Source organism: Myxine glutinosa, chromosome 1 (genome assembly GCF_964187855.1).
Source record: "Myxine glutinosa chromosome 1, kmMyxGlut1.1, whole genome shotgun sequence".
NCBI classification, from domain to species: domain Eukaryota; kingdom Metazoa; phylum Chordata; class Myxini; order Myxiniformes; family Myxinidae; genus Myxine; species Myxine glutinosa.
Genome location: NC_136261.1, coordinates 374,375,925 through 374,448,013, shown reverse-complemented (window position 1 = coordinate 374,448,013; position 72,089 = coordinate 374,375,925). Strand labels below are relative to the sequence as shown.

Genomic DNA, 72,089 nt, shown 5'->3' with positions numbered 1-72,089 from the left:
TCAAACCGCCCAGCATAATCAAACCGCCCAGCACAACCAAACCATCCAGCATAATCAAACCGCCCAGCACAACCAAACCATCCAGCATAATCAAACCGCACAGCACAACCAAACCATCCAGCATAATCAAACCGCCCAGCACAACCAAACCATTCAGCATAATCAAACCATTCAGCATAATCAAACCGCCCAGCATAATCAAACCATCCAGCATAATCAAACCGCCAGCATAATCAAACCATCCAGCATAATCAAACCATCCAGCATAATCAAACCGCCAGCATAATCAAACCATCCAGCATAATCAAACCATCCAGCATAATCAAACCATCCAGCATAATCAAACCGCCAGCACAACCAAACCATCCAGCATAATCAAACCGCCCAGCACAACCAAACCATCCAGCATAATCAAACCGCCCAGCACAACCAAACCATCCAGCATAATCAAACTGCCCAGCACAACCAAACCATCCAGCATAATCAAACCGCCCAGCACAACCAAACCATCCAGCATAATCAAACCACCCAGCACGTCCAAAGCGCCCAACACATCCAAACCATAGAGCATAATGAAACCGCCCAGCATGACCAACCCATCCAACATAATCAAACCGCCCAGTATAACCATGATGATGATCGTGATTATGATGCCCTTGATGACCTTGATGGTGATGCAGCTTATGTTGTTAATGCCGATTGTAAGTATTTCACAACATATCACCTTTAGAAAAACAACTTTCAGGAAATGACTAGAGTAATTACATTACAAACCCAGTACAAAGTTTCTTTTGACTTTTACACAAAAAACCTGTCAATTCAGGACATTTTTCACAAATTATTTTGCCGGTGTATCGTTACTGTGAGTGTGATTGGACGTGTAAACTGGAACAAAGTACACAGTCTCGGTTGTGTAATGGTTAGAGCGTCTGCTTTGAATCTGCTAGGCAGGCGGGTTGAACCCAGCTGAGCCATACCAAAGACTTAAAAACTAAAGCAACGATCCGCTACTTCAATCCTCATCGCTCGGCATATAAAAGGCTAGAGCATGCGCAAACAACCACAGTTTGGTCATCATAACGCAGGCTTTGATGGGCCTAACAACCTCATTCTGCATTGAATTTCGTTGTAAGGGAACTCATATTCATTATTCGAGTATACTCGATCTCATATTCGTTATTCGATTTCCCTTACTCACTACAAAGAGTAAAGATAAAAGTTATGAATTTTTTATCCTGAAATTTATGATATTTTGGTTCCGCTGTTAGTTCGCCCTACCTGAAGGAACGATACCACTGCACCTCGATATCACCAAAACCGCTGCATGGAAAAAATTGAAACATGGCTCATTGTAAAGAACTCCATATGGGGAATCGGTGTTGTTAACGATGACGTCATTGGTGCCATAATTATGACGTCATAATTCGACAGGGACAACGCTTAGTCTGATCAGTTTGAAATGTATTGAGCGTGATCTATGCAACAATTATATTAGAGAATATAAATTTATGATGTCATCGCTCACGTGGTCTGGCAGCCATATTGGATCGAAGAAAAAAAATGTTAAAAAACAGACGAGTTGGCTCGCAACAAGTTGTCTGCGCAGGGTAAGTATTCCATGAATACCATCTAGTTTTCCATGTAGCTAACCGCACATCCTCATTAAAGATCGTGTCTAACTTCAACCTACCAAGTTTTTCAACCTCATCCTCCATCCCATAACAATATACTTTATGTACCTCATATTCTGTCTGTGATGTGGCAAGGTTTGTGTACGACCCCAGCTACGGAGCCTCATGTCCCCGCTGTCTATCCCTCTCCGTGGTATCTCGGGGTGAACAATGAGGTGGTGTGCGAATTGAGGTGCAAACTCGGCGTAATTGGACCCTATGACCTTTTGCTGTGCAATCTTGTTTCTTCGCAATTAACGGGTCAGCACCCGTCTTGCAGATCCTCATCCACTCCAGGTGTGGCACAAGATAATTAAACAATATGTATCTATCGTGTCCATTGAGCGACACAAGTGCTCTAACTTTTGTTGCTGAAACCCCAGAAGATGATCTTCCATTTTGAGTCCTCTCTCCATTACAGTGCGAGTGTGTCTCATCTCTCTGTCACATCTTATCGCTTCCTCGCACACTTTCACCTCGCTTTGTGTTGCCTGGAGCTCCATGCGGCCATGGGCGTCTCGCCTCGCCGCATCCCGAGAGCAAACAGGTGCGCTGGCAGTTGCTGGGGTGTTTGGGAGGAGGGGTGACGTGAGGGTTGATATGAGGCTGGAGGGCTGTCCTCTTCCCAGTGCTGTCCGATAGCGCTCCAGATCGTTCTCCAAGTGTGAGCTGGATCTGGAGAGCGTGCGGCAGGTGGAATGCGGGGAGTCTCGACACGTTGCAAGGAAATCTTCTGAGAGCAGGTGAGACACTGCGAAGGCAATAGGGAGAGAGTCAGGTATGTCATGGTCCTGAGGTATTGCAGGTAAAGCACTCAGAGACTTCCAAACTGTAACGTGAGACGCTCGTGGACCTCCGAGGGCTCGAGGTGACCTATTAGGAGAAACCTCAGCCGCGTTTTCACGACGTTCACCCCTGCGTCCCTCCCGAGTGTGACGACCCGTCCAGCCCCGTATGAAGCAGGCTTTTGAGCCGTCACGAACGGGACCTGCCGTTAAACGGACTCCCATTAGGCACTCAATGGAGCCTTTGTACTACGAACAGCGGGAACCTTTTCGCTAGGTGAACCCATTATATACCTGGCTATCTGCCGCGGGGTACGCCTCAAACCCCCCATGGCAAAAAGGGGCGCCTTTTCCTCCGTGGCTTTCCGGTTTCTCAAATTCCGAAGAAAGCTCAAAAACAGCCTCTACAGACCCCTGATCCCGATGAGTCCCCTTCCCTTTCACACGAATGGTATTTATCCCGGGCAAACCTTGTTGTGTCCGCAAGCGAAATCTCGCATTGGGGGCTGGAAATATGGAAGCTGACACGTGATAGACATCATACACAATTATTTCCGATACAGAGGGCGCAAAATTTTTAATACATTCATTAGCCTTGACAACTTTTTAACTCCGTCTCTGAGCGGAGTTTCACTTTACGACAAGAAAGTTCCGATTACCCACTTTCTTGGAACAACTTTGGTGTTATGTTGCGGAATTCTTGCGTTTTCGTTCGCAATGCACATTCCCATGGACGGACACGACGACGTTTGTCTGCGAAGTCATGTTGTCCAGCGGTGTTTTTCACCTGCGCGGAGACCGAGAGGTATTAAAATGTTTTGCTCGAAAGGATATAGACCCATTGTGGACACTCGTGGATCACTATCGCTTATTGCACGGACCATTAAATGCATTCCACTCCGCTGATAAAGCGGCCCACTTCGTAAAACAAGTGAACCAAATGTCCCAACATACGATAAAATGGCGTGACATTTGGAGGGGGAAAACATGTGTAAATCACTCCTTTTATAATGGAAATGGTAAACGTCTTTTGGTAACTCTTGTAGATCTTGTGACATCAAAATTCTGAGTTTAAATCCGTGGCCTTGCACCTAATGTACAAACACACGCATACACTTATATATATATATATATATATATATATATATATATATATATATATATATATATATATCCATACAGATATACATACAGATATACATACACACATATATCCGTACAGATATACATACAGATATACATACACACATATATCCGTACAGATATACATACATATATCCATACAGATATACATACAGATATATATACATACATATATCCATACAGATATACATACAGATATACATACATACATATATCCATACAGATATACATACAGATATACATACACACATATATCCATACAGATATACATAGAGATATACATACACACATATATCCGTACAGATATACATACATATATCCATACAGATATACATACATATATCCATACATATATCCATACATATATCCATACATATATACATGCATATATACATACATTTCTCCAAACATATATCCATACATATATCCATACATATATACATACATATATACATTCAGATATACATACAGATATACATAAAGATATACATACATATATCCATACATATATACATACATATATACATACATATATCCAAACATATATCCATACATATATCCATACATATATACATACATATATACATACAGATATACATACAGATATACATAAAGATATACATACATATATCCATACATATATACATACATATATACATACAGATATACATACATATATCCATACATATATCCATACAGATATACATACATATATACATACATATATACATACATATATACATACATATATACATACATATATCCATACATATATACATACATATATCCATACAGATATACATACATATATACATACGCATATACATATGTATATACATATGTATATACATACATATACACATACATACACACATACATACACACATGCAGATATACATACAGATATACCTTCAGATATACATACGTATATACATACGTATATACATACGTATATACATACATATACACATACAGATACATATGTACATACATATATACATACATATATACATACATACATACATAACATTGCGAGGCTGACAGAATAGCCCAGAGGTAAACGCAATTGCTGTTTAGCTGACAAACCTGAGTTTGAATCCCAACCCAGCTGTAAACTGCCATCCTGGTTTTTTAAATGCAGAGCAAGGCATCGATCTGTGATCGATCCATTGAAGAGATTAACAATGTGCTGGAATACCTCTCTGACAGCACTAGTTGTAGACAGATATTAAGGATTCCATGATAGGCTATGAGCCAGACCCCCCAAATTGACCGGTCGGTACCATACAGATGGAGTAAGGCTCATTGTGATTTTTAGCAAGATATATGTCCCTAGATATGAAAAAAAAGTGATAGCGGTGTATAACTCTCGGCCATCTCTGTGTTATCACCCGAAATATTATTATACGCCTGCTTCGCTTCGCCAAAAAATGTGATATTTGCTAAAATTGGAATAAATATGTTTTTAAGGACCACAGAGTGCCGAGATCGAGATCGAGATCGTATTTGTTCGAGAGATCATGATAAACCTAGAGTGTGGAGCAAGTTTGCATGCATTGTGAAATATAATGTAGCTGATGTTACAAACCTACTTTAGGATACTAGCTAATACCAAAAATTACACTGAGATACCAAAAGTAGTAGACGAATAAACCTAAAATGTTCAAAAGCTATGTTTCGTTCCAAAATATCAAAATTAGGGGGTATGGTTGAACATATTTTGAACTTTGCCAAAATATGTGCCCCAAACAACCACCATATTACAAAGTAATGATATATTCCAATGCAGTGGTTCCTTGCGAAGATTTTGAGGGGTCAAATGTTACTCTGGGAGTTTTCATTTTTGAAATATTGACAAAAATGTACAATGTGAATTCTGAACTCGAAGCGATTTCGACCACTTTTTCACTAAATTTAACATATTTTTTGTCATTATATCAATATTTTGATAGATAACCCCCACAAATGTTCTATATTTCTATTACTATATTAGTTGGCATCCAGTATGCAAATTATTGGCACTCTGTGGTCCTTAAAAACATATTTATTCCAATTTTAGCAAATATCACATTTTTTGGCGAAGCGAAGCGGGCGTATAATAATATTTCCGGTGATAAGACAGAGATGGCCGAGAGTTATACACTGCTATCACTTTTTTTTCATATCTAGGGACATATATCTTGCTAAAAATCACAATGAGCCTTACTCCATCTGTATGGTACCGACCAACCCCCTTGGCTCATAGCCTATGATGCCTTACCAGCTAATTTGTGGAAGGCTTTGGGCAAAAACATTGCTAATTGTGTGTGTGTGTGTGTGTGTGTGTGTGTGTGTGTGTGTGTGTGTGTGTGTGTGTGTGTGTGTGTGTTTGTGTGTGTGTGTGTGTTTGTGTGTGTGTGTGTGTGTGTGTGTGTGTGTGCACGCACATGCCTATGTGCGCAACAACAACAAAAACAACAACACACACACACACACATATATGTATATACCCTGGCCAAATAAATATGAAGAGTTTTCAGACAGTTGCACAAATGAGTGCAAGTCCAAGAAACTTTTTGTTTTTTTTAGTAATAAAGTGTTTATAATTCATAGAAACCATTTTGAAGGACCATCATATGTTCACAGTGGGTATTTTGGAGATTGCAGCTAATGGGGTAATCCATTTGATCTACCATTATTTTCAAACGAAATCCAATCCGTATATTTCATTCTTCGAACCAATCCCTAAACGTGTGCTCTTCCTTGCATCCATATGATCCCTCACCAAATATTTCCCTAAAATCCATCTTTGCATTCTCCAACAAATTCGAATTCTTATTATTCGATTCCTTACATTCATTGTTCTATGAATCCATCCCTAAATCGATTTTCCTTCCAACTCCCAATCCATCATAAAAATCCAACCCTCTCTATTATCCCTTCGTATGCATCCTTCATTACACTGGTCAACAGCCAAATTGGTTCGGACTTATTTTCAACCGTTTCTAACTAATTTGGTGCCCACGAATCCGAATCTGACCTTAAAATGTCGCTATCACGTAACCTTGACGTAGTACATCATAAGTGTGGGGAAAAAAATCTTTAGAGCATGCAAATTTCTCGATTAAGTCTCAACAAGTCTATTTATTGTCACAAAAAAATAATATGAACTGAAGGTTTTTATTTACATCACATAAAAAAAATGTAAATCTCCAAAAATAATATGAACTTTATAAAATATCACAAAAAATAATATAAACTTTATAAAATATCAAAAAATAATGTGAACTTCATAAAATATCACAAAAAAGAATGTGAACTTCATAAAATATCACAAAAAATAATATGAACTTCATGAAATATCACAAAAAATAATATGAACTTCATAAAATATCACAAAAAATAATATGAACTTTATAAAATATCACAAAAAATAATATGAACTTCATAAAATATCACAAAAAATAATATGAACTTCATAAAATATCACAAAAAATAATATGAACTTCATAAAATATCACAAAAAATAATATGAACTTCATAAAATATCACAAAAAATAATATGAACTTCATAAAATATCACAAAAAATAATATGAACTTCATAAAATAATACAAAAAATAATATGAACTTCATAAAATATCACAAAAAAATAATGTGAACCTCATAAAATATCACAAAAAATAATATGAACTTCATAAAATATCACAAAAAATAATATGAACTTCATAAAATATCACAAAAAATATTATGAACTTCATAAAATAACACAAAAAAATAATATGAACTTCATAAAATATCACAAAAATAATATGAACTTCAGAAAATATCACAAAAAATAATATGAACTTTAAGTTTTTATTTACATCACATAAAAAAAATGTAAATCTCCAAAAATAATATGAACTTCATAAAATAATACAAAAAATAATATGAACTTCATAAAATATCACAAAAAATAATATGAACTTCACAAAATATCACAAAAAATAATATGAACTTCATAAAATATCACAAAAAATAATATGAACTTCATAAAATATCACAAAAAATAATATGAACTTCATAAAATAACACAAAAAATAATATGAACTTCATAAAATATCACAAAAAATAATATGAACTTTAAGTTTTTATTTACATCACATTAAAAGTGCTTCTGAACTTTACTTTTGCGTTTGTAGGAGCAATCACTTTCACGCTGTAATGTCCAACAGTAGTCGCCCATCATGTTTGGATTGTGGTGGATTGAATTTGTGTTGAAGGTGGTGATTGTGGTGAAGAGGGATTGAATCGGCCTTGATGATGCAATTTGATATCGAGTCTCCATGATGGCAATTTCCTGGTGAAACCTTTCTCCATGTTCATCACTGACATCGCCAAGATTTTGTGGAAAGAAGTCCAGATGAGAATGGAAGAATTGTATGTTGAGTGACATTCGAGCACCGAGCGTCTGGTAACTCTTCAACATCTTGTCCACAAGCTCTTCATAATTTAGTGCTCAAAAATTTCCAAGGTGATTGTTAGCAAGAGCCACAAAGCTATCCCAAGCAACGCTTCCCAGCTCAGATAGTCTCGTTACAAAGTCCTGATTAGTGAGTATAAGACGAATTTGAGGACCATTGAAAACACCCGCCTTTACTTTGGCCTCAGATACAATGCCTTGGAACTTCATGAGCAAGTAGTGGAAGCCAGCACCATGTTGATCCATGGCCTTCACAAAGTTCTTCATCAAACCAAGTTTCAAATGAAGTGGTGCTAAGAATACCTTCTCAGGGTCAACAAGAGGTTTGTGAATTTCAAATGAAGTGGTATTCCTATGGTATACTGGTTCTCAAAAACTGGATGTGCTAGTGAAAATTGGATATCGTAATCGAAACCGACAGGTTCAGGTTGGTTAGAATCACCTCAAAATATACGAGAACCATAAAACCTTTAAAATTTTGTTGACCAGTGTTATAATTCCAAAAATACCAGCAGTCGGTGAAATGAAAGAATCGACATGAAATTTATTTTCCAACAACACTAAGACATGCAGAGAGAGGAATTAAGGAAGAAAGGGGGAATTTCCTGCTGGATGTGATGGTGCTGTTGCTCTGGTGCTGAGTTCATGCTACTGCTGGTACTGTGCTCCATAACACAGGATCTGTCATGATGATGTTATATTGATTTCGCTGTACATGGTTTTAATTTTAATGGCGTAGCCCGTTGGGCAATGCCCTCTGGAACAGCTTTTGTCTGTCCTTCCGTCTGGTGTGTGTATGTCTGTCCCTTCCACAGGCATTTTGCAGGTTTATTCCCTTTAAAATTGTTTTCTCTGCAACTGTTGGTCCGATTGGCACGAACTTTTCACCATAGGAGTGCCTACTCCTTTAGAATTTTAAAACGATAATTATGACGTCATAGGTCAACGGTCACGTGGTATATATATATATATATATATATATGTTTGGTGATTTGGTGACACGACTGGTGATTTGTTTTGTCATTTTGTTCTCACTCAATGCTACTGTTGAGGTTGTTTCATTGATATCTCCAGAACCAGTGCTCCATCTCTCACCATCACCACGATACGCATAGGACACATTCATGGAGAGTAAGCCTACTAGGTGTTCTAGGTGACATATCTTAGAGCACAGAGGAGGTGCAGGGAAAGCTCAACACAGGAAAGAACCGTTCGGAGTGAGAGGTGCTGGCTCAGTTCAACTCAAACCAAGTTTCACGGTTTCCTTTGGAGCGGACGAGCTTGTTGCAACACTCGATTCAATTTCCATCCAAACACCCTGTCGAGTCTACCTTTTCAAACCCGCCTGAAACGTCCATTCCGATCCCATGGCTAGCAAAGGCATGCACTTACTGATAACTCACAGTAAGTGAAACCGAAGGCCCACTACACGACTTGAAGTTAGCTCGAATACACCTGAACTTCAAACTTTCACAATTAGTTCCATTACGGTTTAATGGTGAGAGCAATTTCCTGCAAGTGTGCTGTTATTTGGAAGTTTAAACCGTTTTAACATGCCTCCTCCTGTTACTTTCGTTCTTTCAATGAATGAGCTAATTGATTCTGTGGGAGTGTGTGTCTATAGATATATACATACAGATATTTATCACTCGTGGGGGCGGATTTCAGAGCAATTCCAGCCGCCAACCCCGTAGCGAGCGTGCGGAAGGGTCTCTGGTCAAATACCCAAGTACCTTCGATACACAGGCTGCCCCAAGGACGGGGGCTGGACCTCACACGAGTGATGCTGGTCTGATACGCCCGAGCCGTTTGCTTGTCACGTGACTCGTGCCGTTAATTATTACTGACCCGATTGAGCGGTTTTATTTCGTACAATGCGAGGCCAATGGTGGAAAAGACGTATACGGCCAAATGGAAGCAAAGAACACAGGTTTATTATAAATGTACAATGATCAGAGTAAAGAGACACATTGTAGAAACTTAATCGGCCGTAACTTGATTCCCCAGACAATGGCCCTCTCACTCACGCGGGGAAAGGAAGGAAGAGAAGAGTACGCGATCACAGCACGGCCGCTCTGTGCAGTTCGCCCCGGACAGCTCGTTGGGCATTCCCTTGAAGATGTTCGCGGCACGGACGTCAGCCTCCAGTCGTGCGCGCACGGGAATCCGCCTGGCATATCCCGATGTTAGTGAGGCAACCGCGCATGTGCAGGGAGCCCAGTCAGGAAGATCGTTGGAGTCTCGGGCCCCGGGAGAGATTGTCCTGCGGGAGCGCTTATAACAGGGGCAGCTCAGAGCAGGGGCAGAATGCAGACTATAGAGAGAGCGATGAGAGCTTCTTTCGTTCAGGGGCAGGGAGAGTTCATGCTTCTACCTCAAGAGCTCAGAGACAGACAGAGCGTGCTGGGAGCTTGGCCACGGAGAGAGTTCGCGCTTCGACCCAGACTTGAGAGAGAGAGAGAGTTCGGGGGCTCGGGGCAGGGTTTTATAGCCCCCCCCCCCAGAGTCCCACCAGAATGTTCAAAGCACCTCCCCTGGCCGCTGTCGCTGGCCACTCCCCTTTAGCTCCCATTGGCTGCCTGCCACTTACCGGCCGCTCCCCTTTAGCTCCTCCCTCGGGCCTCCCAGACTTGTTCCAGGCCCTAGCACATGGCATTCCAGCCCAATGAGGCCTACCCTTACTTACCTGTCTCAACGAATACTAACACAGGAAAGGAGACTATACTTTAATATTGAATAAGAAATAACTGAACTAAGCGAGGCTACATGTTGTGGTGCAACTAACTAAGAAGGGGGTTTGCCTTTATTCCAAAACCGCAACACCACCCCCCTCTCTCACCAGACTCGGCCCGAGTCGACCCCAGTCAGAACGAATGGTAGAGTCTGGCATGCAATTTACTTTTACGTTTAATGTGACACATAGGTGTAATCCCCCTAACATTTATTCTAACCCATGTGTGCGACATTTTTAACACTAGATATGTCCCTCCTAATGCGTTGAGCAGCTATTCTATCGGACTCACACCCACAACTATCCATGTATTTTCGGAATTTTGAAACTACACACATAGCTGGTGGGCAACATTCTTATATTTACAAGCACATATATTTACAATACTACGACCCAGGACCTGCACTTTAGGAAAGAATTGGAGGAGAGAAAATCAAGCACTCAATATGGCACTTGCTGTTTGCATCTTGCATCTTGCATCTTCTGTGTGCGGCTAACAAAACCGGCTGGCTCTGACTGGTATACAGGCCATATGAAGCATCAGGACCATATAAATCTTCTCGTCTTCATTCTTGGCACACAATTGCACACACATTTTTTTTTCCCATTGCCAAGCAGGGCCACTCTCACATGGTCCAACTACGTGGCGTCAGTGCCACTCAACTGGTGGTCCGAAGGTTCAAGATGAGTTGCAGCAAGATGCTGCACAGCAGAGGTGCAGGCCACAAGGCTTGTGGTCCATAGGTGCAGCAGAATGATGTGGAGCAAGGTGCTGCACAGTCCAGCTGCACTGGTGTGACACGGCAGAATGGATGCTGCACAGGTGCAATGGTGATGCACAGTTCTGCCTCCAAATGGTCCTGGGGCGGAGAGGGAAGACAAGGCGCAACAAGCAAATGGAAAGGCACACGGTAGCAAGCAAAAAACGAGGTGACCAGGCACCACCATACCTGGTGCGGTGCGAGGGACGCGGCAGAGCGAGCGGAGCAGCTCGTCCCTAACCGTTTGTACCCCCCACCGTTGGCTACATTACCCTAGCCCCCCTTGTATTTACAATTTGTCTCTACATCTTGTCTCCCATATCCCCTTCTATACGAAATTCGTCTCCAAATCCCACCCAGGAAGGAAGGAATGGAACAACAGCAATGTCTCACTTACGTCATGATGCGTCTTACTTCCAAACGGCTTACAGGGCCCTGGTGTGAAGCTTGTCCTCCTCGATGAATGGCTGTGGATGGTGCGAAGGGATCTCACTTCCTAACTACACTAATAGCATTACACTTTTAAACTACCTGGGGTCATACCCTGCCAATCGGCCTCTTTAAACTATGTGGTTCTAAGAACCCGAATTCCCATTGCCCACACTATGGTGCCCTCCAAATTTGGGTCTCACCCCAACGAATTTTCGCACTGTGCCCTCGCATAATTTCGGGGCTGGGTCGTGTGGCTTCACCAGCAGGTCCACCTACCTGCACACCTCTGTCACTGAAGCCGCCTCCTGAGCTTGCCTGCTCCTGATGACTACACTAACCGGGGAAGGCCCTCCCTGGCACTTACCCCCTCTATGCCCACCTCAGCATCGGGCAACCCGGTTCCTTCCCATGGATCCTCGGGCCCCACTCACTCACTAACCTATCCGGCTCCCAGAGCCTACCTGCAGCCTTACCTGGCCAACAAGCTACCAGTGACGGAGTGCCCCAATAACCACATGCACTAATTAAGCCACACACTCAGCCATTCCACAGTCTACTGCACCCTACAAAACACTACCTGCTACTACCCGCACTACAGTTGTCAATATCCATGCAATATACCTATGCCCTCTACTTGGCTTCAAACTACCCCCCCGGGCTTTCGCGAATGGGTTCCACTTCCACCCATTCAATCCTTCGCACCATGCATTCCACACCAAGCATTCCACACCTTTTATCTTGCACACCATTTATCTTGCACACAACTTATTTTGCACACCACTATTTCCACACACCTCAACACAATTCCATTTATCTCACTCACAATTCCTCAAACACACAGCATCATCTATCTGACAAATTTCCCTAAAACTCGTGCTTCCCCGTCGTCCCTTTACACTATGCACACCCTTTTCTTCAACAACCACCTAAACTCTCTACGTCCCCTCTACAGTTCAGGTGTCGCTACTTAAATCTTAGTCCCTATGGTCTTCTAAATCTCTATCATTATCCTAGCCCTCCCTCGGCTAGCTTCGGTACCCCATTGAGGCAACCATTGCTGGCCCCTCCATGTGCCTAACACTGCCATCCCCCTAAACTAATGCTCATGCCCCCCCCCCCCCCAGTGGGAGGAATGATTGCACTACCATTCCCCCACGTGGGGTACACTACTTTCAGTCCTCTAAACTATGAGCCCCTCCATGTGGAGGTACGTTGTCATGGCTCGGCCTCGAAGGGCTGAGCGTTCCATACAGGTGCTTGGTCGCCTGTGTGGGGTATCCGGCCAGCATTGGCGATCCGAGGGGGGAGGAATTGATGGGCCCAGGTGCCGGGCTCCATCCCTGCGCGGGGCCTCGCGGTCCCACGCACGATGACCCAACCGGCCACGATCCGCGCACCTCACCCGATAAGGTGCGTGGCTCCGAAACTGCAAACCACCCCTCGAACCCGGTCAACCGCCCTTGCCGCCATACGGCGCCACCCATACCGTGCGGGTGCCGGAGACATGAATCGTGCACGGCGGTCCTTGCGATACCGACGCAGCACCGATTCCCTCCGGTCCCCACGGCACTCCACTCACCGGGGGCTCGCATATGCTACTCGTCCCGCTATGCTCTACCCCGGTCTGCATCAATGCCCTGGCCGCATCCTCACACCTCGTGACCCACTCCACACTCACACACGCAGGCGCACACGCACCCCCCACACACTTCGTTATCGCACAACCAGGCGCACACGTGCCCCCCACACACTTCGTTATCGCACAAGCAGGTGCACACGCACCCCCCACACACTTCATTGTGCTCTCTTGGTCGCACTCCAGTGCACACTCCTCTTTTGCACACTCGGTCATCACACACTCCGGTGCACACTTTTCTTTTACGCATTCGGCCATCGCACACGCCGGTGCACACTTTTCTTTTACACACTCGGCCATAACGCATTCTTTTCCCACACACTCCGGTGTGCACTCTCGCTCCTCGCACTCTGGTATGCACTCTTTCTCGTACTTTGTACCACTCTCTCGCCCCACACACTCCGGTACGCACTCCCTCTCCTACCGCACAATGGCCCCTTCGCGAACGCCCGGGTCTCGCCCAATCCCCAAGCTCGCCGAGCACCCTTTCGCATCAAACACAATTTCGCCATTGTCGCCACTCACCTCGGGGCTCTCCTTCTCCGGCTTCTCCACCAGCACCTGCAAACGTTTCATTTCGTCAGCAAGCACGGCATCACGGTGCAAACACGAACTTTGCGCGGATTTCATCACCTCCTCCCATGATTCATTCCTCGTCTCTTCTGTCTCTTCAGCCTCAATTATTTCTTCTAACACGACGATCGTCGGCGCCCATAAAATTTCATTTTCCAATTCGATGATCATCGGCTTCTCTACACCCCGCATCACTACTCCCATAGCCGCAGTCAATTTGGCTGTGCTCCACTTTAACTCACTCTCCACGCCTTCCCTGCACCGCTTCACCCCGTCGCGTACCACCGTGACCTCCTTGCTTAGCTTACGCCCAATGTCATCCCCCATCTTTTTCATATCCCTTCTTGACTCTGCCCTCATTTTTCCCACTAGGGCATGCCCGTACTATATATATATCTAAAATTATATCCCCCCCCTCTATTTACATGAAATGGTTTGGTTCATTCGCAAAGCCAAAGCGAACGGCTTGCGAGTACGGTGACAATCCCCCCCCCCCTCTATTTACATGAAATGGTTTGGTCCATTCGCAAAGCCAAAGCGAACGGCTTGCGAGTACGGTAGAACCCCCCCCCCCCCCTCTATTTACATGAAATGGTTTGGTCCATTCGCAAAGCCAAAGCGAACGGCGAACGGCTAAATCGCCATAGCTCGGTAACTACTTGTCCGATTAATATGAAACCTTGAAAAGGCACATCCTCAGGTCCCCAGCAATATACCTGGCAAGTTTCAAGTATATCGGACCCGTGGTTGTCGAGAAACAGCGGTCACAGACACACAGACACACATTCACACAGAGATTGCTGGAATTATAGATAGATGTCACACCTGGATTCCTCCCTCATGGTGTCCTTTTGACCACCCATTTTATTCATGTCGCACCTGGATTCCTCCCTCATGGTGTCCATTTGACCACCCATTTTATTCATGTCACACCTTGCTTCGTTCCTCTGGGTATCCATTTTGTTTTCCAACCCTTCCTTCATTTCCTTCATGTATGCCGTTATTTGCACCATAAAAGGCCCATATCCATTGGCACTGTGGGCTCGGCTCTCGCCGCCACGTGCGAGGCGCCGCCATTTTCTTTACCTACTGCCGCACCCTCTTCAGGTTCCTCTTCTACCAACTCTGCCTGCTGGTCCTGGGCCATTAGTTCTTCCTCATTTATTACTCCCACCAGCATTTGGTCGGCTTGACCAGCCATTGTACGAATTTAATTTCGTTTTAAAAACTAAATTACGTTTGCTCATAATTTCGAGCGCGTGAAGCGCACTCCAGGTCCAAAAATGCCACTCCCGGACACCAATTTGTTGCGGATCTCGAGCCCGTCGATGTACTAAGGAGGGAGGGGGGTTAAACCCTTCTCCCCCTCGAGCTTTGAGTCCATGAGGCCGCTACCCACTTTACACTCGTGGGGGCGGATTGCAGAGCAATTCCAGCCACCAACCCTGTAGCGAGCATGCGGAAGGGTCTCTGGTCAAATACCCAAATACCTTCGATACACACGCTGCCCCGAGGATGGGGGCTGGACCTCACACGAGTCACGCTGGTCTGATACGCCCAAGCAGTTTGCGTGTCACGTGACTCGTGCCGTTAATTATTACTGGCCCGATCGAGCGGTTTTATTTCGTACAATGCGAGGCCAATAGTGGAAAAGATGTATACGGCCAAATGGAAGCAAAGAACACAGGTTTATTATAAATGTACAATGATCAGAGTAAAGAGACACAAGGTAGAAACTTAATCGGCCTTAACTTGATTTACCAGACAAGGGCCCTGTCACTCACGCGGGGAAAGGAAGGAAGAGAATAGTACGTGCTCACAGTGTGGCCGCTCCATGCAGTTAGCCCTGGACAGCTCGTTGGGTGTTCCCTTGAGAATCTTCGCGGCACGGACATCAGCCTCCAGTCGTGCACGCACAGGAATCCGCTCGGCGTGTCCCAATGTTAGTGAGGCAACCGCACACATGCAGGGAGCCCAGGAAGGAAGATCGTTGGAGTCTCGGGCCATGGGAGAGATCGTCCTGCGGGAGCACTTATAACAGGGGCAGCTCAGAGCAGAGGCAGAACGCGGACTATAGAGAGAGCTTCTTTTGTTCGGGGACAGGGAGAGTTCGTGCTTTGACCTCAAGAGCTCAGAGACAGAGAGAGCGCGCTGGGAGCTTGGCCACGGAGAGAGTTCGCGCTTCGACCCAGACTTGAGAGAGAGAGAGTTCGGGGGCCCGGGGCCGGGTTTTATAGCCCCCCCCCCCCCCCCACCCACCAGAGTCCCACCAGAATCTTTCAAGCTCATACCCTGGCTGCCGTCGCTGGCCACTCCCCTTTAGCTCCCATTTGCTGCCTGCACCTTACCGGCCACTCCCCTTTAGCTCCTCCCTCGGGCCTCCCAGACTTGTTCCAGGCCCTAGCACATGGCATTCCAGCCCAATGAGGCCTACCCTTACTTACCTGTCTCAACGCATACTAACACTGGAAAGGAGACTATACTTTAACATTGAATAAGAAATAACTGAACTAAGCAAGGCTACATGTTGTGGTGCAACTAACTAAAAAGGGGGTTTGCCTTTATTCCAAAACCGCAATATATATATATATATATATATATATATATATATATATATATATATATATATATATATATATATATATATATATATATCTTTATTTATATATATATATATATATATATATATATATATATATATATATATATATATATATATATATATATATACATACATACATATATATATATATATATATATATATATTGTTACAGATACGACTTTGATGGTATGGTGGGCCGAGCGGGATGGCCGCCGTATCCGTACAAGTTACCCGATTGTGCCCGAATGTTAACTAATCGCGCTACGCTGGCTCAATAGGAAAGAGAAGACACCCGGCTGGGTTACAATCACACAATACGACACCAGGGGTTCAGTTCTCAAGACCTCCGGAGGAGGTTATATTAAGGCGGAAAAGGTTAGATTACAGGGACAAGAGGGAAACATAGGAAGGTGGGCACTTAGACACAACCTTATATTAACCCTAGACAGACCACAGATAAACGGGACAACGCTGACTCACACGGGATTTGATGGCGAGGAAAGCGGGTAGCGATCGCTCCAGGTGCACCTGGCTCAGGGACAGAATCACGTACGGTGGTGTCCAGCAGATGCGGGGAGGTCGCTCAGCGCTCGTGGGTCGCGACTTTGGTGGAGATGCCGGGGAGGTCGCTCAGCGCTCGGGAGGGTGGCGTCTTGTCCTTCCAAGCTCGGGGCGCATCTGACGTCACGTCCGGCGCGGGGCCGCGTATATCCGGCGGGGAGTGACACGCCCTCGGCTCGTTAGCGCCGCCCCAGATGGCATCGGCCCATGGCTTCTCATTGGGTGCGGGGGTTACCGGCTCCGCCCTTGACGAGGGGCCGACAGGGAGCCCCCTTCTGGGTAACCCCGTCGAGCACATGTTCAATGGCGGCCAACCGAGCCGGAGTGAGGACGCAAAGCCGCTGTTGTTGTGGTTGTTGTTGGAGCTTGAGATGATGGGAAGAGATGCGGGGAGGTATGGGAAGGTCCTAAACTCCTACTGGTGCCATATCATCACATTCTGGTGCAACGAAGAGTCATAATTAATGGAAACGAGGCCTTAACTGACATAGACTAAGAATAACTAGGAAGATGTCCGAAAGTTGTCTACGTGTGGTGCGGGGGACCTGGGCACGACATTTAATGGGGGGATGAAGGGGAAGATCGGCTCTAATGGGTGTTGTTTACAGACAATGGGACTAGGGAATGGGGTAAGGGAGAGTTGGGGAGTATCGGAGAAAATAGGGGAATATTTACAAGCGGATATGGAGGCCAAATTCCATATTCGCAACATTGCACCCTTCTCTACCCTCGGGGCGTCCCGACCCGATAAATTTTTACCTACTTTAGTGTGGCACGCAATGTAGTTCCCTCTACTATTAACTCTACCCTGAGTGCGACAGTTTTACAGATATTCACAAATGAGTAAATATGTCCCCCTGCGACGTTGCACCCTTCTCCTCACAGAAACACACCCACAGGATAACCGAATCCGGAAAGAATTCTCAAACTAAACATACAGCCGGTAGGGAGCATTATTTACAAGACTACGCTGATATTTACACTACGATCCAGGACCTGTCTTTGGAGGAACACATGCAGATGTTATGCATAGAGAGAGAGCGCGCTTGCCAACATCGATACACCAACCCACGAGTGCTCTGTGGCCGACGGCCTTTAATAACGTGCAGAGCACCCTGTCCCAGCATCAAAAGCACCACCCCACCACCAATCGGTGCAGTCACCATTGTTCATTGGAATAAAAATAACTTCAACAACCCCTAACCCTGCAGGTGTCTCTTGCTCTTCTTGTGGTGCACTTGGTGGTTAACTAAAAGTGGTTCACCTGTATGGCATAGGTGCCACGTTGACCCATAGGTCCATCCCCGGGTGGTGCTTGGCCGCAAACGAACTGCGGTCCATTGTGGGTGGCCACAAACATTGCGGTCCATATGGTGTACCGATCCAGGCAGCGAACAGCGAAAGTGCAGGCCCACAACTGCGTCGCCAGCACCTCTCTCTCCTCTCTCTCTACCCCAAAGCCAGATCCTCGGAGGTGGGAGACAAAAACAAGACAAGTGAGCAAGGTGGTAAGGGCGCAAAAGTGCACGCAATGCAAGGTGATGCACACTGGGGGCACATGGGAACCAGGTGAGACAGGTACGTTCCTACCGTACGCCCCCCCCACCAGGTAACCTACATGGCCCCTCCCTTACCCCTTACTGTATCAACAAAACACAACACTACCCATAAACATCTACTTTACAAATCCACAAACATCCCTACTGTCTTCCCCGTTCCTCCCATATACCAAATTCGTCTTCTCTCCCTCCTAACCAATCAAATTTGCCATTTTCAACTCTCATCAAAATTTGCCATCTCCAACTGAACATCAAAATTTGCCATCACCAATTCATCATCAGTCCCTCCTAGGGAGGGAGAGATGGAATCACCCCAATGTCTCATCCACGTCGTGATGCGTCTCACAAATCCTCACAGCAATCTCATTTCCTGCAACACAAACAAAGAAAACACAGGTGTGGAGTCATCATCATCACCACAGGTAAGTGGCTGCGTATGGTGCGACAGGTTCATCAATCCTAACTATTTCCTAAATGACTTTAACAACTTTACACTACCCGGGGTCTTTCTCCGGCCAACCCATTGGCCCTCTTACACTATGGGTTCTAAAAACCAATTCCCATTGGCCAAACTGTGGTGCTCTTCAATTTGGGGTCTCACTCCCCCGATTCATCTCCCGGTGCCCTCGCACAATTTCTGGGCTGCGGCGTGTACCTCTCCCAGTGGGTCTACCCACCTGCACACCTCCACCACTGCAGTTGCCTCCGAGCTTACCTGCTCCTTACCCTAACCTAACTACCAGGGGAAGGCCCTCTGGCACTCTCCCCACTCGGTGCCCTCTCTGGCACTGGGCTACCCGGGTCCGTCCTCCGGATCCTCGGGCCCCATCCACAACTCTACCGGCTCCCAGAGCCCCCCTGCGGCCTCACCTGGCCGACATCCTCACAGTGGTGGAGTGCCCAACCAACTACACACACTAACAGGCTACACGCCCAGCCATTTCCACAACACTAATGCACCCATTCACAACACCATTCTGCAACCGCACCACAGATGCCAATATCCAACCACAATTTACCTGTACCCTCTACCTAACACTTACACTACCCGCCCCGGGTACTCGTGAAAGGGGTCCACTCTTCCCCCATCCACACCTTCGCACCATGCACACCACTCCGTACCACTTACTCCAACTCTCTCCACACACCTGTACTTGCACACCTGTGCTCTCACACCGGGTGCCACCTGCACCCTTCTCTCCCCAAGCGCATTCGTGCTGATCCACAACACTCACTACTCATACACTGCTCCACACACCTGTCCAGTTGCACACCTGTGCAATCACACCTGTCCAGTTGCACACCTGTGCAATCACACCTGTTCAATTCTCACTCACACGGCATCATCTCAGCTAACTACTCCCTTCTGAAACTTGCGCTTCCCAGTCGTCCCTTTAAACTATTGCGCTCCCACGTCATTATCATCCATACTAATCTACCTGCGTCCCCACTACAGGTATCAGTCACTAACTAAACTTAACGTTACCTACTGTCATCTTCTAGGGCCCTATTGATATAACCTAACCCACCCGGGCTAGTTTTCACTGCCATACACCCCATAAGCTATTGCTCCTTTGCCCCACCATGGGAAAGGTGGCAGGGATGCCACCCTCTCCCACCGGGCCTATCGCTCCTCAATCCCCCAGTCCTCTGGCACTAATAAGCCCCCCCTTATTCAGAGGTACTGGGTCCCGCCTCGGCATCTAAAGCCGAGGCAATCCACGGGGGCGCCTGCTCGCCGGTGTAAGGTCTTATCCGGTCGGCGTGGACGATCCGAGGGAGGGCTCGTGGCCCCATTTTGATCTTAAAGACCACGTCACAGATTTGCGACAGGACGACTCCTGGGCCTTGCCAGGGGGAGGTGAGTTTTGGGCACCTTCCCTTCCGCCTCCGGGGATTAAAGAACCAAATCTTCGTCCCCGGAGCGTATTGACTCCCCTGGCTCCGGTCGTCGTACCTGCGCTTCATCTTTTCCCCCGCCAGATGGAGTTGGCGGCGGGCGAAGGCATGGACTAGCTCCATGCCTTCCTCTAGGTGACGTGCGTACCCCTCCCTCGGCGGGTTAACCACTGTGTCTGGCACGGGACCGCATAGCAAGTCGGCGGGAGCCCGTAACTCCCGCCCATACATAAGCAACGCTGGACTGCATGCGGTGGCCCCGTGCTGGCTGGTCCGGTAGGCCATAAGCAAATAAGGGAGATGTTCGTCCCAGTCATCCTGACGGGTGGTGGTGAACAGTGCCAGTTGTTGGATTAAAGTTCGGTTGAATCTTTCCACCATCCCGTCAGATTGAGGTCTTAAAGGCGTTGTCCTGGTTTTTCGAATTGACAGGAGACTGCACACATCTTTTAGTAATTTGCTCTCAAAATTTCGTCCCTGGTCGGTGTGCAACTCCTGTGGAATCCCATGCCGGCACACAAATCCTTCCACGAAGGCCTGCGCTACCACCCCTGCTTCTTGGTTGGGGAGGGCGTAGGCCTCCGGCCACTTGGTGAAGTAGTCCATCACAACGAGGATATACTTATTACCTTGGCGGGTGCGGGGCAGCGGTCCTAGAATATCCATAGCCACCCGCTCAAGGGGGGCCCCCACCTGATGTAATTGAAGGGGGGCCCTCATCCTCCGTGCTGGTCCCTTTTTGGCAGAACAGGCGTCGCATCTCCGACACCAGTCCTGTATGTCGCGCCCCATATTCACCCAATAGAACCTCCGGCGGACCCGAGATATTGTCTTTGTCCTGCCCAAATGGCCGCCGGAGCGGGTACCATGCACCTGTTGCAATATGACGTTCTTGAATTTGTCAGGGACTATCACCAGCCAGGAAGTTCGATCAGAGGGAACCTCCACCCACTTGCGATACAAGATGTTGCCTTTCAATTCCAGGGTCTGCCACTGAGCCCAATATGCCTTTGTTTGTGCCCCGAGGGGGGTGACCTCTTCCCCCTTTGGTCTTTGCCCCAATTTGACCCATTGGAACACCGGCCCCAGAACAGGATCCTCCTGCTGGGCCGTGCTCCAAGCCAACTCTCCAAATTCCTCGTCCGCGGTTAGTGGCAAAATTGGCCCTCTCACCCGGGTTGCCCGGACGACGAGAATCGGGGCGGAATCGCCCAATTGCTCCCTCTCCTCGTGTCTCGCACAAAATTTACAGTTTTCCCCCAGACAAGGACGCCGAGAGAGTGCGTCCGCATTACCATGGGCCTTCCCGGCCCTATGGGCCACATCAAAATCGTACTGCTGCAACTTTTCCAACCACCTTGCAATTTGGCCCTCCGGTTCCTTGAACCGAAGGAGCCATTGCAAGGAGGAATGGTCAGTTCTAACCAAAAATTTCCGCCCGTACAAGTACGGGTGGAAATGGTTCATGGCAGCCAGCATAGCCAATAACTCTTTGCGAGTGACGCAATAATTTCTCTCGGGCCTACTTAAGGCCCGACTATAATAACCAATCACTCTCTCCACGCCCTCCTGTGTCTGAGACAAAACTGCGCCCAATCCTTCCTGGCTCGCATCCGTGTCCAGGGTAAATGTCCCGTCACTAGTGGGGTAAGCTAGAAGGGGTGCGGATGTTAGACACCCCTTCAATTTTTGGAAGGCCTCGTGGCACTCCCGTGTCCAATTAAATCGCGTCCCCTTCTCCGTAAGCCGGTGGAGGGGACGGGCCAACTCCGCAAATTTCGCCACAAAGCGCCGGTAGTAGGAGCAGAGTCCCAAAAATCCCCGCACCTCTTTGATGGTACGTGGTGCGGGCCACTCCTCTACCGCTTTAATTTTGTCTGGGTCTGTTTTTACCCCCTCGCGGCCAATCACGTGACCTAGATAGGCCACCTCTCTTGCAAACAAAGTGCACTTACTCGGGTTCAGCTTCAACCCTGCCTGTCTGAGGCACCCGAACACCTGGTCCAAATTAGCTAGTGCCTGGGGGAACGTTTGGGCATGTACCAGGACGTCATCCAGGTACACCAGGCATGATTGCCATGGCATGCCGCCTAGTACATGCTCCATCAATCTCTCAAAGGTGGCGGGGGCGTTACACAAACCAAACGGCATCACAGTAAACTGATACAGTCCCTTACCTGTGGAAAATGCCGTTTTCTCCTTCCCTGCCCTATCCATCTCCACCTGCCAATACCCACTCTTGAGGTCCAAAGTTGTGAACCAATTTGAGCCCGCAACGGCATCGAGGGTGTCATCAATCCTTGGCAGGGGATATGAGTCCTTGAGTGTCACGTTGTTTAGCTGGCGATAGTCCACGCAGAACCGCGTGGTCCCATCCTTCTTTTTGACCAGCACAACAGGTGACATCCAAGGACTTCCCGAGGGCTCGATCACACCTGCGTCGAGCATTTTTGCAACCTGCTCGTCAGCTTCCGCCCTCTTGCTCCAAGGGAGCCGTCGGGCGGCCTGACGAATAGGCCGGGCCTCACCGGTGTGGATCTGATGTTTCACCAGGCCCGTACGTCCAATATCCTCGGTGGACAGGGAGAAGAGGTCCAAATGGGACCCAACCAGTTTGTGTAAGGCCTCCCTCTGGGTACCTCCCAACTCTACGCTACTACGATTTACCATCTCGCAAATGGGATCGGGCCAATTCCTACTTGTTATTGAAGGCTCCCCCCGGGGTCGGCTCGGCTGGACGTTCTCGCCCCTCACTGTCGCGACTTCCTCAACTGGGGTGCAGCCAGCTACCCTCGTGCCCCTTACTATAGTGCGTGGTTCTGTACTCACATTTACTACTCGGACGGCCACTACCGGTCCGTCCGTTTTTACAAGGGTGCGGCCCACGATTAAACCCGGTATGGACTGCGCTGCCACCGGTTCGACCAGGCCGCAGGACTCCTGCCATGTTGGGCGAGCTGCCCACCGGGCCGGCACTATCGCCTCGGCCCTTGGGGGGATGGTCACGGCCTCGGAAGCCTCCAGCTCCGCTCTCTCGGCCGTGCTCACTCCCCCTAACGGCAGCTCTTCTACTCCCACCTGCAGGATCCCCCGGCACAAGTCGATTTTACAACCGCTGGCAGTCAACAGGTCCAACCCTATTAAACATGGGTCGCACACCTCCGCCACCCAAACATCTATCTCCCTCCTTACCGACCCTAACTTGAGGGTCACAGAACCACGCCCTATGATCGGGGCCGTTACCCCGGTAGCAAGCTGCAAACTATAATTTTGCAGGCGCTGGATCTTATCCCAGCCACCTGCGCTCGAATCAAGGACCACAGGGCTGATGATCGTGGCGCTAGCTCCTGTGTCCACTACGGCGTCTACCCCCACGCCGGCAATTTTGCATCTAATTGTCAGGCTACCGGTTCCAATTTGGCCACAATAAATGACCTGTCGCGTCAATGAGGGCTCTCCTCCATCCTCTGCTGCCGAACACCGCCCTACGTGCCCGACACCTTCTAGTTTCCCGGGGTCTGGCGGGGGGGTGTCTGGGGTCGGCTAACCCGCTCCCCCCTGGGCGGAGTTGAGGACCTCAACTGCCGGGGATCATCCCGGCGCGCGTTTCGACAGTGCCGCGCCAGGTGACCCAGGCGGTTGCAGGTATAGCACCTCACCTGATAAGGTGCTTGCCTCCGGAATTCCAAATTCCCCCCCCTGTAGGTCCGAATTGGATTACCCGCTCGTGGTCCACCGCGGGCCACCTCCGTGGCCGCCTGCCATGGTCCAGGTCCCGCCAGGCGCTGGTCCACCAGCCTCCGGACCATGCCCGCCAGGTCAGGACCCACGTCGGGGGCGGGTCCCCTAAGGGGTCCGCCCTCCACCGGGGGTCCCACCTGGCGGACCGCCATTGCGAGACGCTCGCCCCCTCGGGCCAGGGGCCTCGCTGCTTCCCAACGGGCCGCAGCGTCAGCCGCCTGGCTCAGAGTCTGCGGGCGCCACATGGCGAGCTGTTGCCGGAGCTCAATATCCGGGAGGGCCTGGATAAAATGGTCCAGCGCCAGGCTTTCCCGGGAATCCGCTGCCATGCTAGCATGTGCGATCCCCACTGCGCGGCGAATGTCGTGGGCAAGTTCCCCGATGGCTTCCTGGGGCTTGCGTTTTCGCAGCGCGAGCTGAGCTTTAACAAGCTCGCTCTGCTGTTCTATGCCGAATCGATTAATTAGGGCGTCGCGGAGGGCTGGCAGGGTGAGAGCACCCGCTGGTAATGCCGTCAGCACCTCCGCCGCCGCGCCGCGCAATGCGGCCACCAGGTGTACTCCACCTTCGTCCTCACCCCAACCGTTGCCCTTACACACACAGTCGAACTGCGCCAGGTACGCGCGTAGATCACTCTTGCCGTCATACGGCGCGAGTGGGACCTTGTGGGACCACCTCGTATGTGAGTCGTTGCCCGCCTGCCGGACCCCGTGCGTCGCCCCTTGCGGGGTCAGCGCGGGGCCGAACCGGCCGGGCCCCCACAGTACACTACCCCCAAGGGGCTCTCGTGCCTCCCCGGTCCCTCCAACAACTACCCCTGTTGGTGTCGATGCATGGGTCACACCTCCGCAACCCGCTACCCATTCCATACCACCACCACCACAACCTTGCTCACCCACACCTCGCACCTCTCGTTCCATACCCTCCGGACCAGCCATACACCTCACTCTTGGCCTCTCACGAACATCCGGGTCTATCTCGACCCCCAAGCTTATTAAATCACCTGGCGCATCATACGCACGACCATATTGGTCACCACTTACACCGGGTCCTCTTTCTCTTCGCTTCTCCTCCATCACCTGCGAATCCCTCATCCGGTTAATGAGCACATCATCACGATCCGAACACAGACTTTGGACCAATTCTTTTACTTCCTCCTTTATCTCTTTCTTATCCTCTCTCCGTCGCTTCTTAATTTCGCTCACCCCTTCTTCCACTTCCTCTAATTTTTGCTTCATCTCCTTCATCTCTTCGTGCGCCCCTTTAAGTTCTTCCTCTAACTCCACTTTATTTTTTTCTATGTGCTCCCGCACCTCCCGCTCTTTAACCTCCATTACCTCTACCACCTTGTCCATTTTCCTCGTCAGGTCCTCATGTACCGTCTGGCACTCTTTTTTAATTACCCCTACGTCCTTTTTCATCTCTTTCTGTGTCGATTTTAAACCCTCTATTACCGCTGTGTTCCTTTGAACCTGCTCCACTAACTCCGTCTGTCCCACCGTCAGCTGCTCCACCTCCTGCGTCAGGTCCTCTATGCCCCCTTGTAACTTTACAGTCCCCTTTCTCACCTCCTTCTCCATGTGCTCCTTACAGTGCCTCACCTCCTCGCGCACTCCTCCGACCTCCTCACTCACACCTCTTCTAATCTCCTCTCCCTCTACCCCATTTTTCACTCCCTCTATCTGATTCTCCTGGGCAGCCATTCTATTTTCTACCCCCATTAACCCATTTTTCACCTCCTTTATCCCGTTGTCTAACCCCTCTCCGGTACCCCTCGCTTCGTCCCTCATTACCCCCAGTTGGCCCTCCAATCGCTCACTCCGAGCCCTCATTCGGTTCGTTATTTCTTCAATTTGGTTTCCCAATCGCTCACCCTGAGCATCCATCCGGTTCCCCATTACCCCCATTTGGCCCTCTATTCGTTCCATAAGGGCCCTCATTTGCAACATAAAAAGGTTCGGATCCACCAGGGGCGCTGCCACGGTCACGGGCGCGGTGACCAGCGAGGCGCCATTTTGCGCGTCTGCTACCCTCGCTGCTTCGCTCTCCTCACGTCCCTCAATTTGGTCCTGGATCGACCCTACCTCACTCTCCCCTACCGGACCCCAGCCGTCTTGATCCGCCATAGCGCGACTTGCAAAATTCGAGTTTCGTAAAACAAAACAAATTTCGGCCGCTCCAAATTTTGACCAAATTTTTTTTTTCCTCTATTCGTTTTTTTTTTTTCTTCAAAATTTGGTCGGGCCTCGAATCTCACTCCCGACACCAATTGTTACAGATACGACTTTGATGGTATGGTGGGCCGAGCGGGATGGCCGCCGTATCCGTACAAGTTACCCGATTGTGCCCGAATGTTAACTAATCGCGCTACGCTGGCTCAATAGGAAAGAGAAGACACCCGGCTGGGTTACAATCACACAATACGACACCAGGGGTTCAGTTCTCAAGACCTCCGGAGGAGGTTATATTAAGGCGGAAAAGGTTAGATTACAGGGACAAGAGGGAAACATAGGAAGGTGGGCACTTAGACACAACCTTATATTAACCCTAGACAGACCACAGATAAACGGGACAACGCTGACTCACACGGGATTTGATGGCGAGGAAAGCGGGTAGCGATCGCTCCAGGTGCACCTGGCTCAGGGACAGAATCACGTACGGTGGTGTCCAGCAGATGCGGGGAGGTCGCTCAGCGCTCGTGGGTCGCGACTTTGGTGGAGATGCCGGGGAGGTCGCTCAGCGCTCGGGAGGGTGGCGTCTTGTCCTTCCAAGCTCGGGGCGCATCTGACGTCACGTCCGGCGCGGGGCCGCGTATATCCGGCGGGGAGTGACACGCCCTCGGCTCGTTAGCGCCGCCCCAGATGGCATCGGCCCATGGCTTCTCATTGGGTGCGGGGGTTACCGGCTCCGCCCTTGACGAGGGGCCGACAGGGAGCCCCCTTCTGGGTAACCCCGTCGAGCACATGTTCAATGGCGGCCAACCGAGCCGGAGTGAGGACGCAAAGCCGCTGTTGTTGTGGTTGTTGTTGGAGCTTGAGATGATGGGAAGAGATGCGGGGAGGTATGGGAAGGTCCTAAACTCCTACTGGTGCCATATCATCACATTCTGGTGCAACGAAGAGTCATAATTAATGGAAACGAGGCCTTAACTGACATAGACTAAGAATAACTAGGAAGATGTCCGAAAGTTGTCTACGTGTGGTGCGGGGGACCTGGGCACGACATTTAATGGGGGGATGAAGGGGAAGATCGGCTCTAATGGGTGTTGTTTACAGACAATGGGACTAGGGAATGGGGTAAGGGAGAGTTGGGGAGTATCGGAGAAAATAGGGGAATATTTACAAGCGGATATGGAGGCCAAATTCCATATTCGCAACAATATATATATATATATATATATATATATATATATATATTTACGTATATATATATATATATATATATATACGTATATATATATATATATATATATATATATATATATATATATATATATATATATATATATATATATATGTCTTCAGAAGACAAAGGTCTTCTTCTTAGTCGTCCCCAAGTTCAACGGAAGTGACGACTTGGGGACGACTTAGAAGAAGACCTTTGGTGGTCGAAAGCTTGTCAAATTAGAGATCGACGTCCGGATGCTACGTCCGCGTCTGATTTAACCTCCCGATTATTTATTTAATGCAAATGAGACGCCCTGCTCGTACTGTGGAGTTTCTACTATTTCTCACAGTTATATATATATATATTTAGAAATCCTGTGTGGAGATGGGAGAAACTACCAGAAGGACAACCATCACTGCAACACTCCACCGATTTGGGCTTTATGGCAGAGTGGGAATAGGGAAGCCAAACAGTTCAATCCTGGTTTCATCAGACCACAGAATCTTGTTTCTCACAGTCTGAGAGTCCTTTAGGTGCTTTTTTGCAAACTCCAAGCGGGCTTTCATGTGTCTTTCACTGCGGGGAGGCTTCCGCCTGACCACTCTGCCATAAAGCCCAGGTCGGTGGAGTGTTGCAGTGATGGTTGTCCTTCTGGAAGTTTCTCCCATCTCCACACAGGATCTCTGGAGCTCAGCCAGAGTGACCATCGGGTTCTTGGTCACCTCTCTTACCAAGGGCCTTCTCCCCCTATTGCTCAGTTTGGCAGGGCGTCCAGCTCTAGGAAGAGTCCTGATTGTTCCAAACTTTTTCCATTTAAGAATTATGGAGGCCACTGTGCTCTTGGGAACCTTCAATGCAGCAGAGATTTTTGGTAGGCTTCCCCAGATCTGTGCCTCGACATAATCCTGTCTCTGAGCTCTGCAGGCAGTTCCTCTGACCTCATGCCTTGGTTTTTGCTCTGATATGCATTGTCAGCTGTGAGACCTTATATAGACAGGTGTGTGCCTTTCCAAATCATGTCCAATCAATTGAATTTACCACAGGTGGACTCCAATCAAGGTGTAGAAACATCTCAAAGATGATCAAGAGAAAGGGGGGGCACCCGAGCTAAATTTCAAGTGTGAATGTGAAAGTGTGAAAGTGGAGCAAGCAAAGGGTATGAATACTTATGTCAATGTGATATTTCAGTTTTTTCTTTTTAATAAATTTTTTTTAATTTCTAAAATCCTGTTTTCTCTTTGTCATTATGGGGTATTGATTGTAGATTGATGAGGGAAAAAATGAATTTGAACGATTTCAGCATAAGGCTGCAACATAACAAAATGTGAAAAAAGTGAAGGGATCTGAATACTTTCTGAATGCACTATATATATGTATGTATATGTAGATATATAGTTCCTGCCTTCATAACCTCCCAACTGAAACATGAAACAGCTAATTGGGGGCTAAACTCCTTTCAGGATTTACTTCCTCAGCTGGCTTATTATTGAATTATAGAAGCTGGAAATCTTGCATTAATGATCGAGTTCATCAACTGAAAAGGGATGGGGGTTAAAACTTCCGCCATGGTTGCATATGTAAAAATACATCTATGCTCCAAACTTGTTTGTCGTAAACTGTAAAAACTCGGATGTGCTGGGGAGCAAACTCACACCATCTCCTGTGACTCCTCATGATGTCGGATAATCTCGATCAAACTAGATACATTTTATTTTGGGGGTTGGTTGGGGGGAATTGGAGTCTGTAGAAGTTATTGTAAGAGATGAGTGAGTCATTGATTAGTCTGGAGATTGAAAAGTGCAACCTCTGAATGCAGCGTGGTCTTCTGGTCATTTGGCAAGATTGGTGCCCAAAGTGTAAGCCATGGGAGGTTAACAGCAGCATCATGTTCAGTCACGTGAAAAAGTAAGGACACCCCATGTAAAGTTTTGACTTTTTCAACATATTTCAACATACAGCTATTTGATCCTCATTTCAACAATATTGATAGATAAAGGTGATATAATATAACAAATATCATGAAACATTTACATTTTGAAGTCCATTGTATAATTTTAATAAACATAAATGCAAATTTCACATGTGGAAAAAGTAAGCACACCCTTGGCTCTAATAGGTGGTATTTCCCCCCTTTGGCAGAAACAACCTCAAGTCGGCGTGTCTTATAACTGTCCACCAGTCTCTGACATCGACTGGGAGAAATTTTTGCCCGCTCCTCCATGCAGAATTCTTTCAGCTGTGCGATGTTTGAGGGGTTTCTTGCATGCACAGCTCGTTTCAAATCCCCCCACAACATCTTGATGGGATTTAGATCTGGACTTTGACTTGGCCATTCCAGCACCCTCCAATTCTTTCTTTTCAGCCATTCCTTGGTGGATTTACTGGTATGTTTAGGTTCATTGTCATGTTGCAAGGTCCACATTCGGTTGAGCTTCAACTTTCAGACAGATGGCCTCACATTATCCTCAAGCACCCTCTGGTACAATGAAGAATTCATAGTGGATTCCATGATGGTGAGCTGCCCAGGCCCTGATGCAGCAAAGCTGCCCAAACCATAATATTTCCACCACCGTGCTTTACAGTTGGTATCAGGTTCTAGTGGTCAAATGCTGTCTTTGGTTTTCGCCAAACTTGTCTTCTGGTACTGTGGCCAAATAGCTCTACCTTTGACTCATCTGTCCAGGGCACATTGTTCCAGAAGTGCTGGTCTTTGCCCAGGTGTTCATTGGCAAACTTTCGTCTTGCCCTGATGTTCTTTATGGACATCAAAGGTTTCCTCTTGGCACACCTCCCATGTAGATCAAATTTGTGCAGCCTCTTTCTCAGGGTAGACTCTTGCACTTTGACATCAACAGTGGCAAGAGCTGCCTGTAGGTCCCGTGATGACATTCTGGGGTTCTTCGAGATTTATTTCAGCATCTTGCGGTCTGCTCTCGGGCTGAACTTGCTGGGGCGGCCTGGCCTGAACAAGTTGGCAGTTGTTTGGAATCTTCTCCACTTGTAGATGATCTTCCGGACAGTCGAATGATTGATTTCAAATTGTTTGGAAATCTTTTTAAATCCCTTCCCAGTCTCGTACGCATCTATAACCCTCTTTCTGAAGGCCTCAGAGAGCTCTTTTGATCTAGGCATGGTGATGCCGCACACTTCAACAACAAAGAGCAAACCAAACTAAATGTCTGAGGTTTAAATAAGACAGGTTCCTCCAAGATCCTCTCTAACGATGTTCTAATCATTTGCACCTGAGCTGGTGCACCTCATTCTAATTTTAGGTATTTGAAGTCGTGATAAATGTATAGTAAGGGCATTTTATGAGATATTTCACAAATCTGTTAACTAAATTGTTACCAAAAAATTTCTTCACCAATATGTTTGTAAAGGTGTGTAATAACATGTGTTAAAATGTTGAAGTTCAACTCCCGTGGGAAACCCAGAAAAAAAGCTGTTGAATTCAGGTACCGAAAAATATTTTCGAGAATTTTTATTTTTTTTAATCGGCCCTTAAGTAACTTATGAGGGGTCAAATAAGGGTTTTTCATGATTCTGAGTTGATTGTTAACATTTATATTTTCACTTTTACATTTACACACAAAGTAGCTTTTATTTCACATACATATATAATACTCAAGAGTTTTTTCTCATTCACAATGTCAGAAGTTTCAACAGTCATTGTCTGTGTCTTCTTCAGACTCAACAACATCATGACTGCAGTTTCTGCATGTAATGCCATTACAGACTCCACAGGCCGAGATGCACGTGACCCCAACCTTGGAATGACGGGTAGATTTGCCTGCTTTATTATATTCACAGCCTTCAGCCAAATCGGAAGATCAAAGGTCACTATAGCGACCCCAGCGCGCCGTATGCACTCTTTCAGAGTGGTGAAGATGGTGTTGAGGTCATAAGGGTCTCCTTCAATAACTGGGATGAACTCGATCTGTGTGCTCTGCTTTGCATCATTAGCATGGATTCTCTTCATCCAGCCATTCCAGTTGGAGTGTGGGAACTCAAGATCGTTGGCTTTGATCACCCACCCCGCTGCCCAGAGTGTGTCACCTGGAGTGAGGAGTGGCTGATCATGAGCCAGGGAGGAGGAAAGCTCAGCGAGGGGGAGAAACATGATCGCGTTCGTTCCTATCTGTTTCCTGTTCGTAAATGGAATAATCTTTACTTCAGTTCCTCTCAGGATCTTAGCTTTGTCGAGTGCCTTCAACTTCACCCGGGGGAAAGCTGCTATTGTCTGTGGATCTGGCAAAGGTGGTGCCGGAGAGGTGACTTCGATCCAACCCATTGAGTGAAAGGGAGTGTTTCCGTGAATAGAGACAATGTTTAAATCTATATTGTCTCCAACAAACTGAGTGACTGCATTGTTTGTTTCCCCAACCTCCATAAAGACCACCTGATCATTACTTGACAATTCACTTTCACTGGCTGGAACTTTGGCTGTCATCACTGATTGATCCTCAAGCGCAGCATCAACCGCAACCTCATCATTGATCTGTTCATCGGTTTCCTCCACAATGGTGTCAAGAGTGCCAGAAGTATCTGGAACATCATCTCCACTCCGACTATTAAGGAAGCAGTATTTGTAGTTTTGTGTCTCCGTGTAAGACTCAGTGTATCCCAGCCGGTGGAACTTGTTGAGCATCCATTTTGACCCAAATCTATGATGAAGTTGTATGGCAAGCCCCATTTGGTGTGGCAATACTCCAGACCGAGGTCGACAGGCCTTAATAAAATTCTGCCCCCAAACGGCAACTCTTTCGTCTGTCTTGACAATCGGTCTCAAGAACATCTGAAGGCTTGCAGGAACAAGTGTCAGCTGACTATCGATGTCAGTCATACTGTGTGTGGTGGGGTATGACTTTGGACCTAAATCAATCAAGGCAATATCATTAGATATTGAGTGCCGTCTTTATGATCTGAGTCTTCTCATCTCCATGGTCAAGATTAGCATGATGCGCTCGCAGAATATTGTCGGTGCCATCTTTGAGACAGAGTACATCTGCCCTTCTTTCCTGTGTTGTGAAATACAAGGTGTCTTCGTATTTCTCTAGAAGTTTTATCTTTAGCCAATGCTTTGAATAAGAAAGGCTCTTCTCTGGTGACTGATCAAACTCCTGCAGCTTTTCATGGACTTGGTCCATGTTCATTACCCCATGCTCTAATTCTGAGTCTAACCATTCGCAGAATTCAATAAAAACTGCCTCTCGCTCCTCATCAATACTCCTCTGTCCTCTCTTCCTTTTTCCTTCCTCATCAGTCTTGGACAAACTGTCACCTCTCGCAAACATAAGTTTGCATCGCAAATGGTACAGTGTTTCTTCTGCTACCAAGTCGTTGATCCCTTCCAGGCGTCCAGTGACTTCAGTGCCCCAGTCATCCCCGCGACTCCGTGCTGTCTTCAGCAAGCTTGCCTTCAGTGTATCTGCAGTGAAATTATCTGGCACTCTGTATTTCTTTCTAGCTTGTGCTGGATTATTTTTGTAGAGCTGGGCTGGTTGGTTGCAAAGAATGCATACATCCTTATACAGGAGGTCAACTGACTGTGATCTTCTAGAACTGCCGCCAGTTGATGAACTGAACTCACAAGTAGTGCGTCTTCTCTTCAACTTTGATGACTCTTTCTCTGCCTTTGATGCTTGAGCTGACTTCTTGGTGGTTGCAACAAAGTTGTTGTACAGATCATTTTTACACTTCTGGTGGTACCTCCGTTTTCCTTCCTTTTGAGCCTCCTTCATACGTTCCACAACAGTAACATTTTCGACAGTTTCTGCTTGTTTCAATAAAGTTGAGTATCCCTTTGGAGTTGCCTGTATGAGCCTTTCAGCTGGTGTATCCGAGCGTGCACAGATGAAGCAATTGAGCACAGGTGGAGTAACGTCTTCATCCATATTGCTAGACTCCATGTCCTGCAAAGTAGAAAATGAGATATATTTAGAAATTATTTTTCCACAAAGGAGTGTCTGTGGTGAAATATAAATGTTAACAATCAACTCAGAATCATGAAAAACCCTTATTTGACCCCTCATAAGTTACTTAAGGGCCGATTTAAAAAAATAAAAATTCTCGAAAATAATTTTTCGGTACCCGAATTCAACAGCTTTTTTTCTGGGTTTCCCACGGGAGTTGACCTTCAACATTTTAACACATGTTATTACACACCTTTACAAACATATTGGTGAAGAAATTTTTTGGTAACAATTTAGTTAACAGATTTTCATATGTTTCCCTTACTAGTAGGGGTGTACTGACTTTTTCCACATGCGAAATTTGCATTTATGTTTATTTAAATTATACAATGGACTACAAAATGTAAATGTTTCATGATATTTGTTATATTATATCACCTTTATCTATCAATATTGTTGAAATGAACATCAAATAGCTGTATGTTGAAATATGTTGAAAAAGTCAAAACTTTACATGGGGGGTACTTACTTTTTCACGTGACTGTAGTTGTCCAAAATATGTAAAAAATAAAATTTAAAAAAACCTACAAATCACGTGCTTCCTTTTTCGGATCACCTTCTGACGTTGTGGTATACCCTTTCTAGTATCAGCAAATCTATTATCAGAATTTGGGGAAAAAAAAAAAAAAGGCCTTTGTTTTACTCATGCTGGTGTTGTCGTTCATGGAAGAGAAGGAAGATCGGGAACAAAATGGGGAAAATGGTAAAACAGTGGGATGATGACAAACACACAACCGTAGCACAAGGAGACGAGTTGTCGGAGAAGCTTTAGAAGAGGGTCTCAATGTGTGTGGTCAAGCTCAGTATGACAGACTCAGGAACTCAGGAAGAGGGTTCCACAAATGAGAAAAGACGGTAGGTGAGAGTTGTGTTTTGACTTGAGAGAGGTAACAACGTAAAGGTTTCTGCCTTGTCCTGCCTGTGACCTGGATGGAGCTTAGAGTGGGTTGAGATGGTGAGAGGGAAAGTGGAGCAAGACCGGAATGGAGTCGTTAAAAAATAAAAATAAAAAGGGACACCAATCTGCCTATGGTGCGCAAGAAGCAGACCCTGGGATTCAGTTTCATGATAGGAGATTCCAATGACATGGAGGCTGGAAAGTGCTGGATTCTGTGGTCTAGAGGAGGGTTAAGGGGGTGGCAAGAAGCAGTAACATCAGTCCACAGTGAAGAGCCATATTCCGGTTCAAATGGTTCTAAACTGAGGACGATAGAAGGAAGGACTTGGCTGTGCGGAAAGTGCCAAGATAGATGGAGACCGACTTTGGTGACCAGCTTGGGGATATCATCTGCCCAACACAGGTTGCAGCTGATAGTGAGGCCCAGGAGTTCTGGAGGCTGTGTTCCCGCATCCCAGCCACGGATATATCTTGTGGGATTTGACCGCCGGTCTGTATACAGATGGCAAAGTGAGAATATGAGTATTTTTTTTACAGTGAAAGATGCGTTCCAGGTAGACAGACAACCAGTCCCTTATTTCACCAGATATTGGCACTGAGGGATACTATTGCGGCCTGCATGGTGGATTGGAGCAGACTTATCCTGCACAGAGTGCGTCATCTACAAGGTGATATAATGGATTTCCTAGCGTCGAATACATGCCAATTATGTACATGGAGAACAGGATTTGTCCCAGAACACTAACCTGAGGTACAGCAGCCTCCGGAAGAAAAGCATGGGATAGATTTCCATCCAAAGCAACCACTGCTTTCGGCACACGGGAAATATGATAGGTAGTCGAAGAGGGATCTCTGGATACCATTAGCAGACAGTTTGGAAATCAGAACAGGATGCCAGGCAGATTCCATTGGATGGGAGATGTCCAATGATATAGCCCTGACCTCTTGTTCCATATTGAAGGCATCCATTGCCAAAGCAGAAGGATCAACGCGTCCATGGTGGACCGACCAAGGCGGGAGTCAAAGTCAAAGACCGAAGAGTCGGGTGAAAGACCAGTCTTGAAGTCTGCAGCAATAATAATCAAATCAATGATGCTATGAACTGTCATCCTGGTGTTTCCCAGGTGGGGTGATTCATTTATGTGTGTGCCGTCCTTCAGGTGGACGTTTGGCTGGGCGTCCCGTCTGCCGGCATTCATTGGTGGGCGATAAAGATCTCAAGATGTCCTTCGCGAAGAGTAGGCGGGCTATGACAAAATTACAAATTTCTGTGCTAACTACTGCTGGGAAGGCAATGGCAATCCACCCAGCGTAGCCCCTTGCCAAGAGACTGCCTCGAGGCAGTTTAGAGTCGGCTGCGCGTTCCTCTGGGCCATGTTGTCAGCCCTACTGTACAAGTAAATGGGCCGAAATCGATCAACTGAAACCACCACTTGGATTGCCTGCAGTAAACGACCCACAGGGAAGTAATGCGACTGAAACGAAGAAATTACAAAATCTTGACTTGCAATGCGATGTAATTTCTTTCCAGACAGGAAAAGGCAGCCCGAGACAGAAGGTGAAATGTAATGGTTGTAGTCAGGCATGAAAACGAATGCTGTGCTCCGTGGATTTATTATTATTGTCAGAATGGTAGTTGATGGGGGGGGGGGGGGCGGGGTAAACTTGATGCCTTGTAGTAGCCAAATTCTCATCAGAAATTGGAAAGCGAGTTGTTCAGAAAGTTGTCTTGGTGTCAGATTCGTGTTTTCAATTTGATGCACCATACTCTTTACAGAGCGTGGGCGCTGCCGAAGCATTTCATTTGCAAGGGTTGCACTGGGTGGTTTGCCGTTGCCTTCCCAGAATCGTTTGTCCATGCTCTACCTTCTTAACTACTGAGTGCCAAGCAACGAGGCTGCTCGTACCGTTTATAAAGATTTTGGTATGACGCGGACGGGGTTTGAATCTCCGACCTCCCAGACTCAGGGCGGACGCTCCATTACACTGTGGAGTCTGGTTGGTGTCAAACGCATGAATAGATTCTACAGGGAGGGTGATGGAGACGAGTGGTGTTCAAGAGATCACAGGAGATGCTCAAATTGGTCCAAAGAACACCAACTTTATATTTTGCAAAATTCAAGTATAATCAAGAAAGAGCAGTCAGAGATTGTGGAACCTCACCAGGACGTGTTTTAGTGGTTTTTAAGGCGTTTGTGATAAAACAAATATGGCGGCCGAACCACGTGACCGATGACATCATCATTTTTATTTTCTCCACAAATTCTTCCCTAGATGATGCTCAATAAATTTCATCTTGATCGGATGAAGTTTTGCACTTTTTCAATTATGACGTCATAATGGAGGAACCGATGACATCATCATTAACATATTTTATTCCACATGGAGAGTTCTTTACAATGAGCCATGTCTCAATTTTTTATATGACGCATTTTCGGAGATATAGAGGTGCAAAGTTTTTCAGTTTTTCCAAGCAGGCACCACATGACCTATGACGTCATAATTATCATTTAGAAAATTCTAAAGGAGGAGATGCACCGATGGTGAAAATTTCCTGTCAATTGGACCAATGGTTGCAGAGAAAATCATATTTATTCTGTGCGGACAAACAGATGGACAAACAGACAGACAAATGAAAAAATCGGTCAGAGACCGAGGACTTGCCGGAATGTACTTTTTTATCGGCCATTTTGGATCAGATTTTTCGGTTTTTCCAAGATGGCGGCCGAACCACGTGACCGATGACGTCATCATTATTTGTTTTCTCCACCAGTTTATGCCATCATGTCGCTCAAGAAATTGCATCTTGATTGGATGAAGTCTTGTACTTGTCGAATTATCAAATTATGACGTCATAACTGAGGCCTTGGGCTGAAAGAGTTAAAAATTGGGCACAGTCTATTCCAGGGCAAGACAGATATGTGTGTAAAGTTTGGCGATTCTATGTGCAACTTTGTAGCCGTAGTGCTGCGCACAGACAGACAAACAGACAGACAGACAGTCAAAGAGATGAAAAATCGGTCAGAGACCGAGGACTTGCCCGAATGTCCTTTTTTATCAGCCATTTTGGACAAATATGGCGGCTGAACCACGTGACCGATGACGTCATCGTTATTTGTTTTCTTAACTAATTTATTCCTTCATGATGCTCAAGAAATTTCATCTTGATCGGATGAAGTTTTGTACTTGTCGAATTATGACGTCATAATGGAGGCACCTATGACATCATCATTAACATATTTTATTCCCCATGGAGAGTTCTTTACAATGAGCCATGTCTCAATTTTTTCTGTTCAGCACTTTCGGAAATATAGAGGTGCAAAATTTTTCGGTTTTTTCAAGATGGCGGCCGAACCACGTGACCGATGACGTCATAATTGTGTTTTTTCTCCACCAGTTTATGCCGTCATGTCTCACAAGAAATTGCATCTTGATTGGATGAAGTTTTGTACTTGTCAAATTATCGAATTATGACATCATAATGGAGGCCTTGGGCCGAGAGAGTTAAAAATTGGGCACAGTCTATTTCAGGGCAAGACAAATATGAGTGTAAAGTTTGGCGATTCTACATGCAACGGTGTAGACGGAGTACTGCGAACAAACAGAAAAAACAGACATGAAAAATCGGTCAGAGACCGAGGACTTGCCGGGATATACTTTTTATCGGCCATTTTGGACAAATATGGCGGGCGAACCACGTGACCGATGACGTCATCATTATTTGTTTACTATCATATATTTTGTCATCATTATCTAAACTAATTTATTCCTCCATTATGCTCAAGAAATTTCATCTTGATCGGATGAGGTTTTGTACTTGGCAAATTATGACGTCATAATGGACGCACCTATGACATCATCATTAACATATTTTATTCCCCAATGGAGAGATCTTTACAATGAGCAATGTCTCAATTTTTTCTATTCAGCACTTACCGGAGATATAGAGGTGCAAATTTTCCGGTTTTTCCAAGATGGCACCCGAACCACGTGACTGATGACGTCATCATTCTTTTTTTCTCTCCACCAGTTTATGCCAACATGGCGCTCAAGAAATTGCATCTTGATTGGATGAAGTTTTGAACTTGTCGAATTAATGAATTATGACGTCATGATGGAGGCCTTGGGCCGAGAGAGTTAAAAATTGGGCACAGTCGATTCCAAGGCAAGACATACAGTCACGTGAAAAAGTAAGTACACCCCATGTAAAGTTTTGACTTTTTCAACATATTTCAACATACAGCTATTTGATCTTCATTTCAACAATATTGATAGATAAAGGTGATATAATATAACAAATATCATGAAACATTTACATTTTTAGTCCATTGTAAAATTTAAATAAACATAAATGCAAATTTCGCGTGTGCAAAAAGTAAGTACACCCCTACATTAATCACTACTTCAAATACCTAAAATTAGAATCAGGTGCACCAGCTCAGGTGCAAATGATTAGAACATCATTAGAGAGGTTTTTGGAGGAACCTGTCTTATTTAAACCTCATACATTTAGTTTGGTTTGCTCTTTGTTGTTGAAGTGTGCGGTATCACAATGCCGAGATCAAAAGAGCTCTCTGAGGCCTTCAGAAAGAAGGTTATAGATGCATACGAGTCTGGGAAGAGATTTAAAAAGATCTCCAAACAATTTGAAATCAATCATGCGACTGTCCGGAAGAACATCTACAAGTGGAGAAGATTCCAAACAACTGTCAACATGTTCAGGCTAGGCCGCCCCAGCAAGTTCAGCCCGAGAGCAGACCGCAAGATGCTGAGAGAAGTCTTGAAGAACCCCAGAATGTCATCACGGGACCTAAAGGTAGCTCTTGCCACTGTTGATGTCAAAGTGCACGAGTCTACCATTAGAAAGAGGCTGCACAAATTTGATCTACATGGGAGGTGTTCCAGGAGGAAACCTTTGCTGTCCAGAAAGAACATCAGGGCAAGACTAAAGTTTGCCAATGAACACCTCGGCAAAGACCAGCACTTCTGGAACAATGTGCTCTCGACAGATGAGTCAAAGGTAGAGCTATTTGGCCACAGTACCAGAAGACATGTTTGGCAAAAACCAAAGACAGCATTTGACCACAAGAACCTGATACCAACTGTAAAGCATGGTGGGGGAAATATTATGGTTTGGGGCAGCTTTGCTCTATCAGGGCCTGGGCAGCTCACCATCACAGAATCCACAATGAATTCTTCATTGTACCAGAGGGTGCTTGAGGATAATGTGAGGCCATCTGTCGGAAAGTTGAAGCTCAACCGAAGGTGGAACTTGCAACATGACAATGACCCTAAACATACCAGTAAATCCAAAAACCAAGGGCTGGAAAGAAAGAAATGGAGGGTTCTGGAATGGCCAAGTCAAAGCCCGGATCTAAATCCCATCGAGATGTTGTGGGGGGATTTGAAACGAGCTGTGCAGGCAAGAAACCCCTCAAACGTCACACAGCTGAAAGAATTCTGCATGGAGGAGTGGGCAAAAATTTCTCCCAGTCGATGTCAGAGACTGGTAGACAGTTATAAGAAACGCCTACTTGAGGTTGTTTCTGCCAAAGGGGGCAATACCACCTATTGGAGCCAAGGGTGTACTTACTTTTTCCACATGCAAAATTTGCATTTATGTTTATTTAAATTATACAATGGACTACAAAATGTAAATGTTTCATGATATTTGTTATATTGTATCACCTTTATCTTTCAATATTGTTGAAGTGAAGATCAAATAGCTGTATGTTGAAATATGTTGAAAAAGTCAAAACTTTACATGGGGTGTACTTACTTTTTCACATGACTGTATATGTGCGTAAAGTTTGGTGATTCTAGGTGCAACAATGTAGACATAGTACTGCAAACAAACAAACAGACAGACAGACAAACAGACAGACAAACAGATTAAAAATCGGTGAGAGACCGAGGACTTGCCGGAATGTTCTTTTTTTTATCGGCCATGTTGGACAAATATGGCGGCCGAACCACGTGACCGATGACGTCATCATTATTTGTTTTCTAAACTAATTTATTCCTTGATTATGCTCAAGAAATTTAATCTTGATCGGATGAAGTTTTGTGCTTGTCAAATTATGACGTCATAATGGAGGCACTTATGACATCATCATTAACATGTTTTATTTATAATGGAGAGTTCTTTACAATGAGCCATGTCTCAATTGTTTATATTCAGCACTTTCAGAGATATAGAGGTGCAAAGATTTTCGGTTTTTCAAAGATGGCGGCCGAACCACGTGACCAATGATGTCATCATTATTTTTTTCTAAACTAATTTATTCCTAGATTATGCTCCCCAGAAATTTCATCTTGATCGGGTGAAGTTTTGTACTTGTCGAATTATGACGTCATAATGGAGGCAAATATGACATCATCATTAACATATTTTATTCCCCATGGAGAGTTCTTTACAATGAGCCATGTCTCAATTTTTTATATTCAGCACTTTCTGAGATATAGAGTTGCAAATTTTTTCTGTTTTTACAAGATGGCGGCCGAACCACGTGACCGATGACGTCATCATTATTTTTTTTCTCACCAGTTTATGCTGACATGGCGCTCAATAAATTGCATCTTGATTGGATGAAGTTTTGTACTTGTTGGATTGTCGAATTATGACGTCATAATGGAGGCCTTGGGTCTCGAGAGTTAAAAATTAGGCACAGTCTATTCCAGAGCAAGACAAATATGTGTGTAAAGTTTTTGGTGATTCTACGTGCAACGGTCTAGATGTAGTACTTCGAACAAACAGACAGACAAACTGACAGACAAACAGACAAACCAACCAATCAACATACTTGCCGGAATCTTTTCCGGCAAGTAACATACAGACAGACAAACAACAAACAGACTCAAATTCAATACCCTCTCCTCTGGCGAGGGTAATGAGTTGTCTTTCTTTCTGATTACTACTACAATGTTGGCTTAACGGTTAAGGTGACTGGCTTGAGATATTAAGGTCTTTAATTTGAGACCCTGTAATGCCATTGAATTAACACCAGGTGGGTTGACCCTGCCTGTCATCCTTCTGAGGTCAGCGAAATGAGTACCAGCTTTTCAAATGCCGTTTGAATGAGATGCAGGAATTTGTGAATTTGTTCATGGTGCCGGAGATAGCTCGCCTACTCTTCACAAAGGACATCGTAGGATCTTTAAGGTCCACTAATCAATTCTGGCAAACTGGGGGTCCCAGTTTAGCGTCCAATCGAGGGACGGCACACATTTATGAATCACCCTGCCTGCAAAACACAAGGGTTGCAGTTTATAGTCAGGGTCGGGATTCAAACCCAGGCTAGACAGTTCAGAGGTGAGTGTGCGTACCTCTAAGGCATCCTGCTAGACCATTTAATTTTATGTAGGCCTCCTGACGTATTGAAAAAATATATACAGGGTGAGCCAGAAATATGGTCATTTTTGAAATTCATGTGAAGGAAATAAAAAAATTGTATTTCAAAACAAATTTTTACAAGAAAGTGAAGTACATGACATGCCATTTATTTATGGAAAATAACATCTAGGAGATGCGCACCATTTCATCTGACACATTCCTCCAATCTTGGACGCCAATTATTCATGACATTATACAACATGGCCCCCTCAAAGTCATTGATTTCGCTTCTCATGTTTTCCTTAATTTCATGAAGAGTTTGTGGACGGTTAACATGCACTTTGTCTTTTAGATATGACCACAAGAAATAATCACATGCAGTCAAATCGGGTGACCTTGCTGGCCATGGAATATCGCCGTTTCTGGAAATGACATGCTTTGGAAAGAGCACCCTTACAGGTGTCATGGACACTCTGGCGGTGTGGGCGGTTGCACCATCTTGCAGAAGCCACGTCATTGGGCTCACTTCTGTAAAACTAAATCAGTAAAAAAGAAAAATAATGATAATGCAAGTTATGTACTTCAATATCATGAATTAATTTATTTTGAAATACAATTTTTTATTTCCTTCACACAAATTTCAAAAATGCCCATATTTCTGGCTCACCCTGTATATATAGGTCAAGTCTCCTGTAATATTGCAATCATTTTGTTCCAAGATCCACATTTCTATGATTTATAATTTAATAATCTTCATTTTTCTGCGTTGACCTTTTTGTGATTTTGATCCGCACTATGTGGAAATATTGAGATTCAAGTCCAACACGTGGTGTCCCAAAAGAACCGTCTTGCACTATTTACTTGCCTTGAGTCAATTATCCGATAACAGCAGTGGGTTCAAGAAGGTGCCGCGTTAAAGAGGTGAAATGTCTGCCATCACTTTTGACCTTACCCTCCTGGACAGTTTGGGATGAAACGCAAAAGGTCAAAATCTTCGCACTGAAAGAAGTGTCTGCTTCTTTGTCTGCTTCTTTGGACTATTGTCCCTTTGTCTAGTAACAGACCATTGTGACGCAGCACCGGTCGAGCTATAATAGCCCCCACATCGTAGGCTTTAATACATGCCGCCCCCAAAACCGCGACACCCTCAGGGGTCTCGCTATTAATACGGTAGCAGTGAGGAATGGCGAGCTCTTTCCTGACCACTTGTTGACCCCCGCGGCTCTGTCACTCAGCGAAACGATGACACAGCCAGAGAAGTGACTGCAATGGCCAGTTCGGAAGTCGCCATGACCTTTTATGACGTCTGGCCGCAGTTTGGGAAGGAGCAGCAGGATATCCAAGCCGGTGATGAATCGCACTAGACCTTAGGTGTGAGAAAGGTCATCTATTTCACTCCCCACGGTGTATCCAAATTAAAGAATTGCCAAGAAATTTCGCTCAACGATCTTTGCAGAACGCCGTCGGATTATGTAATATGGAGAGGAGTGCCTGAAATACCATATGGAGTAACTGAGCGGTTGAGGAGCCACTGGTGGCTCGAGAATAATGTGATTCTGCCACACAAAGAGCATCTGCTGTTTCAAGCTTGTAATGGGAACTCCAGATATCTAACTGCCTGGAGTACATTAATTTGTCTACTGATTATGAGGAGTGTGTCTATTGGAAGAGGAGTTTGACAGCACTGTCTGGGCTGGAAGGACAGCCCGGAGGTACGCAAACTCGCCTATAATTTATCTAGCCTGGGTTTGAACCTTGACCTCGCTATAAACGGTCATCCTGGTGTCTCACAGGCAAGGCGAGGCATCAATGGATGTTAGCTGGGTAACCTGTCTGCTGGCATTAGTTGGTGGACGTTAAAGTCCTCCGCGAAGAGCAGGGGATCTATCGTTGGAACCCTGAACAAATTGCTCTAACCTACAGGGGTCACTGCATCAGTGGTACAGCCACCACTTTCTCCCCCAACAATATGATGTTACCCCACAGCCTTGCGCTGCTTCTGAAAGGAAAGGAAAGGAACGTGTCTCTTGGAAAGGGAACGCATTTCCAGCTGACGTTGAACCAAGTTATCGATGCACGTTTTTCATGGTTTTGGAAACTTCCCCCAAGATGGTTTCCTCAGTTTAGGAGACAGTCTCACGGATGTTTCATTTCGTCTGCGAGTATATCAGCCTCCTGGGTTAAATATATAGATGTCATCCCAAGGCAGCTTGTATGAATGACTAAGAGCATTGTCAGCAGTTTCCTTTCCAAACTTTTGCACTCGACCTATGTATGGAGTGAGATGGAAGACGTCTCGAATCCTGAACAATCACGGGAATCCATCGCCATTCGTTGTTTCGTTGCTGTTTGCACCATATGTTGGGGGGTAAAGAAGATGAGAGTTAGGACGGTTTTAAGACAGAGGTATTTCAGTTGGAGAGTGGTTCATGCTCCTCCGGAAAGGTAGTGCCATGGAATGGTCTCCCTGATAGGTAGTTCCCTGGAATGGTCTCCCCAGAAACATAGTGCCATGGCAAGGTCTCATCGGAAAGGTAGTGCCATGGCAAGGTCTCACCGGAAAGGTAGTGCCATGGCAAGGTCTCACCGGAAAGGTAGTGCCATGGCAAGGTCTCCCTGATAGGTAGTGCCACGGAATGGTCTCACCCGAAAGGTAGTGCCATGGAATGGTCTCCCTGATAGGTAGTGCCATGGAATGGCCTACCTGATAGGTAGTGCCATGGCAAAGTCTCCCTGATAGGTAGTGCCATGGCAAGGTCTCCCTGATAGGTAGTGCCATGGAATGGTCTCACCGGAAAGGTAGTGCCATGGAATGGTCTCACCGGAAAGGTAGTGCCATGGCAAGGTCTCCTTGATAGGTAGTGCCATGGCAAGGTCTCACCGGAAAGGTAGTGCCATGGAGTGGTCTCCTTGATAGGTAGTTCCCTGGAATGGTCTCCCCAGAAATGTAGTGCCATGGCAAGGTCTCACCAGAAAGGTAGTGCCATTGCAAGGTCTCACCGGAAAGGTTGTGCCATGGCATGGTCTCACCGGAAAGGTTATGCCATGGCAAGGTCTCATCGCGGAAAGGTAGTGCCATGGCAAGGTCTCTCCGGAATGGTAGTGCCATGGCAAGGTCTCACCAGAAAGGTAGTGCCATGGCAAGGTCTCAGCGGAATGGTAGTGCCATGGCAAGGTCTCACCGGAATGGTAGTGCCATGGCAAGGTCTCACCGGAAAGGTAATGCCATGGCAATGTCTCAGCGGAAAGGTAGTGCCATGGCAATGTCTCACTGGAAAGGTAGTGCCATGACAAGGTCTCACCAGAATGGTAGTGCTATGGCAAGGTCTCACCGGAAAGGTAGTGGAAGTGGAGGACGTGGATAGCTATAATGGGAGTTAGACAGGTACCTGGATGCATTGGAGATGGAGGGGTATGTGGCTATTGGCTCGTGTGTGGTCATGTGGATGAGTGATGGATACTGGGGTTGGTGCAGCACAAGCATGATGGGCCGAATGACCTCCTCCTGTGCCAAAGTACTTGTGTGCTTGTGTGCTTCCCTCTCTCTCCCCATCTTGTCTCCTGCTCCCTTTATTTCGTCTTATGTGTCCGTTTGTTTTTTTGTTAGCTCTTACACGAGCCTCGATCTTCTTAATGCTTTGAAAAAAAAGGGGAAAAAAAGCTTCTTAATGTGTGTCCTTGTGTCATTTGAGATTGTGGAACACATGGTCTATTAGCATTACGACGTACTCGTGGGGTGTGCTTACATATTGTAAGCAACAACGAACCGTGCTTCATAAGTAGGTACATAATAAATAGAAGCTTTATGATAATGGGCAAGCATCACTGACCTGCAGCTCGATATCGATTGAGGTTTTTTTTGTTTTGTTTTTACAGATGCATTTACGTTTTTTAACGTAAATTTTAATTGAGGTTTTTATTTCACAGTTTACAGTTATATAAATTACAATTTTCAAATGCTAGATATTGATTGAGGTTTTTAAAAAAAGTATGTGTTTACATTTTTTAACATAAATTTTAATTGAGGTTTTTATTTCACAGTTTGCAGTGTAGAAATTACAATTTTCAAATTCTAGATATTGATTGAGGTTTTTTTTTTTATGGACGTGTTTCTAGTTTTTTACGTAAATTTTCATCTCCGGACGCTTTTCCTTTTTTTCATTTACAGACATTATTGTCATGTTTTATTTTACAGTTTACAGTTTTAGAAATTACAATTTTGAAATGCTAGATATCGATTGAGGCTTGTTTTTTTACGGACACGTTTACGTTTTTTTTAATGTAAATTTTCATTTACGGACACGTTTTCCTTTTTTCCTTTACAGACATTATTGTCATGTTTTATTTCCCAGTTGACAGTTATACACATTACAGTTTTCACATGCTTGATGTTGATTGAGGTTGTTGTTTTTTTTTACGTATGCGTTTACGGTTTTGAACGTAAATTTTCATTTATGGACGCTTTTTCTGATTTTCTTTTACGACATTATTGCCATGTTTTATTTCACAGTTTACAGTTATAGAAATTATCATTTTCAAATGCTAGGTATTGATTGAGGTTTTTTTTTAAAGTATGTGTTTACATTTTTTAACATAAATTTTAATTGAGGTTTTTATTTCACAGTTTACAGTTATATAAATTACAATTTTCAAATTCTAGATATTGATTGAGGTTTTTTTTTATGGACGTGTTTCTAGTTTTTTACGTAAATTTTCATCTCCGGACGCTTTTCCTTTTTTTCATTTGCAGACATTATTGTCATGTTTTATTTTACAGTTTACAGTTATAGAAATTACAATTTTGAAATGCTAGATATCGATTGAGGCTTGTTTTTTTACGGACACGTTTACGTTTTTTTTAATGTAAATTTTCATTTACGGACACGTTTTCCTTTTTTCCTTTACAGACATTATTGTCATGCTTTATTTCCCAGTTGACAGTTATACACATTACAGTTTTCACATGCTTGATGTTGATTGAGGTTGTTGTTTTTTTTACGTATGCGTTTACGGTTTTGAACGTAAATTTTCATTTATGGACGCTTTTTCTGATTTTCTTTTACGACATTATTGCCATGTTTTATTTCACAGTTTACAGTTATAGAAATTAAAGTTTTCAAATGCTAGGTATTGATTGAGGATTTTTTTTAAAGTATGTGTTTACATTTTTTAACGTATATTTTCATTGAGGTTTTTATTTCACACGTTGCAGTTGTAGAAATTAAAGTTTTCAAATGCTAGATATTGATTGAGATATTTTTTTACGGATGCGTTTACGGTTTTTAACGTAAATTTTCATTTACGGATGTTTTTTGTTTTTTTTAAGATTTAGGGACATTATTGTTATGTTTCATTTCCCAGTTTACAGTTATAGAAATTAAAGTTTTCAAATGCTAGATATTGATTGAGATATTTTTTTACGGATGCGTTTACGGTTTTTAACGTAAATTTTCATTTACGGATTTTTTTTATTATTATTAAGATTTAGGGACATTATTGTTATGTTTCATTTCCCAGTTTACAGTTATAGAAATTAAAGTTTTCAAATGCTAGATATTGATTGAGGTTTTAAATATTTTTTTATGGACGCTTTTACAGTTTTTAATGCAAATTTCATTTACGGATGCTTTTTCTTTTTTTCATTTAGGGACATTATTGTCATGTTTCATTTCCCACTTCCCAGTTTACAGTTATAGAAATTAAAGTTTTCAAATGCTAGATATTGATTGAGGTTTTAAATATTTTTACAGACGCTTTTACAGTTATTAATCTAATATTCATTTACGGATGCTTTTTCTTTTTTCATTTAGGGACATTATTGTCATGTCTCATTTCCCAGTTTACAGTTATATAAATTAAAGTTTTCAAATACGAGATATCGATTGAGGTTTTAAATATTTTTACGGATGCTTTTACAGTTTTAAATGTAAATTTTCATTTATGGAGGTTTTCCGACGGTTCTGTGATTTTCCCCGGTGTATCCTCTTCGATGAGGTTGCTCATACAGTATTTTTGGAGGTCTACCTATATATCATGTATGTTTGACAACTCCAACATTGTGGATCAATTGGTTTATTGGGTCCGAGTTTCCATGAATATAGTTCCTTCCGTTTATATGGATGTGAGAGTGGACTGGAGGCGAGTGGTGGGAAATTGAGAAAAACATTGGAAATGTTTTGGTGTCCCTTATACTTAATGAACGTACAGGATGTGGAACACACGTGTGTTAGTTATCCAGAGGGATCAGATTTATTTGCTGTGAAAGTTTATTTCTGCAAAAAAAAGAAAAAATTTGGGTCGAATTTCCAACCGTCACTCATGGCGTTCGAGCTTTTCCATGCAAATGCTTTATTGGAGGAACCTTTATTGGATTTGACACGTCGCCCTGTAATGCGTCGGACGGCCTGTTGACTAATTTTACACGCAAGTTAAAATGTGCCTTTTTTACTGCTGTGACGTCATACGGTGAAACGGGATCACGTTGCAAAAGCTCGTGTGCAGTTCCCTCCAGCTGCGTGAAATGCTCCACGGTGGGATTATAAAGGTTTCCTGTACAATTATGAGCATCCTGCGCATATGTTATGGGCCTGATGTATTACGTCTGCAATGGCGCTCAGATAGCGGTGAGTCGTTGTCTGTGCTAGTTTGCAGGTGCACACAGGTAGTACACGAGCTCGTCCCAATCCATTGTCTGGTGTGCATTATATATTATAGGTCTGAGCAAATTTATCTCTAACAGCTTTTTCTTTCTGGTGTTTACAAAACCTGGTTCAACCCTTTGAAGAATTTGTGGGTTGAGATTTAAGGCGGCTACCCTATCTACGGATCATGGATTTTATGCTATCTATCAGGAATTGCAGGTCATTGGGTGCTGGAACCCATACATTACTAACAAGTTGAGTCACCCGATCAAATTCGGGTTATTCCGACTTTATTAAACCATCAAACAGATTGATGTTTGAAGCCGCAGCCAAAATTAACCTGGCAGTGCAACATGGCAATTTTTTGTTTTTAACTTCAATTTGATATTAAATGCAATTTTTTTTTTTGTGACGTTGACCTAGTATGTGTTATAGACTATAGTAATGTGGTACAGCAACTTCTGGGGTAATTGGCCCAGGGATATGGAATTGTATACAAATATAGGAAAACACTTCACACACTCACACAAGAAAAACACCTCACACACACGCACAATAAGAAAAGGCTTCACACACATGCACAACAAGAAAAAGGCTTCACACAAGAAAAAGACTTCACACACACTCAACAAGAAAAAGGCTTCACACACACAAAAAGGCTTCACACACACACAACAAGAAAAAGGATTCACACACACACAAAGGCTTCACACACACACAAAGGCTTCACACACATGCACAACAGGAAAAAGGCTTTACACAAGAAAAAGACCACACACACTCAACAAGAAAAATACTTCACACACACTCAACAAGAAAAAGGATTCACACAAGAAAAAGGCTTCACAGGCACGACAAGAAAAAGGCTTCACACACGCACAACAAGAAATAGGCTTCTCACACATGCGCAACAAGAAAAAGGCTTCACACACACACACACACACACACACAACAAGAAAAAGGCTTCACACACACAAAAAGGCTTCACACACGCACAACAAGAAAAAGGCTTCACACACGCTCAACAAGAAAAAGGCTTCACACACACAAAAAGGCGTCACACACGCACAACAAGAAAAAGACTTCACACACGCACAACAAGAAAAAGACTTCACACAAGAAAAAGACTTCACATGCTCAACAAGAAAAAGGCTTCACACACACACACACAAAGGCTTCATACACACGCACAACAGAACAAGAAAAAGGCTTCACACACACGCACAACAAGAAAAGGGCTTCAGACATGCACAACAAGAAAAAGGCTTCATACACACACGCACAACAAGAAAAAGGCTTCATACACACACGACAAGAAAAAGGCTTCACATATGCACAACAAGAAAAAGGCTTCACACATGCACAACAAGAAAAAGGCTTCATACACACACGCACAACAAGAAAAAGGCTTCACACATGCACAACAAGAAAAAGGCTTCAGACATGCACAACAAGAAAAAGGCTTCATACACACACGCACAACAAGAAAAAGGCTTCACACACGCACTACAAGAAAAAGGCTTCACACACGCACTACAAGAAAAAGGCTTCACACACGCACAACAAGAAAAAGGCTTCACACACGCACTACAAGAAAAAGGCTTCACACACACACAACATGAAAAAGGTTTCATACACGCACAACAAGAAAAAGGCTTCACACACGCACTACAAGAAAAAGGCTTCACACACGCACAACAAGAAAAAGGCTTCACACACGCACTACAAGAAAAAGGCTTCACACACGCACTACAAGAAAAAGGCTTCACACACGCACAACAAGAAAAAGGCTTCATACACACATGCACAACAAGAAAAAGGCTTCACACACATACACAACAAGAAAAAGGCTTCACACATGCACAACAAGAAAAAGGCTTCACACACATGCACAACAAGAAAAAGGTTTCATACACACATACACAACAAGAAAAAGGCTTCACACACGCACAACAAGAAAAAGGCTTCACACATACACAACAAGAAAAAGGCTTCACACACGCACAACAAGAAAAAGGCTTCATACACACACGCACAACAAGAAAAAGGTTTCACACATGCACTACAAGAAAAAGGCTTCACACATGCACAACAAGAAAAAGGCTTCACACACATGCACAACAAGAAAAAGGTTTCATACACACACAACAAGAAAAAGGCTTCACACACGCACAACAAGAAAAAGGCTTCATACACACACGCACAACAAGAAAAAGGCTTCACACACGCACAACAAGAAAAAGGCTTCACACACGCACAACAAGAAAAAGGCTTCATACACACACGCACAACAAGAAAAAGGCTTCACACACGCACTACAAGAAAAAGGCTTCACACACATGCACAACAAGAAAAAGGCTTCACACACATGCACAACAACAAAAAGGCTTCGTACACACACGCACAACAAGAAAAAGGCTTCACACACGCACAACAAGAAAAAGGCTTCACACACGCATAACAAGAAAAAGGCTTCACACACGCACTACAAGAAAAAGGCTTCACACACATGCACAACAAGAAAAAGACTTCATACACACACGCACAACAAGAAAAAGGCTTCACACACGCACTACAAGAAAAAGGCTTCACACACGCACAACAAGAAAAAGGCTTCATACACACACACAACAAGAAAAAGGTTTCATACACACACGCACAACAAGAAAAAGGCTTCACACACGCACAACAAGAAAAAGGCTTCATACACACACGCACAACAAGAAAAAGGCTTCATACACACACGCACAACAAGAAAAAGGCTTCACACAAGAAAAAGACTTCACACATGCTCAACAAGAAAAAGACTTCACACACACAAAAAGGCTTCACACACACGCACGACAAGAAAAAGGCTTCACAAAAGCACAACAAGAAAAAGGCTTCACACACACGCACAAGAAAAAGGCTTCACACACACGCACAAGAAAAAGGCTTCACACATGCTCAACAAGAAAAAGGCTTCACACACACAAAAAGGCTTCACACACGCGCACGACAAGAAAAAGGCTTCACAAAAGCACAACAAGAAAAAGGCTTCACACACACGCACAAGAAAAAGGCTTCACACATGCTCAACAAGAAAAAGGCTTCACACACACAAAAAGGCTTCACACACACAAAAAGGCTTCACACACACAAAAAGGCTTCACACACACAAAAAGGCTTCACACATGCACAACAAGAAAAAGACTTCACACACACAAAAAGGCTTCACACATGCACAACAAGAAAAAGGCTTCACACACACAAAAAGGCTTCACACACACAAAAAGGCTTCACACACACAAAAAGGCTTCACACACACAAAAAGGCTTCACACACGCGCACGACAAGAAAAAGGCTTCACAAAAGCACAACAAGAAAAAGGCTTCACACATGCTCAACAAGAAAAAGGCTTCACACATGCTCAACAAGAAAAAGGCTTCACACACACAAAAAGGCTTCACACACACAAAAAGGCTTCACACACACAAAAAGGCTTCACACACACAAAAAGGCTTCACACATGCACAACAAGAAAAAGACTTCACACACACAAAAAGGCTTCACACATGCACAACAAGAAAAAGGCTTCACACACACAAAAAGGCTTCACACACACAAAAAGGCTTCACACACACAAAAAGGCTTCACACATGCACAACAAGAAAAAGGCTTCACACACACAAAAAGGCTTCACACACACAAAAAGGCTTCACACACACAAAAAGGCTTCACACACACAAAAAGGCTTCACACACACAAAAAGGCTTCACACACACAAAAAGGCTTCACACACACAAAAAGGCTTCACACACACAAAAAGGCTTCACACATGCACAACAAGAAAAAGGCTTCACACACACAAAAAGACTTCACACACACAAAAAGGCTTCACACATGCACAACAAGAAAAAGGCTTCACACACACAAAAAGGCTTCACACACACAAAAAGGCTTCACACACACAAAAAGGCTTCACACACACAAAAAGGCTTCACACATGCACAACAAGAAAAAGGCTTCACACACACAAAAAGACTTCACACACACAAAAAGGCTTCACACATGCACAACAAGAAAAAGGCTTCACACACACAAAAAGGCTTCACACACACAAAAAGGCTTCACACACACAAAAAGGCTTCACACACACAAAAAGGCTTCACACATGCACAACAAGAAAAAGGCTTCACACACACAAAAAGGCTTCACACACACAAAAAGGCTTCACACACACAAAAAGGCTTCACACATGCACAACAAGAAAAAGGCTTCACACACACAAAAAGGCTTCACACACACAAAAAGGCTTCACACACACAAAAAGGCTTCACACACACAAAAAGGCTTCACACACACAAAAAGGCTTCACACACACAAAAAGGCTTCACACACACAAAAAGGCTTCACACACACAAAAAGGCTTCACACATGCACAACAAGAAAAAGGCTTCACACACACAAAAAGACTTCACACACACAAAAAGGCTTCACACATGCACAACAAGAAAAAGGCTTCACACACACAAAAAGGCTTCACACACACAAAAAGGCTTCACACACACAAAAAGGCTTCACACACACAAAAAGGCTTCACACATGCACAACAAGAAAAAGGCTTCACACACACAAAAAGACTTCACACACACAAAAAGGCTTCACACATGCACAACAAGAAAAAGGCTTCACACACACAAAAAGGCTTCACACACACAAAAAGGCTTCACACACACAAAAAGGCTTCACACACACAAAAAGGCTTCACACATGCACAACAAGAAAAAGACTTCACACACACGCACAAGAAAAAGGCTTCACACACACAAAAAGGCTTCACACACACGCACGACAAGAAAAAGGCTTCACACACACACACACACACATATATATATATATATATATATATATATATATATATATATATATATATATATATATATATATATATATAGTAAAACTACCACTACTTTAACGGTCAATATACCACTACTTTAACGCTATCCACCAACTAATGCTTTGCAGACCGGACACCGAGTTTGACGTCCATCTAAGGAACTGCACACGTATTGGTGCAGCACCAGGGAGGCAGTTTACAGCTTCGCCGTGATTCAAACCCAAGCTAGACAGCTCAGAGGTGAGTGTGCACACCTCTAGGCCATCCTGCCAGCCCCATTGTGTGCCGTTATCCCTGTTTGGCTATATTCCATATTGCTGCCTCATTCTTTTGCAGCTTTACTGCATCATAGTCGCATTCTCTCTCTCTCTCTCTCTCTCTCTCTCTCTCTCTCTCTCTCTCTCTCTCTCTCTCTCTCTCTCTCTCTGTCTCTGTCTCTGTCTCTCCCTGTCTCTCCCTGTCTCTCCCTCTTTCTCTCTCTCTCTCTCTCTCTCTCTCTCTCTCTCTCTCTCTCTCTCTCTCTCTCTCTCTCTCTGTCTCTGTCTCTCCCTGTCTCTCCCTGTCACTCCCTCTCTCCCTGTCTCTCCCTCTCTCCCTGTCTCTCCCTCTCCCTCCCCGTCTCTCCCTCCCCCTCCCTGTCTCTCCCTCTCCCTCCCTGTCTCTCCCTCTCCCTCCCTGTCTCTCCCTGTCTCTCCCTGTCTCTCCCTGTCTCATAAGAATACAGCGAATGATGCCAAGAGCGCGGTTATTACCGCAGGGTTACGTAAAATCATTCCAAACCAAGGTTGAGTATTCTTTCCCCCTGGGGTAGGTGCTTGATCATCGTTCTTGGGAGAGAAAATAAAACTTGGCCCGAACAGCCAAACACGTGAACATGATGGAATCTTCTTTTTTGCAAATTATGGAGCATTAATTATATCATGTTCATGCTGTATAGTTTTCCCTGCAATGGCTGACCTGGCCAGAGTAAACTCTAAGCTATTTAAATCATTCGCAGCCTCGTCGTGTGTGTCCCGGATGCCCCATGGGTGATGAAGCACTTACTGGCGGGGACATTTATTTATTATGTACGCAAATATGGCTTCAACTCTGATGTGCTCCCAAGTTCCCAAACTCTTGTTGTACACAGCTCCATCTCCAAGCGCTGCATGACGTCATCGCCGGGCACCGAAGGGGAGCACTGGGTTTTCACTCCGTTTGTTTTCTTTCTTTATTGGTTTCCTGTTGTTATTGCGAAAATCGAAGATTTTTCAAGTATATTGGTTGGTCTTGTGCGTTATTCTGTCTGTCTGTATGTCAGTCGCCTACAAGTAACAATTTTCAACCGATTTTCACGAGACTTCACCAAACGGTAGAGTTGGTCATAAACAAGAAACATATTGTTTTGTGGGTGAAAAGGTCAATAGGTCAACATAGGCCAAAGGTCACCAACTTTGTCGAATTTCTAAAATCTCATTTTCATCAAATTGACTTGAAATTTTAAGAAGATTTCCATACCAGGTCACTGAATTCAACCACCAAGTATTTTGAGGTTAACATAGGCCAAAAGGTCAACATAGGCAAAACGGTCAACATAGGCCAAGTTTCTAAAATCCTCAATTTTCATCCGATTAAGTTGAAATTTTAAGATTTGCATATCTGGTCAATGAATTCAACCCCCAAGTATTTTTTAGGTCAACAAAGGCCAAAAGGTCAACATAAGCCAAGTTTCTAAAATCCTCAATTTTCATCCGATTAACTTGAAATTTGAAGAGGATTTGCATATCTGGACACTGAATTCAACCACCAATACTTGGTGGTTTAAAGAATAATTTTGGCCTATGTTGACCTCAAAAATAAGAGGAATAAATTTTAAGAGGATTTGCATATCTGGACACTGAATTCAACCACCAATTATTTTTGAGGTCATCTTAGGCCAACAACTTATTTTAGGGATTTCGCAAGTATCGTGCTTTGCACAACATATTTCTTGTTTGTTTGTCCGGGCAATATCTCAGCCATCCTTTGAGCTAGGAAGCTGAGGTTTGGGCACATTCGTGAGCAAGGGGTTTGGCAAAAAAACTGTATTTTTGAAATTTTTGATTAATCACTTCATTATTATTGATTTATTTAGTACTTATTTATTTTCTTTCTCATCTGGGCAATATCCCAGGCACTTTTGGAGTTAGGAAGCTAATATTTGGACATGACAATGAATATGAATGAATGAATGAATGATCGTTTTAAGGCCATTTCCCCCGCTAGAGCAGGGGTTAGCCTTGCGGGCCCCATGACAATCATGGTTCCCTGTTTGAGGCAATGTTTTTATGGCCAGATGCCCTTCCTGGCACCAACCCTTAGTCGCCTCTTACGATGCGCAGGGATACGGTGTACCTATTCTAAATCGGGGTACACACCGTGGTCATTCATCCCAGCAAGCTGGTACTCAATTTGCCGACCTCGGAAGGATGAACAGGCTGAGTCAACCCCCCTGGCGTTAATTCAGCAATCGATCAGGATTCGAACCCAGGATCCTCGGATCCCAAGCCAGCACCCTAACCGCTAAGCCAACACCAGGCTTAAATGATATGACAATGACATTGGACATGACAATGACAAAGTGATTTGGCTGTAAGGGGTATTTTTGATTTATTACTTGCAAAATCGAAGATTTTTCAAGTATATTGGTCGGTTGCGTTTGTTATTCTGTCTGTCTGTTTGTTACTTGCCGGAAAAAAATTCCGGCAAGTATGTTGGTTGGTTGGTTTGTCTGTCCGTCTGTCTGTCTGTTTGTGCGCAGTACTACGTCAAGCTCAAGGTCACCCAAAACGTGAAAATCGTGGAAACTGTCATTGGTTACTAGGCAACGGAATTGTAAACATCGCCGTCACTGTGATGCGAAGCGAAACACGCCTCAGAGCTGTCACATTCACAATCGCTATGTTGTATTACTCCCGATACGTGTTTCCTTCATTGTAAAAACTACTAAGTCAACAGTTAAAAGGATTTTGAACCGATAGGTGTTACAGCCTTGGCAAGATCGATGGAGACAGCGATCTATTAGCTTATACACCGCCCAAATAGCTATGCTGCTAGTTATACACCCTGGCAAGAGTACACATGTATAGATTTCAAGAGTATTCATGTATAGATATCGATTTCCCGCCATTTTGATCCAAAATGGCCGATAAAATAGTACATTCCAGCAAGTCCTCGGTCTCTGACCGATTTCTAGTTTGTTTGTTATTCTGTCTGTTTGTCACTCGCCTACAGGTCACAATTCCAAAACGATTGTCATGAAACCTCACCAAGTTGTAGAGGTCGTCACAATTGAGAAGCCTATTGATTTTGAGGTCAAAGGTCATCTGGAGGTCGAAATTTCTAAAATCGACATTTTAAATCCGATTGACTTAAAAATTGAACAGCATTTGTATATTGAGTCAATAAATTGGGAAACGAACTATTTTTGAGGCCAAGAGGTCAAAGGTCAACTCAAGGTGAAACTTCGAAAATTATAAATTTTCATCTAAAAATCATCACTTTTCATCCTATTGACCAGAGATTTGATCAAGATCATCAATTTTAATCTTGATGAAATGGACAATTTGCTTGATCAATGGCAACCCTTTTTCGGGAAAGGGGTGGATTTTGCAAGTATCATGCACTGCATGACGTCTTCTTGTGGATTTATTGATTAATCAATGAATTGCTTAATTATTTAATTCTATGATAAATTACTTGATCATTTTTCAATTTTTTTTTTTTTTTTAAGTTACAGATTCAGATAAAGATAAACGGTAGTGGTTTAGGTATGCTTTAGACAATTCATTAATATTTGAATTATTTTATGACCTATTTATTGGTTTTCATTATTAATCACTTATTTCTTTTCTTTTTCATCAAGGCAATATCTCTGGCATTTTTTGAACTGTGAAGCTGATATTTGGACATGACAGTAACCAAGTGATTTGGGTGTAAAGGGTATTTTTGATTTCTTGATTAATCAATTAATAGATGAACTATTTATTGATTAATCAATTAATTAATTATTTTTTCAATTAATTAATTATTCAATTAATTTTGAAAAAGCTACAGCTTCGGATGAAACACTGGTGGTTTCGGTATGCTATCAGCCAATTGATGAAGAAATTAATAGTTTTACGATTATTCATTATTAATTTAGATTACGCAATTAATCAATCAATTATTGTACACCTGTCCCTCGCAATACAGTGTCTATGCACCGAAGCTGCCCCAGCAATGCTGCACGCTGAAGGATATGCTATTACCCTCGCCTGAGGAGAGGGTATTGCATTTGAGTCTGTTTGTTTGTCTGTCTGTTTGATTGTTACTTGCCGGAATAGATTCCGGCAAGTATATTGGTTGGTTGGTTTGTCTGTTTGTCTGTTTGTCTGTTTGTGCGGCGTACTACGTCTACATCGGTGCACATAGCATCGCCATACCTTACACACATATTTGCCTTGCCCTGGAATAGAATGTGCCCAATTTTTAACCCTCTCGGCCCAAGGCCTCCATTATGACGTCATAATTCGACAAGTACAAAACTTCATCCAATCAAGATGCAATTTCTTGAGCACCATGTCGGCATAAACTGGTGGAGAAAAAAAAACGATGACGTCATCGGTCACGTGGTTCGGCCATCCATCTTGGGAAAACCGAAAAATTTTACACCTCTATATCTCCGAAAGCACTGCATAGAAAAAATTGAGACATGGCTCATTGAAAAGAACTCTCCATGGGGAATAAAATATGTTAATGATCATGTCATAGGTGCCTCCATTATGAGCACAAAATTTCATCCGATCAAGATGAGATTTCTTGATATAGGGATAAATTAGGGGGGGGGGGGGGGGAAGATGACGTCATCGGTCACGTGGTTTGGCCGGCATATTAATTTTACCACAAAAGCAATTAAAAACCACTGAAAACATGTCCTGGCTAGGGTCTGCAATCTCTGATTGCTCTTTCTAGTTTATTACTTGCAAAATCGAAGATTTTTCAAGTATATTGGTCGGTTCCCTTTGTGGTTCTGTCTGTTTGTCTGTCTGTTAGTCTGTTTGTCACCGGCCTACAGGTCAAAATTCCAAACCGATCGTCACGAATCTTCACCACGTTGTACAAGTCGTCCCAATTTAGAAGCCTATTGATTTTGAGGTCAAAGGTCAAAGGTCATCTGGAGGTCAAATTTCTAAAATCGCCGTTTTAAATCCGATTGATTTGAAAATTGAATAGCTTTTGTATATAAAGTCACTAAATTGGGAAACATACTATTTTTGAGGTCAAAAGGTCAAAGGTAAACTTAAGGTCAAATTTTAAAAATCAATTTTCATCTAAAGAGTCATCAATTCTCAACCGATTGACTTGAAAATTGAACAGCATTTGCATATCGAGTCACTAAATTGGGAAACATACTATTTTTGAGGTCAAAAGGTCAAAGGTCAACTCAAGGTCAAATTTTTAAAATCATCGATTTTCATCTAAAAAGCCGTCAATTCTCAACCGATTGACTTGGAAATTTAACAGCATTTGCATATCGAGTCACTAAATTGGGAAAGATACTATTTTAGGTCAAAAGCTCAAAGGTCAACTCAAGGTCAAACTTCCAAAATCATCACTTTTTATCTGAAAAACCATCAATTTTCATCCGATTGACTTGAAAATTGAACAGCATTTGCACATTGAGTCATTAAATAGGGAAACCAACTATTTTTGAGGTCAAAAGGTCAAAGGTCAACTCAAGGTCAGCCTTCCAAAATCATCATTTTTTTCATCTGAAAAATCGTCAGTTTTCTTCCTATTGACCCGAGCTTTTATCAAGATTGTCAATTTTAATCTTGATGAAATGGACAATTTGCTGTATCAATGGAATTTTTTTCCTTGGGGAGGGGGGGGGGGCGTATTTTGCAAGTATCGTGCTCCGCATGACGTCTTCTTGTTTATTTGTCATGGGGGCGGTGTACTTTGAATGTATCTCTCCTTCTTTGTAAATATATTTCGAAAACTTTTAGAACTTCTTCTCTTATCATCCTCACTTCTTTTCTCAATATCTCGCCTCCACTCCAATATGTACGTAATAAATAGGTGAGTACGTAATAAATATTAATAATAATGAATAGATGTATTAATAATAATGAACTATTAATAATAAATAATAATGAATAGCATAATGAATAGGTGTTGTAAATGCTTTCCAAAGTATTGATTTCACCTGTCACGGCAGAAGATGTAGGCGACCGTTGGTAGGTTGTCACGTGCAGCCTCCAGGGCACACGAGGGCCTAACGGGCAAACTGCACGCAGCTTTCATCTGTCGGATCCAGGTCTCGGGTGGCCCTGGGCAGCCCACAAAAGTTTGTTCACTTTGATGGGAGGGGTTGACAAGTTTCCGCCGCCTCCTTTTCACCGAGTCTGACGCTTCCTCTGACACTGACATATGTCCACCACCCGCCTCCCGCACTTTCCTTTTATACAACGTCGCGGCCCGTCCAGCAGCTGTCCGCCATCAATTTCTGCTGTCGGGAAGTGCCCGAGCAGGAGAGAAAGGGTATTTCCCCGGTTTCTTTTTCTCTCGATGGTGAAGGGCACCACCCTGAAATCGCCGATGGCAGTTTGATTGGACGGTGACGTGGATCACACCAGATGATGCCTCGAGCGCGGCTCCAGGTACCCAAAATCGGATTTACCTTACGCAACTCGTCCAAAAAGGTTAATCGGAGTAAAATAAATGTCCAGGTGAACTTTTCTGTGTATTGAGAAAATATTTATTTCTGCCCCAAATCCTTCATTAACCTGCATGTATGATCTCATGAGATTCCCATGAGATTTTCCATTACATTTTATGAGAGGTACTATGGACTGACTGTAAGAGCATATAGAAGTTTCCTTTGTCTGTTTGTCTGTCTGTGAGCAGGATATCTCCAAAGGTTGGGCACGGTTTCGGAAAACACCTGATGGGCAGGTTCGGTGTCTGACAATGACGATGCAATTAGATTTTGGTGAAGATCTGAATATGGATTCGGATATGAGAATTATTTAGTTTTATAAGTGATTCTTCACCATTGGTAGATAAGGCCAAAAACGACATATGACAGGATATCTCAAAAAGTTGGGGACGGTTTCGGAAAACACCTGATGGGCAGGTTGGGTGTCTGACAAGGACGATGCAATTAGATTTTGGTGAAGATCTGAATATGGATTCGGATATGAGAATTATTTAGTTTTATAAGTGATTCTTCACCATTGGTAGATAAGGCCAAAAACGACATATGACAGGATATCTCAAAAAGTTGGGGACGGATTCGGAAAAAACCTGATGGGCAGGTTGGGTGTCTGACAAGGACGATGCAATTCAATTTTGGTGAAGATCTGAAAATGGATTCGGATATGAGAATTATTTAATTTATAAGTGATTCTTCATCATTGGGAGATCGGGCCAAAAACGACATATAGCAGGATATCTCAAAAAGTTGGGGACGGATTCGGCAAAAAAAACCTGATGGGCAGGTTGGGTGTCTGACAAGGATGATGCAATTCAATTTTGGTGAAGATCTGAAAATGGATTCGGATATGAGAATTATTTAATTTTTAAGTGATTCTTCATCATTGGGAGATAGGGCCAAAAACGACATATAGCAGGATATCTCAAAAAGTTGGGGACGAGTTATGACCAAACTTGCTGGATGAGTTGGTTGGCGACAAGAACAACACGTCGATTCGATTTTGGTTCAGGTCCGAATCCAGATCCGGCCTATCAGTGGATACAAAACGTAACTTGTTCAATGTGAAATTGTTTCTGATATGAACTACAGTACCGTACTTGAGAAATTTCACCTTATTCATTCATTTGTTCTTTCACTTTCGTGTTTACTCAATTTACTAAGAGATGTCTTCCACAATGCCAAATTGCTGGTGAAAGACTGAAAACACAATCTAAATGTAGAGTCAGTAAGGATGTAATTTTCGGATTTATACATGAAATATATAATAAAGACATTTGATTTTAGTACAATTTAATCAAAGGTGATTGTTTACATTTCACAAACTTTATACAAATGTCTATGTATTGGTATTATTATTAATATTTTTTTATTATTCACAGCTCTTTATTTTTTAATACCTGAAATAATTATTTAATAGGTTAAATTTTTATTGATGGAACGAAAAACAAATGAAGAGTCAATAACAATTATTGTCTAATTATATCAGAAGCTGAAAATGTTTATTGCTTTGTTTATTTATTAACTACGATGGGAAAAATATATGATAATCTGAACACCTTTGTGACAGATGATCTGACCACCTTTGTGAGACATGATCTGAATACCTTCGTGACAGATGATCTGAATACCTTCGTGAGAGATGAATCGATGACCTGAACACCTTCATGAACGATGAATCGATGATCTGAACACCTTCGTGAACGATGAATCGATGATCTGAACACCTTCGTGAACGATGAATCAATGATCTGAATACCTTCGTGAGAGATGATCTGAATACCTTCGTGAGAGATGAGTCGATGATCTGATCACCTTTGTGAGAGATGATCTGAACACCTTCGTGAACGATGAATCGATGATCTGAACACCTTCGTGAACGATGAATCTATGATCTGAACACCTTCCTGAACGATGAATCGATGATCTGAACACCTTCGTGAGAGATGATCTGAACACCTTTGTGAGAGATGATTTGAATACCTTCCTGAGAGATAATCTGAATACCTTCGTGAACGATGAATCGATGATCTGAACACCTTCGTGAGAGATGTTCTGAACACCTTTGTGAGAGATGATCTGAATATCTTCCTGAGAGATGATCTGTAAACCTTCGTGAACGATGAATCGATGATCTGAGCACCTTCGTGAGAGATGATCTGAACACCTTTGTGAGAGATGCTCTGAATACCTTCGTGAGAGATGATCTGAATACCTTCGTGAGAGATGTATCGATGACCTGAACACCTTCATGAGAGGTGAATCGATGATCTGATCACCTTCGTGAGAGATGATCTGAACACCGTTGTGAGAGATGATCTGAATACCTTCATGAGAGATGATCTGAATACCTTCGTGAGAGATGAATCGATGATCTGATCACCTTCATGAGAGATGAATCGATGATCTGATCACCTTCGTGAGAGATGATCTGAATACCTTCGTGAGAGATGAATCGATGATCTAAACACCTTCATGAGAGATGAATCGATGATCTGATCACCTTCATGAGAGATGATCTGAACACCTTTGTGAGAGATGATCTGAATACCTTCGTGAATGATGAATCGATGATCTGATCACCTTCGTGAGCGGTGAATCGATGATCTGAACACCTTTGTGAGAGATGATCTGAACACCTTCATGAGAGATGAATCGATGATCTGAACAGCTTTGTGAGGGATGATCTGAATACCTTCGTGAGAGATAATCTGAATACCTTCGTGAAAGATGAATCGATGATCTGAACACCTTTGTGAGAGATGATCTGAATACCTTCCTGAGAGATGATCTGAATACCTTCGTGAAAGATGAATCGATGATCTGAACACCTTCGTGAGAGATGATCTGAACACCTTTGTGAGACATGATCTGAACACCTTTGTGAGACATGATCTGAACACCTTTGTGAGACATGATCTGAATACCTTCGTGAGAGATGATCTGAAAACCTTCATGAGATATGAATCGATGATCTGAACACCTTTGTGAGAGATGATCTGAATACCTTCGTGAAAGATGAATCGATGATCTGATCACCTTCGTGAACGATGAATCGATGATCTGAACACCTTTGTGAGAGATGATCTGAAAACCTTCATGAGATATGAATCGATGATCTGAACACCTTTGTGAGAGATGATCTGAATACCTTCGTGAAAGATGAATCGATGATCTGATCACCTTCGTGAACGATGAATCGATGATCTGAACACCTTTGTGAGAGATGATCTGAAAACCTTCATGAGATATGAATCGATGATCTGAACACCTTTGTGAGAGATGATCTGAATACCTTCGTGAGAGATGATCTGAATACCTTCCTGAGAGATGATCTGAATACCTTCGTGAGAGATTAATCGATGATCTGAACACGTTCGTGAGAGATGATCTGAATACCTTCGTGAGAGATTATCTGAATACCTTCGTGAGAGATGATTCGATGATCTGATCACCTTCGTGAGAGATGATCTGAATACCTTCCTGAGAGATGATCTGAATACCTTCGTGAAAGATGAATCGATGATCTGATCACCTTCATGAGAGATGATCTGAACACGCTCGTGAGAGATGATCTGAACACGTTCGTGAGAGATGATCTGAACACCTTCGTGAGAGATGATCTGAATACTTTCGTGAGAGATGCATCGATGATCTGAACACCTTCATGAGAGATGATCTGAACACCTTCATGAGAGATGATCTGAACACCTTTGTGAGAGATGATCTGAATACCTTCGTGGGAGATGATCTGAATACCTTTGTGAGAGATGCATCGATGTTCTGATCACCTTCGTGAGAGATGATCTGAACACCTTCATGAGAGATGATCTGAACACCTTCATGAGAGATGATCTGAATACCTTCGTGAGAGATGATCTGAATACCTTCATGAGAGGTGAATCGATGATCTGATCACCTTCGTGAGAGGTGATCTGAACACCTTTGTGAGAGATGATCTGAATACCTTCGTGAGAGATGATCTGAATACCTTCGTGAGAGATTATCTGATCACATTCGTGAGAGATGATCTGAACACCTTCATGAGAGATGATCTGAATACCTCCGTGAGAGATGATCTGGATACCTTCATGAGAGATGATCTAAATACCTTCGTGAGAGATGAATCGACGATCTGATCACCTTCGTGAGAGATGATCTGAACACCTTCATGAGAGTTGATCTGAATACCTTCGTGAGAGATGATCTGAATACCTTCGTGAAAGATGCATCGATGATCTGATCACCTTCGTGAGAGATGATCTGAACACCTTCATGAGAGATGATCTGAACACCTTCATGAGAGATGATCTGAATACCTTCGTGAGAGATGATCTGAATACCTTCATGAGAGGTGAATCGATGATCTGATCACCTTCGTGAGAGGTGATCTGAACACCTTTGTGAGAGATGATCTGAATACCTTCGTGAGAGATGATCTGAATACCTTCGTGAGAGATGATCTAAATACCTTCGTGAGAGATGAATCGATGATCTGATCACCTTCGTGAGAGACTATCTGAACACCTTCGTGAGAGATAATCTGAATACCTTCGTGAGAGATGATCTGAATACCTTCGTGAGACATGATCTGAATACCTTCGTGAGAGATGATCTGAACACCTTCATGAGAGATGAATCGATGATCTGAACACCTTCGTGAGAGAAGAATCGATGATCTGAACATCTTCGTGAGAGAAGAATCGATGATCTGAACATCTTCGTGAGAGATGATCTGAATACCTTCGTGAGACATGATCTGAATACCTTCGTGAGAGATGATCTGAACACCTTCATGAGAGATGAATCGATGATCTGAACACCCTCGTGAGAGAAGAATCGATGATCTGAACATCTTCGTGAGAGAAGAATCGATGATCTGAACATCTTCGTGAGAGATGATCTGAACACCTTCATGAGAGGAGATCTGAATACCTTTATAAGAGATTATCTGAATACCTTTATGAGAGATTATCTGAATACCTTCATAAGAGATTATCTGAATACCTTTATAAGAGATTATCTGAATACCTTCATAAGAGATTATCTGAATACCTTTATAAGAGATTATCTGAACACCTTTAAAAGAGATTATCTGAATACCTTTATAAGAGATTATCTGAATACCTTTATAAGAGATTATCTGAATACCTTCATAAGAGATTATCTGAACACCTTTTTAAGGAGATTATCTGAACCCCTTTTTAAGAGATTATCTGAATACCTTCTTAAGAGATGATTTGAACACCTTAATGAGAGATGGAGAGGGGGGAGAGACAGAGAGTAAGGGAGAAATGGGAGTGGAGAGAGGGGGTGTGAGGGAGACAGGGGAAATGGGGGAGAGGTGGAAATAGGAGTGGGGGGGAGGGGAGTCGGGGAGAGACAGGGGAATGGAGACAGGGAAGTGGGGAAGGAGAGAGGGTGGGAGGGAGAGGTGTGGGGGTAGGAGTGGGGAAGACAGAGGAGTGGCAGAGACAGGAGACAGGGGAGGGAGAAGGGGAATGGTGGAGAGAGGGGAGGGAGAAGGGGAATGGTGGAGAGAGGGGAGGGAAAGGGGAGTGTGAGAGAGAGAGAGAGTGCGTGTGTGGAGGAGGGGAAGAGGGGAAGAAGATGAGGGAGAGAGAGGAGGGGAAACTTTTGCTTGCTTTTCCTGTCACTTGGCAAGGGTACTCTTCCTAGTACACAATATACTGTAATTGAGTTGCAAATGTAATGTTGGAGAAGATCAAAATCGCAAATCTTCTCAAAGTTATTGCCTCCTGAGAGGTTGTAAAATTCGCTCGGTCCAGCTCTCAAAGATCATGTGGGGTCTATAAACTGGATCAATATTCCAATTGTGTGATTCCGTGAACGTGTGCTTCCGCATAGTGCGGGAGTGGGGTGAACATCTGTTGAGAATCTGAGTCCACGCGACGACCTCGTTCATTTGTCCATTTTAGACAGGAAATTAAGCAAAATAGAGGTTAACGCTGTCATCATAATTGCTGCAATTATCAAGAGCTCGTGCATTATTAAGATGCTGATCCCAGCATGTGTTAGACGTACACGTTGATGTTGTCAAGTACTTGGTTCTCCCACCATATAGACCTTCATGGCCTAATTGGCATGACATCATAATCCCAGGTAAAGTATGCTATTTAAGCTTTCTCACGAAAACCAAGTGTCTAACTGTCACTTACCAGTATTCTGACTTTCCAATTGCATTGTGGGTTTAAGAACGTCTTTTATTATTTATCATGGCCTCTGGCTGACATCTTATGCTGAAAGGCATTCCAAGATGGCTCAATCACATTTCAGATCTGATTGAGCCTCATATTGTGGGGAAGTGCTCCATATATAAATGGGTCTTCAGAGATCTTCCACTGATATTTAAACCGATTTCTCGTTTACTTTTTGTTTTATAATCGAACAATCCATGATATTGATTTTACTATGTTGTATACATTGATGTAGGCTCATGGAGGAGCTGAACGACAAAGGGGAGCAAGTTCACGCACTACCAAGGAGTATGTGGGTAGTGGGAGGAGTGGGGAAGAAAAGAAGGATAATCTGAATATGAGTCTGTTGAGGAACAGAATGGGTATGAATCATAAGATTTCGATGAGGTTGTCGATGTGCATGGGTGGGCACATGAGGTCGTGTTGGACGGTACATCTGAAGGACTGAAGTGAGGGAGCCAAGGCAACAGATACAGATGGACAATGCCACAATCGGGAGAAAATAAGGTGTCGATGGAACGCAGGTGGGCAACCGGTCTGGGCTTTGGAAGTGATGATTAGGTGAAGGTTTCTTAAGGATTCCATACGTCCTGGGGTGCCGGCATTTGGAAGACATATACGTAGGTTTATTTCCAAAATATGAATACAATTGATTTGGAGTTGAGATGTACTCACCTTCTTTCACCTGTATTAGGCAGAACTATCGGTGTACCTGTATCATGTGTCTTGTGTGAAGTTAGAACGAAATAAATGGACAAAAGCACTGCAATGTCAGACTTAAAGCCTTCTCATATATATTTATTTTATCTATATATCTATATATTTTTGATTAATTTATTTATTCCTTGTTGCTTTATTGCTTTATTTATTTATTGCTTTATTTATTGCTTTATTTTTTGTTTTATTTATCGCTTTATTTATTGTTTTATTTATTGATTTATTTGTTGCTTTATTTATTGCTTTATTTATTTATTGCTTTCTTTATTTATTGCTTTATTTATTGCTTTATTTATTGCCGTATTTATTGCCTTATTTATTGCCTTATTGCTTTAAATATTTGTTACTTTATTTATTTATTGCTTTATTGCTTTATTGCTTAATTTATTTATTGCTCTACTGCTTCATTGCTTTATTGCTTTATTTAGTTATTGCTTTATTGCTTTATTGCTTTATTGCTTTATTTATTTATTGCTTTATTGCTTCATTGCTTTATTGCTTTATTTATTTATTGCTGAATTTATTTCTTGCTTTATTACTTTACTTATCGCTTTATTTATTTATTGTTTTATTGCTTTATTTATTTATTGCTTAATTGCCTCATTGCTTTATTGCTTTATTTATTTATTGCTGAATTTATTTATTGCTTTATTGCTTTACTTATCGCTTTATTTATTTCTTACTTTATTGCTTTATTTATTTATTGCTTTATTGCTTTGTTGCTTTATTTATTTATTGCTTTATTTATTTTTTGCCTTATTGATTTATTTATTCATACATTTATTTATTTATTTATTGCTGTGGAGCTCTATTTATTTATTGCTTTATTGCTTTATTTATTTATTGCTTTATTTATTTATTGCTTCATTTATTTATTGCTTTATTTATTGCTTTATTGCTTTATATATTTGTTGCTTTATTTATTTATTGCTTTATTGCTTTATCTATTTGTTACTTTATTTATTGCTTTATTGCTTTATATATTGTTGCTTTATTTATTTATTGCTTTATTGCTTTATTTATTTATTGCTTTATTGCTTTATTTATTTATTGCTTTATTTATTGCTTTATTGCTTTATTTATTTATTGCTTTATTTATTGCTTTATTGCTTTATATATTTGTTGCTTTATTTATTTATTGCTTTATTGCTTTACCTATTGTTTATTTATTTATTGCTTCATTGCTTTATTGCTTTTTTATTTATTGCTGAATTTATTTATTGCTTTATTTATTGCTTTATTGCTTTATATATTTGTTGCTTTATTTATTTATTGCTTTATTGCTTTATCTATTTGTTACTTTATTTATTGCTTTATTGCTTTATATATTGTTGCTTTATTTATTTATTGCTTTATTGCTTTATTTATTTAATTGCTTTATTGCTTTATTTATTTATTGCTTTATTTATTGCTTTATTGCTTTATTTATTTATTGCTTTATTTATTGCTTTATTGCTTTATATATTTGTTGCTTTATTTATTTATTGCTTTATTGCTTTATTTATTTAATTGCTTTATTGCTTTATTTATTTATTGCTTTATTTATTGCTTTATTGCTTTATTTATTTATTGCTTTATTGCTTTATTTATTTATTGCTTTATTTATTGCTTTATTGCTTTATTTATTTATTGCTTTATTTATTGCTTTATTGCTTTATATATTTGTTGCTTTATTTATTTATTGCTTTATTGCTTTATTTATTTAATTGCTTTATTGCTTTATTTATTTATTGCTTTATTTATTGCTTTATTGCTTTATTTATTTATTGCTTTATTGCTTTATTTATTTATTGCTTTATTTATTGCTTTATTGCTTTATTTATTTATTGCTTTATTTATTGCTTTATTGCTTTATATATTTGTTGCTTTATTTATTTATTGCTTTATTGCTTTACCTATTGTTTATTTATTTATTGCTTCATTGCTTTATTGCTTTTTTATTTATTGCTGAATTTATTTATTGCTTTATTTATTGCTTTATTGCTTTATATATTTGTTGCTTTATTTATTTATTGCTTTATTGCTTTATCTATCTGTTACTTTATTTATTGCTTTATTGCTTTATATATTGTTGCTTTATTTATTTATTGCTTTATTGCTTTATTTATTTAATTGCTTTATTGCTTTATTTATTTATTGCTTTATTTATTGCTTTATTGCTTTATTTATTTATTGCTTTATTTATTGCTTTATTGGTTTATATATTGTTGCTTTATTTATTTATTGCTTTATTGCTTTATTTATTTAATTGCTTTATTGCTTTATTTATTTATTGCTTTATTTATTGCTTTATTGCTTTATTTATTTATTGCTTTATTTATTGCTTTATTGCTTTATATATTTGTTGCTTTATTTATTTATTGCTTTATTGCTTTACCTATTGCTTTATTCATTTATGCTTCATTGCTTTATTGCTTTTTTATTTATTGCTGAATTTATTTATTGCTTTATTGCTTTACTTATTGCTTTATTTAGTTATTGCTTATTTATTTATTTATTGCTTTATTGCTTTATTGTATTATTTATTTATTGCTTTATTGCTTCATTACTTTAGTGCTTTATTTATTTATTGTTTTATTGCTTTATTAATTTATTGCTTTATTTATGTATTGTTTTATTTATTTATTTATTTATTTATTGCTTTATTGCTTTATTGTTTTATTTATTTATTTATTGCTTTTAGCATTTCCTGCATAGCCTACCCTGAAACAAAACAAGTATCCCACACCAGACACATTGCAGAAACCAACTCCCCGATGGTGTGGTCTTTCTTGTTAAACATGTCAGATTTTTTTTTCTTTCGTTCAGATTTTTTTTTTCTTTCGTTCAATGCCCAACAGGGCGGTGCTTCCCATTTTGGGGCCTGATGTCCATTACCGATCCAGCTACAAGGAGTGACTTTTACCTTTATCTCTATCCAGTTAATGGCTACCTGATGTTTTCCCACATTGGATCTCTGGCTCCCATCAACGCTTTGCTTTCAGCCGGTGGAGTTTTTCGCGGCAGACTGACGGCTTCCGACGCAATTCTCCGAGGTTCGGGTTTGATCATGATAAAATTAAAACCTTGTGTGACTCTTTGATGTGACTGCACATTTGTTGGAGAGTCGTATTATCGGTAGGCCCGAGCCTGCTTTAAGCAATATGATGAGAATGCTACATAATTGTTTATGAGTACACTTAAGATTTACACTTTGCTAAATTTGCTCGCGACTTCTGTGGGTCACTGATTTACAAATGGTGTTGCTGAACTCCATCTGTAGGTATTTTACTTTCTCCAGTGTCTAAGGGTTATGGTGAAGGTTGTGCAGGACAAGCGGACATTCGGAGACCCCATTGCACTTTTGCATGCATTTCAAGGACATTGGTGGACAACATAGAGTGCAGCGCAGTATATAGGATAACGAACCCGGGTTACCAGCGAAGTTCTCGGATGGGAATGCGGATCTCACATTCCTATGGACGTTTTCCTTTACTCATGTTTTATACTGCAATTTGAATCACCATCTAATTTCTTTCATAGACCAAAGCATTTATACTGTCCTGATAAACGTCTTGAGATTGTTTCTAGTCATAAGAAAATTGTGTTGCACTTCCAAGTGGTGTACAGTGCATTCAGAAAGTATTCAGACCCCTTCACTTTTTCACATTTTGTTATGTTTCAGCCTTATGCTGAAATCGTTTAAATTCATTTTTTCCCTCATCAATCTACACTCAATACCTCATAATGACAAAGAGAAAACAGGATTTTAGAAAGTTTTGCAAATTTATTAAAAAGAAAAAACTGAAATATCACATTGACATAAGTATTCAGACCCTAAACCCAGTACTTAGTTGAAGCAACTTTGGCAGCGATTACAGCCTCGAGTTTTCTTGGGTATGACGCGACAAGCTTTGCACACCTGGATTTGGGGAATTTCTGCCATTCTTCTCTGCAGACCCTCTCAACATCTGTCAGTTTGGATGGGGACCGTTGGTGGACAGCCATTTTCAGGTCTCTCCAGAGATGTTCGATTGGGTTCAAGTCAGGGCTCTGGCTGGGACACTCAAGGACCTTCACAGAGTTGTCCCTAAGCCACTCCTGCATTGTCTTGGCTGTGTGCTTAGGGTCATTGTCCTGTGGGAACGTGAACCTTCGGTCCAGTCTGAGGTCCTGAGCGCTGTGTTTCAGGTTTTCATTAAGGATATCTCTGTACTTTGCTCCGTTCATTGTTCCCTCAACCCTGACCAGTCCCCCAGTCCCTGCTGTTGAAAAACACCCCCACAGCATGATGCTGCCACCACCATGCTTCACCGTTGGGATGGTTTTGGGCAGGTGATGAGCGGTGCCTGGTTTCCTCCAGACATGACGCTTAGAATTGAGGCCAAACAGTTCAATCTTGGTTCACTGAGGAGAGGCTTCCGTCTGGCCACACTGCCATAAAGCCCAGATCGGTGGGGTGTTGCAGTGATGGTTGTCCTTCTTGAAGTTTCTCCCATCTCCACACAGGATCTCTGGAGCTCAGCCAGAGTGACCATCGGGTTATTGGTCACCTCTCTTACCAAGGCCCTTCTCCCCCGATTGCTCAGTTTGGCCGGGCGGCCAGCTCTAGGAAGAGTCCTGGTTGTTCCAAACTTCTTCCATTTAAGAATTATGGAGGCCACTGTGCTATTGGGAACCTTCAATGCAGCAGAATTTTTTTTGTGGGCTTCCCCAGATCTGTGCCTCGACACAATCCTGTCTCTGAGCTCTGCAGGCAGTTCCTTCGACCTCATGGCTTGGTTTTTGCACTGATATGCATTGTCAGCTGTGA

The 72,089-nt window shown here is 43.1% G+C and overlaps 1 protein-coding gene across 1 annotated transcript; it reads right to left on the bottom strand.

The window, feature by feature from the left end:
- Positions 1–30,114: 30,114 nt before the first annotated feature.
- Positions 30,115–60,084, bottom strand: LOC144889543 (uncharacterized). The gene is made up of 2 exons (XM_078770190.1): positions 59,856–60,084; positions 30,115–33,836 (listed from the first exon to the last, which is right to left on the bottom strand). The coding sequence occupies exon 2, from the start codon at positions 33,831–33,833 to the stop codon at positions 32,820–32,822; it is 1,014 nt and encodes a 337-aa protein (XP_078626316.1). The 5' UTR covers positions 33,834–33,836; positions 59,856–60,084; the 3' UTR covers positions 30,115–32,819.
- Between the last annotated feature and the right edge of the window lie 12,005 nt (positions 60,085–72,089).

Bases quoted from the DNA above. Each gene is read 5' to 3' on its own strand.
- LOC144889543 (XM_078770190.1), bottom strand. From the start codon at position 33,833: ATGGAGTCTAGCAATATGGATGAAGACGTTACTCCACCTGTGCTCAAT.